General features: G+C 41.0%; 1 protein-coding gene across 2 annotated transcripts; it reads right to left on the reverse strand.

The window, feature by feature from the left end:
- Positions 1-14,324: 14,324 nt before the first annotated feature.
- Positions 14,325-45,165, reverse strand: Asb9 (ankyrin repeat and SOCS box containing 9). 2 transcript variants are annotated; one of them, XM_040743815.1, is made up of 10 exons: positions 45,088-45,165; positions 42,470-42,584; positions 40,872-40,945; positions 40,484-40,697; positions 33,604-33,683; positions 25,316-25,423; positions 22,901-23,051; positions 20,399-20,533; positions 18,454-18,645; positions 14,325-14,509 (listed from the first exon to the last, which is right to left on the reverse strand). In XM_040743815.1, exons 4-10 carry the CDS (start codon positions 40,563-40,565, stop codon positions 14,385-14,387), a joined length of 873 nt encoding a protein of 290 aa, XP_040599749.1. In that variant the 5' UTR covers positions 40,566-40,697; positions 40,872-40,945; positions 42,470-42,584; positions 45,088-45,165; the 3' UTR covers positions 14,325-14,384. The 2 variants fall into 2 exon arrangements, with proteins under 2 accessions (XP_040599749.1, XP_040599750.1); XM_040743816.1 differs by lacking the exons at positions 40,872-40,945; positions 42,470-42,584 and having other exon boundaries at positions 45,088-45,156.
- Positions 45,166-72,089: the final 26,924 nt, after the last annotated feature.

The raw sequence follows: 72,089 nt of genomic DNA on the forward strand, positions 1-72,089 counted from the left end.
TCTATAAAAGCAAAGGTTCTGGCTTAATTTTTTCACTGCATTATTTTCATTATCTGGACTATAGCAGACTTTCTGCAAATATCCATTGAGTGAACTGAAGAAAGAGGCAGAATAGAAAAATCATTTTGAGTCCAAGGCAGTTTGAGCTCAGCTCTGAGGCTAAAAATCAATGCATGGAAGCTTAGAAAGATGGACAATGATAAAGAGTGTGTTCACCTGCTGATTATATTCAAGTCAGTTATCATAAGAGACAAAGATGTTAACTGACAGCCAGCTGCAATAGAAATTGATGCACATAATCTACATTGACTTAAAACCAAAAACTGATGTCCATGAAAGGCCACAAGTGGCTAAGCACTTTTCTTTCTGACAGTTACATCAGCCTCTAAAGACAATCAGAACCACTCAGGTGTGGTATCTCTTTCAGTTGCTCTAATACTTTCAGAAGCTTTTGTTTTTTCAGGGACTCTGATCTAGAAGAGGGAGAACAAAATGGCTAGCATTTGGCAAGCACCACAGAGTTTGTCAGTCAGCAACATAAGCCCTGAAGTTTGGGAATCTAAAATTTTGACAGTGAACAGCTTTGATGCTCCAATGATTCAGGGGTTAGCTTTCTCATCACTGGAAGCACTAGTCTGTAAATGCCCCTGCTTGGACTTCTGATCAAGAAAATGAACACTGACTTTGAACTCTGCCCAGCTGAACAATAACCAACTGCTTGTTTGTTCTACAGCAGTGATTTTCAAACTTTGGTCTGTATCAGAGTCATCTGAGGAGTATTTTAAGAACGCAGATTCTGGGATCTGGTAATGTAGGTCAGTGATGCAATGTTACCTACCATGTGTGAAGTCCTGATTTCCAGCACCACATACACACACACACACACACACACACACACACACACACACACACACACACTCCCTCTGTACTTGCCATCCTAATTAGGACTCAGCATGACCAGATCTAAGGTGGACATGAGGTACTTGGATTCAGGTTTTAGGAGGAGGTTGAGTTTTGATTTGTTTTGTTTTTTAGTGTTCGTGTATCATTCTGTGGTCGAGACATTTGTTATAAATTGTGTTAGAAGTGATCAATGAGTTAAAAAGCTCATCGATGATTTAAATAAGTAAGTTATTTTGTTTTTAATGAAACGGAAAACCAGGCTATTTTTCTCTTTTTAAAATATGTGTGTGTGTGTGTGTGTGTGTGTGTTGTATGTGGGTGTACACATTTATGCACATATTTACATGTGTGTGGAAGCCAAAGATTAACCTCAAGTGTCCTTCCCCAGGACCCAACTACTTTGTCTTTTAAGACACTATCCCTCATTAGTACCTAGGGCTTCCAGACCAGTCATTATTCTAAAATTATAGAGGTCCACTCATCTCACCCTCCCCAGTACTAAGCCACAACACCCAGCTTTTCTTTTTTACATGGGTGCTAGGAATCAAATACAGGTTCCCCTGCTGGTATGGTGTATGCCTTACACATCTTCCCATTCACGAAAAAAAAAAACAGTTTTAACTATCAAAGCAGTGAAATCCTTTAAGAGGAAACAGTGCAGCTTGCTGCAGGGTTAGGTGGTGTGGTGATTGACATCTTGTTTCTGTCTTATGTTCATTGTACAATGGTTACAGGGACAGCTAGACAAGATGCACAGTAAAATGCACAGCACTGTCTGTGTGTTCTTGACTTGGTTAAGAAGTTGGTCACTGTTTTGGGACTTTGTTTTGCTTTTCTTTCTTTGTTTGAACTTTCTATTTGTTTGTTTTTGTTGCTATTTTGCTTTGCTTAAAAATCTTTAAACTCTTTATTCAGAGGGTCAGAATCAGAGAAGGTGGAAGGTTAGCACCTTAAAAATGCCTTACATCAAAGACACCCAAGACACACCAAAAGCAATCAATCGTCCTGGAGCCCAGTCTTGGCCCTCCAGCCATGTAGGCAGCCATATTGCTGAGACTTGGGATGTTGGTGGCTTCTGTGTTATCATCCCTAGAACTTTTTATTGTTGCTTTAAGAGAATTTTCCTCTGTGGCTCCCAATGGCCTGTATCTCACTATGTATCCTAACTTGACCTGAAACTTACTCTGAAACCAAGGATACCTTTGAATGCATGGACACTCGTTGTGCCTCAGCCTCCCTGCATGAGCCACCATGCAGACTCTAGTATTTTGTTTTTATTCATAAATGATGGGGGAAGAAACATAATTAGCATCTCTTGTCACCTTGATATACCTGTTAAGAGGAACCCTCAACAGAAGAATTGCCTCCATCAGATTGGCTCCTAAACATGTCTGTGGGGCATTTTCTTAATTGCTAATTGGTGTAAGAAAGGTCAGCTCACTGTTTATGTCGATCTTTGAACATGTGGTCCTTTGTTGTACAAGGAAAGTAACTGAGCAGGCCAGCAGTAGCAAGACTATAAGCATTCCTCCATGGTTCCTGCCTTTTCTGCTTGAGTTCTTACCCTGACTTCCTTCTGTGATCAGGAAGTGTAAGGTAAATAAACTTTCCCTGCCCCCAAATTGCTTTCAGTCATGTTATTTATCTATCACAGCAACAGAAAAACAAACAAGGATGAGAGAATGGAGATACGTGCCATGTGATTTTCCCAAAAGTGAAATAGCCAATAATAGCTTGAGGACCTTAGGAGAAAAGCAAAATGTTTTTATAATATGCTACCAGCCTCAACCAAAAACAAAGTTCTTTCCATAGTTGTACTGCACAACAAAAACATGAAATGGGAGGTAGTCACACACAATTCACTTAGAGTAACCAAATAAATCTTCAATTGTGCAGGCTCCTCTTCAGCTTGTATAAGACAAATAAACGAGGCACAGTTGAAAAAGACATCATCAAAAACGTCTCTCACCACCATCCCCACCAGCTGACACTCTGCTAAAGCAGTTAACAGGGGCCGACCACACTGCACATGATCTAACAGTCACTAATGACAGCTAGGTCTGGAACCAGCTGCTATTAGCTTCCAAAAGCTGACTGTGCAAAGTTATTGCCAAATGCCACATTCCACAGCTTTATGTTAGTAGCATACATCTGGCTGTTATGGATATACTTACACCACAAGAATTGGTAAACTGTACAAATCAGATGTGTGGATTTTTCCTGTGATCTTTTTATTTAAATTAGAAACAAGTTTGTTTTACATGTCAATCTCAATTACATCTTCCTCCCCTCCTCCCCTGACCCCCACCAGTCCCCCTACCGCATCCCCATTCTGCTCCCCAGGGAGGGCGAGGCCTTTCATGGAGGATCTTCAAAGTCTGTCGTATCATTTGGAACAGGGCCTAGGCCTTCCCCCATGTGACTAGAATGAGAGAGTATCCCTCTATGTGGAATGAGCTCCAAAAGTCCATTCATACACTAGGGATAAATACTGATCCACTACCAGAGGCCCCATAGATTTCCCAGGCCTCCTTACTGACACCCACATTCAGGGCATCTGGGACAGTCCTATGCTGGTTTCCCAGCTATCAGTCTGAGATCCATGAGCTCCCCCTTGTTCAGGTCAGCTGTTTCCCTGGGGGTTTTCCAGCCTTGTCTTAACCGCTTTGCTCACCACTCCTTTCTCTCTGCAACTGGATTCCCTGAGCATTCCAGTGTTTAGTTGTGGGTGTCTGCTTCTGCTTCCATCAGCTACTGGATGAAGGCTCTCTGATAGCATATAAGGTAGTCATCAATCTTATCATAGGAGAAGGGCATTTAAAGCAGCCTCTCCACTATTGCTTAGATTGTTAGTTGGAGTCATCCTTGTAGATCTCTGGACATTTCCCTAGTGCCAGATTTCTCTTTAACCCTATAATGGCTCCCTCTATTATGGCATTTCTTTTCTTGCTTTCCTCTATTCTTCCCCCAACTCAATCTTCCTGCTCCCTCCTGTGATCTTTTATGTTAACTATTTTACCAGCATCAGAGGCTGTTTCAGAGCCCAAGTAGACAAAAACCAAGCTGTTGTTGTGTTGTCACTGTACAATCAACTTAAGCATGGCCTTCTCTACTGAGAGCGTTGAAACACTGCCAAGTTGTTCCTCACTGAGAGAAAAAGGAACTACCTCACTAATTTCTGAGTCATTCTTTTAATGAAAAAAATAAATAATTAAAAGAAGCCCATTGTTCTCTGGGTCATGATTTCAAGAGGGATCTTTGTCCACTTCAATAAGCCTAATACAATAAAGGTTATGGTTGGGAGATTTGTTTTATTGTTGTTTTGTTGGTTGGTTCCAGTTTTCTGTTTTAGTGGGGTTTATTTACTTATTTGTTTGTTTGTCTGTTTATTGCTGGTTTCTTTCAACACAACATGCAGAAATGATCATGTCAGAATAAAACTTTGCTCTTCTAAAGTAGCTGTTTCCAATCCTAATGTGGAATGGAAATCACATGGGATACAGAGATTCACAGCCCAAGGAAAATGATCTGCCAGCCTCATTGAACAACTAATTTGCCATCCCCACCACTGGTGGGGGCACACACTGTACAACAGCTGCCTCCAATTCACACATTATCAAACTATAAAGAGAGAAAACTGTTTAGTCATTAATGGGGGGGGGGCGGTCACCACAGGACAGGCCGTGGAAAGGGAATACATTGAAAGCCTTAGATCTTGAGTCATTGGGATTCCTATTGTCCACTCTGTCTAGATCTCTGGTGTAGTATCTTCCTTATAGTTGGTATGGTTTGCATTTCCTCTCCTGCTCTTGTTTGATTACAAATAGCATTGTGAAGTTTCAGCTAACATAAGAATCCATGGCATCAGAATCTGTTAACAAGCCAAAGCCATAATAGGAAATGTTTTCATCATTAACAGCTGGCAGCTACAGGCTATGCAGAAATTTATTTTTTTCATTACCAGAACAATGAAGACATGACATTTAAAATACAAACACCATAGTTAATATCAGTTTGGGAAAGTACAGAGAGGAAAATGGCCAGGTGATACATTAGTTACTAAAATCTTCCAAAGAAACAAATATGTACCTTCAATCCTCTGTGTTAGCTTTGTCTAAAGAATCCCTTATGCTGCATTGGGGTGACATATGACCACAATGGCCCTGAAATTGAATAAAGTCAGTCTTTTCCATTAAATCTAGACAAGTATATCCATTATGAATTCTGTGACTTTTGATTCTGTTTTGATTGAGTTCATGCCACCGATGATCTTTCTAAGAGTGTAAATTTGAATTTTGTTGCCCCCTCAATATTCTCTGGTGACAATAGGTGTGAAGCTCTGCTGCCCTGTGTACTACATCTTATGTGAAATGCTGAAAGAGACAACTGCTAATTCTAGATCAGAGATCAGAAATTTTTTTCACTGTAAAGGACCAGGCAGTAAATGATTTGGGGAGTCTCTTGTCAAAATTCAATGCTGTCATAGGGCTAAAACAGACACAGACTACTCATGCATAATAGACATACCTGGGGTCCAGTAAAGTTTTCATTATAAGGACAGAAATTCAGGGGAGTGGAGCTTGAAATTTACCTTACTTTAAGAAAAACTTAGCCTGTAATTCCAGCCCTTGCAATGCTGAGCCAGGAGAATTGCCATGAGTTTTAGGACAGTGTGGGCTACACTTAGCTCAAGGCCAACAGGCTGAGAAGTGTTTAAAACCAATAGAAGTCAAGAAGGGGTCATTCCGGTAACCAACCAATTTTTTGGCAAACACTGTTTTACACCACTTCTTCCTCCTCCTAACTTCTTTTAAATTCACACTGTTGGAGGATGCAGCTCACCTCTCAGCTTTACTGTAGCCATCAAGACATTTGTGCTTTTTAGATGTTGTATCCCATCTTCCTCCTAGTCTTCTATGTTTGTCATTGCTGCAGGCAACTTTTCCTTTCATAAGAAGATAATCCAGACTGTACCTTAGTTTATTTGTCTTTTAAAACTACAGTTCCAAGAATCAGTTGCTTTGATCCACCTAATCTACTCACTTTCTCCAAGGAGACTATCTCCAGTGACCAAACTGACCTCTAAAATATGGATTTCGAGATTCTTAATAGCAGTCAGTTTTTCTTCTAATTCTTTGTGGAAGAGTGACCCAGATACTGTCACTCCCTTGAGTCACTTAGGCCACTGAGACTTCTGATAGACTTATCATTATCTACTAGCCCTGTCTCCCCAAGTCCTCCTATCCCTCTTTGCCCAATTTAGACAGGAAACATCCCATGGTACTCTCCTCATTTACTTCATCATCTCATTTCTCAGTGCTCTACCTATGGCACACCTGCACCTGAGCATGAAGTGTGATTGAGGGATAAACACCACCACAGACTCAATTCTCATGAGGGCATCCCACACACTAACAATCCTACTGCATACCTATAAGAAAGTTCATTTACCACTCTTGGGGAACTTTTTCTATTTTTCCTATTCTTAACCTCCCCCCACAAAGTCACTTCCTGTGTAATTGAGAAAATAGGAATTACCTAAGCTTGTACTTCTCTAGGTTCCAAAACACTGCCATTGGAGAGCTGTGACTGTGGCTCCCTAGAGGCACTGACTTTCTTGGGCAGGATATCCATAATTCACCAAGAGAATTGTGTTCATTTTCCCAGAGCTGAAAGGAAGAGAACAATGACATGGGAGACATTAATTGTCCCCAAATGAAAGACAACTATGGTTTTGAGGTTGGTTCCAGAATCAGGTACTCATGTCTTCTTCCGACATAGAGGCTAAAAGAGGTATACCATGGGATTCAAAGGATGCTGCTACAGGTTCTCTTTAGGAAGGCTAGATCTCAGGCAGTAGACTCCCAAATTTAGCCTGAGTTACATGGCTGCCTGCACCTCTTGTCTACAAAGAACCATAGAAGCCTTGAAAAGAAGCATCATGAATCATCAAGAATATCCTTCTTGCAATATTCTGGACAGCATAAGACCTGTAAACAGTTCTGCTTAACCCTTCACTGGAGTCTGTATTGTGAGTGAGCTTGAATTTCCAGTCAGATTGATGGTGGTTCATGGCCAGCTAATTCATTTCAGAGAACTAAAGCAAGAAAAGCATCTTATGTTCTATATTGAAAAGCAAAGTGCAGCCCACTACATTTGATCCTGTACAATGCAACTCAGAGGAATACATTTCTGCTGGTGGCTTTCTGAAGTGCATTCTTACCTAAGGGAAATGTACAAAATGTGAACTGAATGAAAATGAGGATGATATTATCCCCAGTCTTCACAGCCATGGCTTAGCTTTAGAGTAGAAATTCTTGGGCTTCTGACTATGATACAACAAAGTTCTCTTTTTGAACCTATGAAGTTTACACACCTAGAATATCACATTAAAATTTCTATACAGGCCCACAGAACTTTCTTACTTCGCTGTACTCAAAAAAAAAAAGAGGAAAGAAAGAAAGAAACAGACACACTTTTCAAAAGGGCATAGAAATTTAGAAATCTCCTCTCACCAGGAATGAGCAAAGAGGCCTTGGGTGGGGAAGAAAGTGAGCAAAAATCAATTTTACTTGCTTTGGTCTCACAATGGATTTTGCAAAGTAAAGGGTAGAAAATCAATCTTGTCAAATCAGCGAGTATTTATATACTTGGAGGAGTCTAAAGGTCTTGGATTGTGTATTAGGCCATAGAACACCCTTGTCCTCTCTCACATCATGAAGGCTACAACATGAAGGCTGAACTCTTCTGAACTGAGAGAACAGCGACAAGGAGTTTTGCCACGTTTATCACCAAGATGCATCCAAGGCAGAAGCGAAGCCTGGTTCTCTTTCCTCAAGCTCTGCTTAATCACTTTGAAGGCCTCCTTCTCCTCCATCTGATGGTAGGCCCTGGGAAGCTGGGTGCTAATCTGTCTGATAAGTCTGACATACTGTGATCATAGCCCACACCATAATGAGCAGCAAGTGATCACTCTGACTGATGCTGAGGAACCGGGCAGGAAATCAGAGTGTGGAAGGTATGTGCCTTGAGCACAGGGATGCTGTGTCCCTCTCTGAACTTCACTATCCAGGGTACAGAAGAGAGATCCAAGATAAGTGCTGAAAGGAGATCAGGAGAGGCAAGGGACTGACTCTTTCTGTCCTGGATAAGTTGGCCAGAAGGTAGACCAGGAGGTGGACACACAACAAACTTAATTGCCTTTTGTAAGCAAGTTGTCCAACTTGGGTTCTATGAGTTCTAGCTACTCCATTTTAAAGCATGTGCCTAATGCTTCACTAAGACATACAGAAGAGTCATGAAAGCCAATAAGATACAGTAGTGCCCCACCATGACACTGGACTCCCTAAGTAGCCATATCAATGTCTTCATTCTTGTGGAGAAATCCCCAAAGGGAGTTGGCTTTTCTGTACCTAAGTTTCTCTAACTAAAAAAATTGAATATAACAGGGTTTGGTATCATTAAGCATTATAACTATTATATGGGGTGATATCTATGAAAGTCTTTGATGCAGGTCCAATACGGGGTCATATATTAAGTGTTATAAACATTTTTGATAAAATAACAAAATAATCATCGCTATGTTACTGTATATTAGACTTCAGGCAAATCAACACAAACTTGATGGCTATTAGCAATCAGCAGGTATAGCCAGATTGGAGGCATTCTAAAATGCCTCCAGAGGACTTGACTTTAAAGTCAGGATATTACCCAGATAGGCTTGATTTGGAAGCAGACAGGATTTTCCAGCTGCTTACACACAGGAAGTCAGGGACATGTGTTCCTCCTGGCCTCAGAGGAAGTAAACTTCTATGCTGGTACCTTCAAACAGATGGCAAGGAACTCGGCAGTCTCTAGATGCTGAGAGAGCCCTGACTGACAGCCAGCAGGAAAACAGAAGCCAGAGTACTACAACTACAAGGAACTGGTTTCTGCCAATAAGCATGGGCTCGTTAAAAAAGAAGTCCCATGGACCTTGGATAAAAGTCATTGTGTCAGCATATGTGTGTGATGATTGATTTGGATTGCCAAATTAACCAGATTAAGAAATGCCTCAGTAACCCAGTCACAAAAAGAGAAACATGGCATGTACTCTCTCACATATGGATTTTAGACATAGATCTGGGGAGTGCCAGCCTACAACCCCATGGCCAGAGAATCTGGGCAACAGAACCTTCATTCAGTGGCTGATGGAAGCAGAGGCAGTGACAAAGAGGGAGGACTGATGACCAAAGGAGTTAAGACTGGGCTGGTTCGAACCGCAGAAACAGCTGACCTGACAAGGGTTGGCTCTTGAATCCCAGACTGATGCCTGGAAAACCAGCATGGGACTGAGCAAGACCCCCCGAATGGGGGTGTCAGTGGGGAGGCCTAGGTAATCTATTGAGCCTTGGGTAGTAGATCAGTATTTATCCTGGGGACACAAATGGACTTTGGACTCCCATCCAACAATGTGAGATGCACTCTCACCCTGAACTCTTGGGGGAGGGTATAGGCCCTGCCCTGGATGAAATGAAAGACTATGGACACCCCTATGGAGGGCCTCACCCTCTTTGGGGAAATGAGGGGATATTGAGGGGTTGGTGGGAGGGCATGGGAGGAGGGGAGGGAAACGGAGAGGGACCTGGAATTGACATGTGAAGCAATATTGTTTCTAATTTAAATTAAAAATAATATATATATAAGAAAAAATGCCTCAGATATTAGTGTTACACACTTTTGGGAGCACCTATAAAGGCAATTCTAAACAGGAATTAACAAGAGGAAAAGGATAAGACCTACCATGAATTTGGGGGTGGGGGTGGGGAATGCCACCCATCCCATAGCTAGGCTGAATAGAAAGGCAAAAAGGATAAAGGTCAATGTTGGCATTCCTTTTTCACTACTCCTTAGTCCACTGAGACATGAGAAAGCAGCCTCAATCTCCTAGTTCCTCAGCTTCAAACTGCAAGCTGCTCCCTTCCATTCCCCACCGCAATGGACCATATTTCCTTAAACCATGATCCTAAATCAAATGTTCCTCCCTCCCATTGCTGCTTCTCAGGTACTGGGTCACAGACATGAGAAAAGTAACTAATATACTGTGCCCTCAATCCCCTGGAGACCCTAAACAGAAAATCTAGCTCTCTGCACCTAAAATGATGCCCTATAAAAACAATGACATAAGCAATTTGTGTTGCATTAATTCAACACATTTGTAACAATTTGTTGTGTAGCAGTCTAAAACTATTACAGCTGGAAAGAAAACACTAAACAGCAGAGTGCCATATGAGCAGTCAGTGTTGTCCAACGTGTAGGGGACATCCCTATCACCCTAACCCATGTCAGGGAAAGATTTTGTCACTAACAAGGTCAGCCCATACATGAGGGTTAATATGCAATACCAAGCTCGATCTTCTAAGACCATTTACCGTGGTGCTATATCTACCTGACTCACTGGAAGGACAAGGCTGACTCACTCACCCCAAGAGTTACCAAGTTTGGGTTCTCTCAGGCTGAATCATGCTAACCCAGAAAGCACTGTGTAATGTCCAGACGTAAATATAACATTGCTTCTCAGTGTCACAGTGGGACCGCTGACCTACAGACCTGCTTCCCAATCCATGTTCCAGGGACCATCAGGAAACTAGGAAGGGTGTTTTAGACCTGAAGAGCAGAGCTCTGTGACTGCTTAAAGAAAAGAATTGCCAAAGCATGTAATTGGTGAGGGACTTGACTTCCAAGTTGAACCCTGGCTTTGCCACTTGCTAACTGTGACTTTTTAGCCCTTCTGTACCCGTCTGTGGAGTGGCACAACAGTTGTAAAGATTTATATAAGTCCTTAATGCTTCACACCTACCTTTTAGTGAGCCCTGGGAAATAGGAACTAGTTAGCTAATTGATGCTGACCTGATCTTATTTGGAAACCGAAACACTAGGCTTTAATCATATTGTAAAGCCCCACTCCTGTGCCCAGAATAGACAGCTGAGCACAATTTGTTTACTTGTTCCTGAACCCTTAGTGTCTGTTTATTAAGCAAGCACTCCAGATTTGTACACAGAGTACCAGACCACGTCAGCCAAAGCCAGAATTTAAAAGCCATCATTTTCTAGTCCTTTTCTTTTGCCTTCTTTATTCATCATAATATAAATTATGCTAGCCATGTACACCTACTGAACCAAAACAAGAAAAATATTGCAAAGCAACAATGCACTAGTCTACCGAATATATTAGGCTGTGATGTGAAAACAGATAAAATGCTTACTAGCTTTAAAAGATGGTATAAGGAAGCTAAACTTACATCCACCATTCCTGTAAGTAGGTTTTCAGTGCTGGCATAAAACACAAGACCAAAACAACTTGGGAAGAAATGGGTTTGTTTTGCTTACCACTTCCTCATCACTGTTCATTACCGAAGGAAGTCAGGGTAGGAACTCAAACAGAGCAGGAACCTGGAGGACCGAGTGATGCAGAGACTGTGGAGGGGCGCTGCTTACAGGCTTGCTCAGTCAGTTTTCTTATAGAACTCAGGACCACCAGCCCCAGGGTTGCACCACCAACAGTGGCCTGGGCCCTCCCATGTCAGTCATCGCTAAAGACAATGCCCTACAGGCTTGGCTGCAGTCCAATCCTATGGAAGCATTTTCTTAATTGAGGCTCTTCTCTCCTTTCAGATGACTTTAGCTTATGTCAAGTTGACATCAAACTAACCAAGACAGTGAGAGTGTTTAAGTGTCACTTATACTGCTTTTATGACATAATTAGTTGCCTTACAACAGGTTAACAAAGCATTCAAAGGTGTACACCACTAGTAAACACAATCATATCCATACTCATAAAAGTGGATCTTTTAATGGAGTCTTCTTTCTGAATGTTACTGAGTGAAATGCTTTAACACTCCCCCTAAATAGCAACAAGGGAAGTGGTGGTATTATTTTTGTTAAGATGACCATTTGTTACATGGATTTTCAAACTGCTTAATTGACTGTAATACTTAAGAAGAAAAATGTTTTTCTAATAATTCTGTCACAGTTTTGAATTACCATAGAAAGGGTTTGTCTGAGACATTTTAAGTGAAACATCAGGCTATTGTTTGACTGTGTGTGTGTGTGTGTGTATGTGTGTGTGTGTGTGTGTGCCTGTGTGTGTGTGCCTGTGTGCATATGTGTGCATGCATGCGTGTGTATGCAGTGTTCACGTGTATACATTTCATTTGCATGAACATGTGCATTTGTACCCTTATGTGTAGATGCTATGGGTTGACACTAAGTACTTCCTCAATTGCTCTTTTTTTCCTTTGAGACAGGGTCTCTCCTGGATTTGCAGCTTGTCATTCTGTGTAGATTGCCTTTGCCTTTGCCAGCACTGGGTTTGAAAGTGTATTCTGCCCTGGGTTCTGGGGATCATCACTGGAGCTTGGGTTGTCATGCTTGCATTTACTGAGCCAATTGCCTGGGCCCTAAACTAATGTTTTCCAAAAGAAAACACTGGCAAAATGCTCACAGCTCCTGCCCCTTGGCAAAAAACTCTTTGCCTAGAATGTGAGAGTTAGGAAACAGTATCTATTGTCAGAATATGCCTCTCATTAACTTTTGCCTCCTTAGTGTCTAGAATAATGCCTACAACAGACACAGGCACTCACTAAATAATTCCCAAATAAACAAACTCAGTGAATGAATGGAATTGAATGAATTAGCAGGATGCAGGGATACTTATTTTCATTAGCTGTCTACAAATTCTAAGTAGTGAAAGTAAAGTCAGGTTACGAAGTCAACAAACAGGGAGGGGAGCGGTTTTATTCAATCTAGAGCTATGGGCTATAGCACCAGGCAAAGAAACCATTGTCAGTAGAATCTATCACCACAAAGTTTTCATTCCCAAATGGAATTTTCCAGAGCCTCTGTGGTAAACCATTTTGTGACTGGTCATTTTTTGAGTAGCAAGTCTTTTGCTTGAAGAAATATGTGGCAACAGCGCCATCTTCTGGAAGAATTAGTTGGGAATGTTAAAATTAAATTAAGAATCACAGAAAAATTATATTGGGTATATTTTAGGAGAATCTTCTAGGCCATATGTAATATATGTCGTTTCATACATAATGATTTTCCTTAAGCGATTGGAATATTTTCTTTATAACGATATAATGAAACCCTAAATTCATCTCTCAGTGAGATAACTACAACCATCCGTACTAAACTGTATCACAGGTTTCCTGTAAATCTGAAACTAAAAAGCAGTTAAAATCCGTTAACTTGCTGTCTGAGGAACACTGTGCAATAGAAGTTCCTGTGTGTCTGTATAATATGACACAATGGTCACTTTACCTGCGTAGGTTATAATAAACACATTTGATTTGTGGCTGATGACACTGAGCTGAAGTTTCCATTTTACACATATTTAATTAATTCTGCTTTTTAAATTCATCATCTATATGCACTTCAGGGTTTCTCAACCTAAACATCACTTGCATGTTGACCTGTATAATGCTTTGTTGTGGGTGAGGGGCTATTCTGTGAGCAAGTGATGGTTAGGAGAAACCTGGCCTCTGTCCAGCTGTCTGTCAAATCATGAACAACTGAGATTACCCAGTAGTACAAATCTCCTTAGCAAAGACAACTAAAAATGCTTGCAGCCATTGTCAATATCCCAAGTTGGAGGACGGGGCTTGAAAATTCACCCATGACTGAAAGCACTAAACAGCAGCTACTATATTACACAGCAGGATTCTAGAATGTGTTTAATGAGCATATGGGATTTGGGATGGAATAAAACTTGCTTCTACAGCTAATACAGTCACAACTGTGTCATGAAGTGAGAAAATGTTAATACATAGATACGAACAAAGGAACATGGCCCTTCTTTGTCTCCCTTTCCATGCCATGGAGATGGAGCCAGGGCCATAATAACAGAAGATTCTGCCTTAGCTGAAATTGTCCAGGTTAACAGCAGACAATGTACATTTACGTCTGTCTCCTCTGTCCTTGATTTAGGTAATTGGATATATTGATCAGTCTGAGCTTCAGTGTATTACCTGGCAAAGGTAATACAGTAAATAGTACCCACCCGGGCAGTTTGTGTGAAGGCTCAATTAAAATCCCTTAGAGGAGCGGAGGGGGCATGGAGTGGGGTGGGGGGTTGGGAGGATTGGCGAGCTGAGGGGGGGAGAGTAACATGTGTAAAAAGATAAATAAAGGGAAAAACAGAAGGCTCAATTAGATAATGCATAACATCTTCCTTGCTTCATACTTGCCATATAGGACATGTTCAAAACCAATAGCTATTTTTTAGACAGTCATATATAAGAGCTGTCTTCACACTCTCTAAACAATAACACAAGGGATCCAGTGAGTTCCCATTAATAATAGTGATCTAACTGAAAAAAAATGTAAAAGAAAACACTATAGTCAAGAATTCAAACATTATCAACAAGTTTATTTGACACTCCAGGGGTAAAAGTTTCAACAATCTTTTTCGGTTGTTTGTGGATCCACTCTCTAAACAATTAAATGTGTAAAAGGAAGCGCTTCAGGCCTTCCGGGAGGAAGAGTCCAGAAATTTTATGATGTTGCCGAACACCAAAGCACTTCCTTATTCTCAGACGACATAACTGCATCAAAGACTGGGGACCTGGAGAAAGAGCATGGGACAAGTCACACATTGGCTTTGCTCACCCCTACAAGACTGCCTTTTAAATCATGAAATATATAATAATATTCTTATAAAGAAATAGTGCATGGTTAAGACTATGTTCCCTATGTAGTTACATCAATTCCCCCTTCTCTGTCCTCCCTCCAAACATTCCTGTATTGCTCTCCTTGTTCTTTTTGAAATTGTTATGTGCATATATGAAGGGGCATTTTGAGACCATGTTCTGTCTTCCTGTATTTAAGTGAAGTAAAATCTTTCAATGTTTTAAGATTTATTTTTATGTTTCTCTATATGAATGTATATACATGATAGTATGGGTACATGCATGATGATAGATATGGAGGCCAGAAGAGGACATAGGATCATCTGCAGCTGGAATTTCAGGTGATTGCAAGCTGCCAGATGTGGGTGCTGGGAACAGAACCCCAGTCCTTTGCAATAGCAGGACACACTCTTAACTGCTCAGCCATCTCCATCCCTCACTGGATTTTAATTTACAGCAGAGTGAAAGAAATTTAAAAGTTAACCTCGCTAACAGAGACTAAAGGAAACTAACTTGGAAATTAAATAGCTATACAAAAATTTGAATCATAAAAAATAAAATTCTTGCTTCAGGGTGCTGTCCTTTACCTTAAAAATTAAATCATATTTTTAGATGCAAGTGCATCCATTATATAATTTAACAACTTAAAAAAGGATATTCAAATATACTAAGCTCCAAATGAATCATAAGTTCATGTTATTAAGTTGTGTTTATTTATCTATTCTGTATTCTAAACTACCCCATAGCTTCAGCTCATGGGTGAAAGTTCAACTGACATAAACCTGCACAGGGAACCCAAGAGTTTAAATTTTAGGATTATGGTTAGGGGAAAAGAAAAGGGAAGTATTTTCTCCCTGGAGTCAGGAGCACAGTACTGTCAATGACTCCAACTGTCAGTGGTACTAAGGTATAGAAGCCCTATTGTAGAATAAAAGGGAAGGTATAATCACTCCTCCCCACCCCCACTCTTTGCACCAAATTAAAATGGAAATTATTTTTGTTATCTTTTCAAAGAAAACTATATACCGTTAATAATTCCATGAAACAGTAGCCTTCAATGAACAATGCAATTTAGATTTGGCTGGAATTGAGGTAATTTAAACTACATAATGCTGTGTCCCATCCCAGAGACACTACTTGACTTAACATTGGTTTGTGCCTGTGCATCTAGATTCTGTTAAAGCCATGGGCTCCAGGTCATTTTATTGTGAAGTCAGACTTGAGACTACAATTGAAATGATACTATGGCCCCTACTTTCCTGTAGCCTCACCACAACCTACAGGTAAGCTTAGTTACAGGTCTCTCAGGTGATGGAACACAAGAAGTGAAAACAGTCAAAAATAAATGTAAGCCTTAGCTGGAGTCCTGACAGCACTTTCTAGAAGGTACAGCTGGAAGCAGGGGAACCTTTCAGACTGTGTTCAAGGCACAGACCAACAAATTCCTCAGTGTATACTTAGGGAGAAACATATATGTATGAGTGCTGGAGGGTGTGACTAATATGTGGTAGATGTACTATCAGGGGCAACTGTGGGAAGTCTGTAGAAAGTTCAATGAAGAAGAAAGCTTCAGAGCAAGCTTCTTGGCCTGAGAGAGTCATCTTACATTTTCAGTCTGTTCCATGAAAAAGAGTTTTAGACTAAGCCAAGCACTTGAAGAAGGGATAATATTCCTGAAATCCTTTCCCTTAGCTTCCAAAGGAAGTGAGATCCCCACCTTCCCTAACTTCCATGCCAAGCCAACTCAGAGCACAGTTAAGTTCAGCTTATATTCCCCAGTCCCCACACCCTGGAAGGACATCAATTTCATTAAGTTGCCTCTCTAAGCACAGAATGTCAGGTGAGCTGAATCAGCAAGGAGACCCAGAGAAAGAAAAGAAACTGGTATGTTGCATCTGCAACTCTAACTGTTTGTGCTTGCCTGGGACTGTCACCTTTAGGATTCTGGTAGGCTATCGGCATGCTAAGAAGTGGCCTCACCAGAATCCTAAAGGTGATTCATGAAGGCAAAGCAGAGGTGATTTTTCTTTGGTGGCAAATTATACTTCGTTGGTTTGTGGGTCCTTGGGATGGAACCTAGAGTCTTTCACTGTAGCAAGCACGTGCTTCTCCGCCAAGCTGCACCCCTAAACCAGTAGGATCATAGGCCTACTGTCACCATGCCAAGTGTGAAATAAAGAATTTAAGGATAACCTAGGTCTCTATGAATAGCTTTGGTGGATAGAGTAGAAAGAAAACACAAAGGTGGGCATGGTGGTGCACACCTTCAATCCCAACAGTAAGGCAAAGGCAAGGATATCTCTGTGAGTTCAAGTCTAGCCTGATCTACATAGCAAGTTCCAGGACAGCCAGGGCTAAACAGATAGACCCTGTCTCAAAAAAGATTTTAAAAGGAAAATATCAGTGAAAACAATCTGAAAATCTTATAATTCATCCCACTGTGTGACTTCAGAGGAACCTGAGCCACAGCTGCATCTGGGTATCACATTCCCAATAAAAATATTAAAATATTTTATAACTATGTAAGTATAAAGATGAATATAATTCTGGTTAGGTTTTATTCATCTTTCTTCTTGTTTTAATAAGAATTACTTACAATATTTCTGCGGGCCCTGAGGGACTATAAGAGAAAGTGGCTCTGAATGTATACATAGAACATTTTAAAACAAGAAATTTTCAAAATGCAGGCAGACATACCCAGTGATTATTCAACTGTTTAACGGAAAGAGGCCTCTAGTTGCCCAGTGAATATCCAACTGTTTAACGGAAAGAGGCCTCTAGTTGATTCCTTCTGCCTATATCAGTCTTCCTTAGCCTGCCCTGAAGTGCTGGATGGGCAATTGCCCTGGGGAACTGGGAGTAGGAGGAAGTCCTTATCATTCTGCCCAACATCAGCCCTACTTCTCAGCCTGTGGGTAGAAAATAGCCAGCTTATTTGACATCGGAGCCCTTCAGGTATGGAGAACTGCTTCAAAGTCCCATAGTCCAAAAACAGCACAATCAACACTCTGGTAAGAAAACAGGTCCTGAATTGCCTCCAAGAACAACTGACAATGCAATCAGGTATCCTCACAACCTGAACGGGCTCTTTGCACCAAGAAATGCCCCTTCTCATGTGCGCACCACTGTTTAGTTATTTGGCAGAGCAGTGTGAGATCCTATTTATGGAGGAGTGTACTTAACTTGCAAGAGTAAATGTATCTCGATTGGTGTGAATCATTGAACAAACACCTTAAACTCTCAGTTAGCTGCATCTTAACCTCAGCAATCAATTACTCCCGGGTATGGCTGATGCATGGAGCAGTTAGACCTCTTGGGGAATCAGACAATGCCTAGAAGGCTTCTGCTGAATTATTCTAAAGCAGTGGTTCTCATTCTGTGGACCACGAACCCTTTAGGGGTAAAATGACCCTTTCAAGGAGTCACCTAAGATAATCAGAAAACACAGATATTTACATTACAATTCATAACAGTAGCAAAATTACAGTTATGAAGTAGTGGCAACATAATAATTTTATGGTTGGGGTCACAACAACATGAGGAACCATTTTAAAGGGTTAAAGCTTTAGGAAGTTTGAGAAACACTACTTACTGTAAAGCATGCTTCAGTTAACTTAAATATCAAATACTTTTAAACAGTAGCTTATCTCCTTAAAAACTGGCCTAACAGCCTGACTCCAACATATTAAACAACAAAAGGCTATTTACTTCATAAGCAGTGTTGTGCCCTGTGGAATTATCTCAGGTTCCCCCTGCATGGTGATGGCAGAGAGCAATCTTTTCCAGGATTGGAAATCAGAACTTAGGAAATACCTGCCTCCTGCTAAAGGCCAAAGAAGTCTTATGGGTTAGGGCTTAGATTTGGGCAAAAGAGAGGCACCTTCTCTCTCCAAGAAGAACTCGGTCAGAGGATTCTCCGGAGGCACCAAGTCCACGGGACGTTTTCCTTCAGCGTTCTTAGCATGAGTATTTGCTCCGAAGTTCATTAGCAGGTACGCAAGCTCCCCATAGCACAACCTGGCTGCTACATGAAGAGGAGATTCAAAGCCTTTTCCTTTATTCACACATGCTCCTAGATGGTCACAAGAACAAAACATGAAGTATCAAAAGTGTTTAAAATGGGGAATCCACGATGAACATGATTCTGTGATATTGGGAACTGGTCTGACTTTATATCATTTACTATAGTAAGAGGGAAACTGGGCACTGAATATACAGCTCTGTTCGTAAAGTGCTTGCCATGCAAGCATGAGAATCTGTGTTCAATCCCCAGCACCCAGAGAAAACCATGAGTGTGATAGCACATGCTTGTGATGGTGGGAACAGGCAGACCCTTGAAGCCAGCTGAGCTTAATCAGTGGGTCCCAGGTCCCAGTGAGAGCCCGGGCTCTGAACATCAAGCTGGATGGCTCCTGAGGAACCACACTTAAGGTTGACCTCTGGCCTCCAGGTGTGCATACACACATACACACACACACAAACACACACACACTCACAAACACACACCCCTCCCCACATGAATAGGCACACTCTTACACAAATATAATAAAAAGAAAATGTGATTTGACAATGTCACTGAAAGTACAATATCAGCTGTGTAGCATATGGAGGTACAAACTTGACACAGGGTACTCTTCATGGACATAATACAATCAAGAAACATCTTGGTAGCATGAACGCTGCATGTTCATTATTAATGCAGTGTAAGTATTAGCACAGACCAAGAATGAGGTTGGTTGGGGGAAACCCTGTGTTCATCATGAAGCCAGGTTCATACACTGAGCAGTCAACACTGCATTTAAAGCCATGGGACTTGAGATTGTGTAAGCTGGATCATTAAACACAACCAATTAAGGGAGGCATTTTTTCCTAAGCTGGAATGATGGATCCTGTTATCACAGGAAGGGTGGGCAAGTTCTCTTTAGGAGGAAGTTGGATTTCTGGGACTATCCCCACCCAACTCTACTTACCCTCTAAATAAAACCCCACCCCAGCTCAGAGCCTGCTTCTCACTGAGGTATATGCAGGTTCAGACTTTCACCTGAGCTGATGTCTCTCCACAAAAACCGATGCCCAAGCAACAAGCGTTAATTGAATTGTTTTTAAATAATATTATTTTTACTTTGTGAGAGATGCCAAACATGGCCCTGTCCTGGATAACAGCTTTAAATGTCTCAAGCTTAAAATCTACCTAAAAGTAGTAATAGGAAGGAGTGAGAGTGGCAAAGAAAAATGGTGAATAAGAAAAGAACTAGGGAACACAAGAGCAGTCAGTGTGGGGAAATGACTCCTGGAGTCTTAAAGGAGGAACAGAATTCAGAAAACTAAAGAGTTGGAATAGTGTTCCCATTGTTGAGAAGGGACAACCGTAGGGAGATATGGAAATGACAGAACATCTCCTCATGGAAAGGAAAATGTTTATGGCAGACTAATTTCCTAATCAGAATGAAATGTGTAAGATAATCCCAAATAGGAAGAGTCAGCTAAAACCCAGTAACTTTGCAAGCTTTGCAGAGGTGAATCACGATTGTCCAGCTAGAGAGAGGCAAAGGAAAGGATGTAACAGCTAGTGATAAATGAGGACCACCCTGGAATAAAGCATGGGTGGTACAAATCATCACCTTCTTCTTCATTGCCATGATAGTTATAAGTGAGAAAACAGAAAGGTGAATGGTGTGAAACAACTCCTCATGAAGACACTGTGTTTTATATTTGCCAAGCCCTTTGCTCACACTCTTCCTTTTAGTGTGACAGCAGGATATTCAAGATTCATTTAATGTACTTTCCATTTTCATGCCTTATTTTGTTTTGCTGTTTTGCCTTACCTAATTCCAGAAGCTTCTTTGCACAGGCTAGCTGATGGTTTTCGCAAGCCATATAGAGAGGAGTACCCAGGTTGTTGATGCAATAGTCAATATTGGCACCATAAGTTGCAAGGGACTCGATGCATTTCACGTGGCCTTCAGTCCCAAAAAGAAGAAAAGGGTTACCGCACAAATTCCCTAAACAACAGTCCCTATTTTTTGTGTGTGTTTAAATGTATCCCCAACGTATCCAGCAATCAAAAGCCATATTCTTTTACTTAGAATGGAAAATAATTTTAAACACTGACATCAGAGTGAATGTCTGTTCCAAAGTCCATTAGGTCAGCTCCCCCACTGGACATCCTAGCCATTCTGTGAAGAGGAGAATCAGGCTTTTGCCTTGGTTCATAAAAAAAAGAGGGTCGGGCCGGGCGTTGGTGGCGCACGCCTTTAATCCCAGCACTCGGGAGGCAGAGGCAGGCGGATCTCTGTGAGTTCGAGGCCAGCCTGGTCTACAAAGTGAGTTCCAGGACAGCCTCCAAAGCTACAGAGAAATCCTGTCTCGAAAAAAAAAAAGAGGGTCAGCCAAAGAGCAGGCTCCAACCATTAACATGCACAGCTGTGGAAGGAACAACACCTGCATTCACTAGCCATGGAAAGCAACCAGCATCCACTCACCTTTATCAATTGTTTGTGTGCTTGTAAGAGCCATGAAACAACAACACTAAAAATGGTCCTGAAGAAAGACATGGAATGTATCAAAGGACAGGGAAGGAAGGAAGCTTACAGCCTACAAAGGCTGGAGGGATAGGCCATAATAATCACAGGCAAATCTTAAACACTGCCAAATCCCATGGGAGCAAGGTCCAATCTGGCAAACAAAGTTTGTTCAAAATAGATTCACTCTTCCTTAAACACAGCCCTTTGGGGTCTCATGTTGAACGATTTTAGTTGTATGTATCCAGTAAACATGTTGAGTTAATATGGCTCTTCATAAAGAAAGAGCAATGCTTTCCCTGTTAATTACAACATCGGTTGTTCTGGTTGAATACAAAACCATTCTAGAAAGGCATTGGGGAGACAGAAAGCCCTCCAGTAAAGTATAGACATGCAGGTGATGCTAAACACCAGAGAAAAGCAAAACTTCAAACTGTACTTTATGGAAAGATTTACCCTCTTGTGACAACTGTTAACTTGACAGAATCTAGAATCAGCTACGGTAAGCATCCAGGAACACTTGTGAGGAATTATCTAGATTAAGGTTGGCCTATGAGAATTTCTCTGAGGATCTAGCTTGATTACTGTTAATTAGTTTTGAGACTCATCTTAACAGTAGGTGGGGCCATTCCCTGGATAGGAGAAATCAAGCTAAGCATTGTATATGCATCCATCATTCTTCACTTCCTGGTTGGAGATGCCATGTTACCAGCTGCTTCAGGCTCCCACTGTCTTGAATTCCCCACCATGACAGGCTGTGGTTAGAACTGTGAACTAAAGTCAGTCCTTTCTCCCTTAAGTTGCTTCCATCAGAGGTAAGAATATTTTAGCTTGGCAATGGGGGAAAAAACCTAAGATCATCCCTGAACTGTAGAAAGTCTTACAGAGTTCCTCAAGCTGAAAATGTTTCACTTGTCAAACTTAGATGACCCTAAGCCACTATTGACACCCTAAAATTAAAATGAGGGTTTGCTTTGCAAAGCACACAACAAATCCTGGTAAGGGACCCTTATCCACTGCAGGTGGGAATTTAAACTAAGATACCCACAATGAAAATCATTATGGAGGTCTCCCAGAAAAACTGCAATGAAATTACCAGACAACTTGGCTGTACCAACATTCCTGGGTATATACTAAAGGAACCTGAGACAATGTACCACAGTGGTCAGTGAAATGGAATCAGCCCAGGTCTCCATTAACAGCTGAATGGTTAAAGAAAACATGGTACATGCATAATGCAGAGCTTTGTTCTGCCATAAAGAATGATATTATATTGTTCACATGAAAATGAATGTAATTGGAGAACACACACACACACACACACACACACACACCATAAAAGTAGAAGGGGGTCTACTTGGGAAGAGTAAGATAGGCAAGAGAAAGAAATGGGGTTGAATATGATTGAGGTACATGATAGCCTTGAGTGAAAATATTAGTATGAAACCCATTGCTTCATACAATTAAATATGAACTAACACAAAAACTGAATTCTATGGGATCAACTATTCCACAAAGATCCATAATATAGTCTAGTATGTACCATCCTTGTTAGGAAAATATATTTCTGAAAGGGTAATTCTCAAACTTTACTGTGGATTAGAACACCCTGTGGATATTTGGATTAAACAGGGCTAGAGCAGAGTCCCAGAATCTGCCTTTACAAGCCCGATCATATGGATGCTCCTACTACCAGGTTCCCTTTGAAAACTATTGCTCTAAAATGTCCCTCTTCTTTCCCATTTCAGTATTAAGAACATCCTCGAAGGACTGGGTTAAAAACCTTCAAATTCCAGATGGATTTACCTCTCTTTGCAGCCTCATGGATGGGAGAGGCCAGAGCACACTCAGGGTGGGGCGCGGCTCCATACTCCAGAAGCAGAGTCACACATTCATGGTTGCCACCAAGGCAGGCATTAAACAAGGGAGTTCTCCAGTCCACGGCCATGCTGTTCACCTGTGAAGAAAACCCAACTCCAGGATGAAGACAGTGACTGATGCGGACTGAATTCAAGGTTAACTCTCCCACTTTCAAAGGTTTTTTTTTTAACTTCCCTGAGCTTTAAAGTTCATCTCATAATAAATGAGGGTCGCCAAACTGTCATGAATAAAAAGCAAATGAAGTATAAAATACAAGGCAGTAATAACGTTACTGAAGGTTCCATCTCCTCCCTGCCTTCCTTGGGATCATGAACTTTAAAACTAGTAGTGGTAATTTCCATAGCATAGCTTACAAATTAACATTTCCATTTTAAATATGCATCCTAGACAGTAGCCAGAGTAAGCTGAAATTGATTTTCAAAAAATCCCATTTTTTACTTAAAAGTTTGATTCTCATGCAAATATGCTTAACGCATGCCAAAGATTTTATTCAATTCATTCACTAAAGAGAGGATTAGTAAGATGGTAGGGTCAGATCAAAGAAGAATTTATAAGTCAGTCAATATGCTACTTAAATATGCTTACAAATAGATACACGACTGGTTAACAAGACCATAAAATTACAGATTCTGGAGCTATTTTTTCTAATGTTAGAAATGTCATAGAAATTTACAAACTAACATCCATGTCATTACGTTTGGGCTACCAACAATAGATAGCAAGCCCAAACATACACGGACTCTTCTATCTTGTCATATACTCTAACGTGTCTGTTAAATGAAGATATTGTTGGGGAAAAACTGAATTCACTGCCACACCCTCTTCCCAAGAAAGGCCAAGATGTAGATGACATACGGGAGATGCTCACTCTGGAGTTCCCATACTGCCACAGGACCACAGAGTGACTGTTTCTTTAATGTTTCCATCCCAGTTGCCTCTTTGGCCTCCCCTTAGCCTTGACCCTGTTCTCATCATAACTCACAAGAAACCTTCTCACCCACTATTCTCCTGCCATAGAAACAGGTTGACAAAATTTGCCCAATTTTACTTCCAGGCTTTTGTGTCAGTTGTGTCTCTTGCATTCAAAGTCTTTACCTTCTTTTATTTCACCATTTGGCTGACTGGTTCTAGGTCCTTCTGTTTTAAATAAGACATTGTTTCCTGAAGAAAGATCCTTTTGATTGGTCCACTGGAAATAGATGAACACTTGTATGTGCTCCTAATAACCCCTATCAATCCTATGACTCTGTGTTTGTTTCCAAACTGGCCAGAGGCTCTTTCTATCTCACAGTGCAAATTCCTTTACAATATGACTCTGCAGCCCTTCCCATCACAAGACGGAGGCTATTTTTCCAATACTTGAATCTGGGATTGCTTCTGTGACTTACTTTGGCCAATATGATGATAACAAATGTGACACAAGAGAAAGGCCCCCCTTCCTTAGCTACCCTTGCAATCCCTGCTCTCCTGTGAGCTAATCCAGGATGAGAGATTAGAGATATTCTTATTCTGACATCCCAGCCATCCCTAGCCGAATTTCTCACCTTTTCTGCAGCATTTCATCCCCTGCCACACAGAGACATGATGGTAGAGAGCTTACAATTATGAAACAATACTTATTAATGCTGTCTGATGAGGAAAGTGCTTCAGACTACAAACATGATTTTGTGGTGGTTTGAATTAGAAATATCCCCCATAGGCCAGGTAGTGGTGATGCACACCTTTAATCCCAGCACTCAGGAGGCAGAGGCAGGGGAATCTCTAAGTTCAAGACCAGCCTAGTCTACAAAGCGAGTTCCAGGATGGCCAAGGCTACACAGAGACCCTCTCTCAGAAAAAAAAGATGAAATAGCCTCCATAGGCTCAGGTATTTGAACACTTAGTCCCTAGCTGGTGAGACTATTTGGGGTGATGCTGTGGTCTTGCTGGAGGAAGTCTGTCTCTGAACCATTGGAACCACTTCCTTTTTCTGCGTCCTGTTTGGTTTTGAAGATACATGCTCTGAGTTTCCCGCTTCTGCTGTGGTGTCTGCTACTTGCAGTCATGCCTCTCCATCATGGACTCTTATTCCGCTGGAACCATTAGCCCAAATAAATTCTTCCATCCCCGAGTTACTTCTGGCCATGGTATTTCATCACAGCAACAGGAAAGTAACTAATGTAAGTTTCTAGCTAAAATTTAAATATTTCACCTCCTGGTAAAGCACATTCACTTAGGCATAATATGCTTGAAAAGTACATTTCAAATCAGACTAATCAAAGTACTAGAAATTATTCAGAGAGAAATAGCCAGTTTTCATTTTTTCATACTGTTTGTTTCTATTATTTAAGCTTCACTTACCTGAGCTCCATGACTTAGCAAAATGTTTGCACAAGACAGATGACCTCTCAGGCAGGCCTCGTGGAGAGGTGACACATGATCAGCTGTAATGAGATTTACTGGCCAACCCTAGAAGAAGAGAAATTGGCTTAAAATGGGGGAGAAGACAACAGTACCATCAAGCTGGTTTTCAGTTATATAATTCCAGTACTATGTGAATTCTCTGAAAAGTTAAATCATATGGTCAGGTTAAAAAAAATGTCTACTAAATTATTCGCTGTAGCATAAAAACAAAAAGACAAGAAAAACAGCCCATCACAGGGTACAACTGAGAGCCTAATATAAGTAAACCACAAATGAAATGACTTTACCAGGATCTACTGAAGCCAGAAACTCAATAATTTCACTCTTAATTATATGCACTCAAGAAACAGATTACTAGGAGTCTGGGGATGTGGCTCAACTTGTAAAGTACTTGCCACTCTCCTTGATTTAACACTGGCTTCACCAAGAACTTACTGAGATGGACAAGTATGAGACAGGGTAGTGAGAGGAAGCATCCATGGACCTCTTCTTGCTTGGCTCATGTGGGTGTGACTGGGAAGCCCTCCAGTGAGTCTTGTCTCCTGGTAGTAATGTCCTGTGTAATCCGTTCCCCTATAATGATGTATTTGCTGATGCTGCCTCTTCCTCCTCCTCCTTTCTTCCTTTTCTCCTCCTTCTCCAGTCTTCCTCATCCTCCCCTCCTAGGCTCTTCCACCATTCTTCCTCTGTCCTCCTCCTCCTCTGGTCTTCCCTTTCCTCCTCCTGTCCTGTCTCTCTCCTCTCTCATCTGTGTTTCTCCCCGCTCAACTCTTCTACCCCTACTCTTCCTCCTCCCTTCCACTACCTGTCTTTCCCTTCTCCTTCTCTCTTCCTCCTCCTCCTCTTTTTGCATATGCTAAGCCACTACTCTACCACTACTCAGTGAGCTTGGATACAGATCTTCAGTTAGTCAAGCCTTATGATGACTGCAGACTTTACGTTCAGGGTACTGGCCCCAGCAAAATGTTGTGTAAACTCCTGACAAAATCTGTACTAAAGCCACATGTGTGTTGACTCATGTTGCTTACTTTGGAGCAATTTTTTTACACAGCAAGTGATGTGGGCCAAATGACACGAGCCAAAGCCCTAGGTGAACCTCCGTAGATAAAAAGTCCCAAAGCAAAGGGACAACTGTATTCCCATGCCAGGCCCCTGAAGTCTGGAAATGCAAACAAGTCTGAAAGTTTAGCTTCAGGATCCATCACCCTCTGGGGAAATGTGTATTCCAAGAGACAGTAGATCATGAGGCCAGTCCAAGCAAAGCATGAAAAGAAGTCCAGCAGCAGCTCCACAGATTCAGCCCCACACACCCATCTTAGAGCATATTGTTCTGGGAGACACGGATACAATAAAAGCACTTTTTAATCCATATATGCTAAGAGTTGTTTTTAATTGTGTGTTTTAAGTGTGTGTGTGTGTGTGTTCATGTATGGTTATGTGTGTAGGTGTGCAAATATGATGTAGACACACACATGTGTTAGGGTATATGTTTCCTACTTCATCACAATCCTGCTTATTCCCTAGAGACAGGGTATTTCACTGAACCTGGAGTTTGATTGGCAGGCTGAAAGTCCCAGTAATCCTCCTGTCTCTTCCTTCCCTGCCCTCTACAGTGCTGAGGTTGCATGTCCATGTGACCAATCAAGCTTTTCTCATGAGTTCTGGAGATCTGAACTCAGGTCCTCATATTTGCATAGCAAATGCTCTTATTCACTGAGATGTCTCCCTAGCCCTTTTTCATAGCTAATTTAATCAATGACTTAAATATGTACTATAACTTTTCTTCCTGGAATAGTATATAGTTGCCCAAAATTGTTCCAATAAATGGCCTTACTTTCCATTAGTGCTGACACATATTTTTCTACTTCTGTGGGCATTTACGAGTGGGCCAACCAGTAATCATCCTGTGCCTTTGGCTTTTACCTTCTGATCAGCAGGGTCACACACTTTGAGATATTAGGTCACTGTGTTCTTATACCCCAGTGCACAGGGGCTCAGGTCCAGAGTCTGGGAAAGGGTTCTGGGAGACTTGCCATAATATGCTTGTAAATGAGAGGCCCCAATGCCCTTGACAGTCTTTCTCCATCCCCACTCTGCTGTTTACAGGGAAGGAAGAGCCTGTAGATTCCCTCCCTCCAGAACCTAAAATCCCATCTGGACATGATGACTCCTCAAAACATAGCCCCCTGTGCCCTGACACCAGAAGAACTTAACATACTGAATTTATCACTTCCCAAATAACACCATGGACTTTACAACACGACACTCGTTATTTTACTATTGTCATTATCATTTGTTTGTTCATTTTAGTGAAAGCACCACCTCAAATCTTCTGCCAAGCCCATGGCCACACACTTTTTTGGTAGGTTGCTTGGGTTGTACAGGATTGGTGACTGGGGCCAATACAGTGTTCCGTCCCCAGTAACATCCTGTTATAACGCAAAGTGTCATGTGTCCACCTAGCTGAAGTCAACCACAGAACCTTTAGGCTGGCAAGCTTTTCTGTCCCTGGTTACCATTTTCCACTTGCTTCTGTCCACTTGGCAGAAAGGAAGCTGGTGACTGCCTGTCTCCCTCACCCTCACTCACTTACTACTACGTCACCAAGGAGATCACAGCCATTTGATGTAGCACTCCTGCACACCCCTTGTCCCCACACCTAAAGTCTGTCTGCACCTTCCACAATCTTCTTTCCCTTTGGTCCTTTCTCTGAGGAAGAAATGTATGAACTTGCCCTCATAGTCCTTGGAATTATGGGGTTCCTACTCCACCCAGAAGGCCTTCTGTCGTCTACCATCTTACATTCACCCATTCCCCAGTGCTCTCCCCTCAGACATACTTTACTTTTGCTTCCTACACCTTGCTATCCTCAAGTCCCAAAGCCTCTGCCAAGCCATCATTCAATGTCCCCCTTCCTTTCACTATCCCCTCTCATAAAAAATTGCCTATGCTCTTTGTTTTGTCTTCTACCTGATATTCCTCTCTACTGTGCAATCCTGCCCAAACTTGTCTTAATGATCTTTAAATGGAGGATACAATCCACCAGAGGGTGAAAGGCTTTAGTCAGAGATGGGGGAGAAGATGGGAAAGAGAAGGGGGGAGATGGTCAACCAAAACTAAGATTGTATACAAATGCCATAAGTGAACCAAGACTTATGCAAATGTCATCAGTAAAGGAGAATTGTATGTAAATGCCCTAAGTAAACCCGCTGCTTTGTAAGCTCCATTGAAAATAAAATAAAAATGAGTAAAGCTCACCAGTGACTTCTTTGTCAAACCCAATATGCAGTTCTCAGTCTTCAAGTCCTTCCACCTCTGATTTTGCTGTTAATTCATTTTGACCTCCAGAAACCTTTCCTCTGGCTTCTAACATACTATTCTACTTGATTTCCATCTTCAGACCATCGTTTTTTTCCTCTCTTACTGACTCTGTCCTTTCCTGTGGACCTCTCCCAGTATGAGCATTTCATCAAAGTTTTTCCTCAAATGTTTTACTTGTCTATTAGTCCTTTTCTACGTTTGCTTGCACGTGAATGCATGCAAATGTACACATACCCCTGTGCGCTTAATAATCCCTGGTATATTGTCTAATTCTATGCCATGACATAATCACCTAGAGACCCAACTAGCAATCTAAACTCAGCCTTTTCCAATCTAAGGAAAATATCCTTGTCAATCCTATTTCTCTCCGTGGCATTAAGTCCTTGCTGGCTCTCTAGAACTGAGACCTCAGGAGGTAGAATGGCAGCAACAGAACCTAACAAGCAGTGTGACTAGCAGGCAGCTACCTATCCCTAAGTTTCAACATGCTCATATGCAAAATGGTTACAATTGCACCTGTCTTCTAAGATTATTATGAATACTGGAAAACTATGGATGTAAAAGTTCAGCACTCAGCAATTGCCAGGCCAACACCCTCTGGGATTTCTTCTTCTTTCTCACTTAGCCTTCAGTCAGTTGCCAATTGCTTAATGCAAGTGATTTTGTTTCTCTCCTGATCTTTAATTAGCCTTTTAAAGATCCCAGTGGGTATCTATGCAGGCTAATTTTAAATCAACTTGAAAACAGCTAGAGCCATTTCAGAAGGGAACCTCAGCTGAAAAAAAAAATGTCCCTACCAGATTGGCCTGTGGACAAGCCTGTATTGCATTTTTCTCTTGAATTATGATTGATGTGGGAGGGACCAGTTCACTGTAGGACATGCCACCCATAGGCAGCTGGTGCTGAGTGTTCCAAAAAAGCAGGCCATGAGTAGCAGCCAGTAAGTAACCATCCTCCATGGACTATGCATCAGTTCCTGCCTCCTGGTTCCTGTCCTGACTTCCCTCACTGATAAACTGTTGCCTGGAAGTATACATTGAGACGAACCTTTTCCTCCTCAAGTTGCTTTAGGCCATGGCGTTTCATCACATCAATAGAATCCCTAGACATGCAAGAAGGATTAACAGTTTTACTCAAGTTTCTGGGGGATAAAAAATCTACTCTTCCCCACTTGCTTGTGGTGAGAACTTACTGAGATGGTTCTTAGTATTGACTCCATAGAGGAACTGTGTAGAAGCTTTCAAAAATCCTGGTATCCAGGCTATATCCCAGAGTGATGGCAACATAAAGAAAGAAGGCTGAATTCACTTAGCAGGTTGTTTATTTGGTTCATTGCCATAATACTCAGGGTTGAACCTAGGCCCTGGCATTCACTGGGACAGTGGTGTATCACTGAGCTATGTCCAAATCCCTTTTTGTCTTCTGTTTCCATTTTCATGCTTGTGTATGTTATATGTGTGAATGTTTGCATATGTGCGAGTGTACACGTAGGGCTACATGGGCATGTGGGTGTATCCACTTGTGTAAAACAAAGGTCATTGTCTGTAACTGCACTTACTCCTTATTCAATGGTAGATACTCTATCAGTTAAACCCAGAGTTTGCTGATGTGATGTGTTTTGCAAGCCAGCTTTCTCTGGGGATCTCTTGTCTCTGCTCCTGAGGCCTGAATTCCAGGTGGGCCGCATCCTCATTTGGCATTTGTATGGGTTCCAGGATCCAGTCTCCAGTCCTTATACTTGAGCTGCAAGCACTTTAACCACTGAGTAAAACCCCACCCCACCCCCAGCCCTTTTTAAGAATGTGAGATAGGGTCTGAATTGCACAGACTGGGCTTGGAACGTACTCTGTAAGTTAGGCTGGCCTTGAACTTGTGGTACTCTTGCCTCAGCTCCTGAGTATCTGCGATTAGAGGCTTGCGTCAGCAGGCCCATTGACAACGCCGTAATTTAAAAGACTACAAGCAAACAGCACCCTATGGGAATTCTAATACAAAATCTGGAGGAAATACCACCAAATTAATTACTTTCTGCTAACCTAACAAACAGTCACTGCTGGGTTTTAATGATTTTTAATTGAAATATAACAGATATATTAAACAATTCACATATCTTAGTGTCATCTCAGTGAATCAGCATACAGGTAAAGAAAGAAAACATTTAGATGCTAGCCAGATTACTGCTACCTCTGGTACCCAAAGGAATGCTTAGCTGACACTTAACGGTGGACATTCAGTTTTCTCTCATGTGTTTAACACTGACCCAGGAAGCATGTATTCTGTGCATGTTTTGCCATTTTCAGTCCACATGTTGGTCAGATTCATCAATCTACTTTCACTGTTGTATGTACATCATAGCTGAGAACATACATTCTTCCTTTGATTTGATTTATCCAAGTCGATCTTAGCAGATAAGGCAGAAACCAGGATTGGAAGAATTCCATCCGTGGCTGGTTTAGCTTGTCCTGTTATGCAACAGCCTTTTATCAAGAAAAGAAAATCCCTTGGGCAGCCAGAGGCCAAGGAAGTATGAGGGACATGTGTGTCACAGCTTAGAACTGTGCCCAGTCAAGTCAAGCTTATGTCAAATGACTCAAACATTCATTAGAAAGAAGTTATGGTTATTGTATCCTGCCACTATATTGGGATGTGTATTTGTTCCTAAGTTTTAAGGTGGACTAACAAAGGTGATATTAGAATTTTCACTTTATAAAGGCAGGGATTGATGTACAAACATGACAACTCACTTAACTGCCTTGGAAGATTTTAGATAAAGGCATGGCTCTAAGCTGATGGTCAATAAATATAAATATCAAATATAAACAAGCACCTTTCCTGTTAACAAATGATACATATGGCTGAAGAGATGGCTCACCAGTGGAGAGCACTTTCTAGCCCCTTCCAGAGGTCCCAAGTTTAATTCCCAGCATTAACACAGTGGCTCACAACTGTCTATAACACTAGTTCCAGGGGACACAGCACCCTCTTCTGTATTCCTGGGGCATTTCACACACATGGTACACAAGCATACATGCAGACAAAACACATATACACATCAAATAAGAATAAAACAGACAAAACCCAAATAGAAAAGTGATACATAAAGCATCAAAGACCATTTTTAATATGATCCAAATAGCATAAATATTTCATTTTACCTGAGTAGTCTGACATCTTTTAGTGGGAGTTATGTTAGAATGGATTTATAATAGGCTGCTGCTTCCAAAACTACCTTAACACAGTAGCTTAGGATAGTATAAATTTTTTGTTGGAAATAATATTTGTATAGACAAATTTCTTATATTAGATAGGTCCATGAAATTGAGATGTTTTCTGAATTCAGTTTTATTTTCACTGCTTTTATGTACCCTGAAATTAATAGCATTATAATCTATAGCAATTGCAGACATTTTCAGTGAATTATGTTTACTAAGGTAGTCTGACCCTGCTTAGAAATCATGGTAGCCTCAAAACCACAGCTAAAACTTTAACAAGACCATCGAAAAGTCCATATGTTATTACATCGTATTTGTTTCAATATTTTGATAGGTTTTCTCTGATTTTTACTTTACATATTTAATCCTTTAAAACTTTGCTTTGATAATGTCTCCATAAATTTTGCTGCCTAGAAAAAGAGCAAGATATATTGTCCTGGGAAAGATCCTGGGTTCCATCCCTAGCTCTACAGACACAGAGAGAGAGAGAGAGAGAGAGAGAGAGAGAGAGAGAGAGAGAGAGAGAGAGAGAGACAGAGACAGAGACAGAGACAGAGACACAGAGAGAGAGAGACAGACAGACAGACAGACAGAGAGTGCACAACTCACAAACATATAGTCTCTATTTTGGAGAATAGAACCTTCTAGAAAAGACTGTGTTAGGATGTAAATTGCTTTTAGCAGTGTCTGAGCAAAGGATTCTAATAATTCAAAAGCAACAAAAATCAGTAAGTGCAGGCAACTTACACCTAAGAAAAAGAAAACTGAAATCCAACTGTTGAGTCACAGGCAACTGGGTATTTGACCAAACTGAAAATATCACTGAAATTATAAGACTACATATATGAAATGGCATTTTCAAGCATTGATTTTACATTACGGGCATTTAACGCCTTGTCCTCCTGGAATTTAGAGCTGCCTAATTCTTGACATGGGGGCTGTCCTATGCACTGTAGGACACCTAGCACCATCCTTGTTTATTACCCACTAACTGCATTAGCACCACTCTAGGATTATGACCAATGGTGGCTCTAGATATTATCCTCCTGAGAGACAAAGTTGCTGTAGTTGAAAATCCCTATTTCACAAGATAAATTTGCTCATATGTTGCAAGTCTGTGTGTGTTTCTGTGTAAGCACATATGTGTGTGTTGTGTGCACATGGAGGCTACAGGTAGAAAACAACTATCTTTCACTTTTGCTCATCACCTTATCTTTTGATACAGGTCTCCTCTTGAAGCCAGTACTCATCAACTGGATAGACTACAGCTCTGGGTATCTGGTTGTCTCTGTCCTCTGAGAGCTACTATTACAGACATGTGCCACTGAATCCAGTTTATTTTTTGTTATTTTTATGTGGGTTCTGGGGATTCCTACTTGGGTCTTCATGCTTGTGCAATGGACACTACTGACTGAACCATCTTCCCCTTATAAATATAAGAACAAGTTTTATTAACTGAAAAGGACATAAAATATCACTTTCTAGTAATCCTTTGGACAAGTATTTAGCATTGTTCCCACTGTGTGGTGAGGTTTTCACAAAACACTAACATTATGACAGCCTACTAAGAAGGAAATTGTTATTGCAATGAAATTCACTTCATTTTGCTGATTGTACTTAAGAGGAAATGTCTGTCTCTTTTGTCAGTCTGAGACAGCAATGGGATATACTGTTATTATTTTTTAGAGCTACCTGGTTGATAAGGTTCCTCAGGGTCAGCAGGCGTCCATGGCTTGCAGCATCGTGAAGAGGTGACCAGTCGGAAACAATATCTGCATGGAAAGGGAGGAATGGGTTACATCATGCTAATGTGCGTAGACAAGCACCCAAACTAAGGACCAAAGAGACAGGCTGGGAAAGCATGTTGAGTGAAGTAAGCCAAGCACAGAAAATCAGTTCAACATGGTCTAGTTCTTAGGCAGAAAATGGAGAGGAGACCAGTGGTCATCAGATGCTGGGGGAATAGGAAAAGAGGAGATACAGGAAAGACTGATTAAGTGAATACTAAGTCGTTGTTTTAGAGAGGAACCAGACCCGGTGCTCCAGTGCTCCTCCATAAGGTGATTTTAAATAGCAACTGCCTGATACAGATTTCAAAAAGCTACAAAATGATGTTTTCAACATTAAAAAAAACAATCAGTGTTTGAGGAGACAGATATCTATAACATGATTTCAACACGGAACAAGCCATTATACAGTACCTCTTAACCGCATACAATTTGGTTTTATGCATCCTTTGAAAAACAAATCCGATTTAAATTAATATTTTAAAGAGGCAAATTGAAATGACAGGTAGATGACTGAACTTCCATTTTCATACTGGTTTCAAAGGCAAATGGTTCATTTAGTTACGTGAGAGTTTTGTTAATTATGAGCATTAGACGAGTTCAGCTGTAGTTGCCAGTCTCACTTCCTGCACGAAACCCAAACTTTGGCATCTCAGCAAACAGTAGCATGCACTAATAGTAGCAATCATATAATTACATACACCATTAGGCTTGGAATCTAATCTAAGCAGAACTGTGTCTATTTGCAGGTTACCGTCTGTTCCAGTATTAAACACAAATCAGAATTCAGTCTAACCTTGAAATCATGGCATTATTTGTGGCCCTCCCCTCTAAGCAGGGTGCTAATGTGGTTAAAAGAGCAGTCTGAATTCAGAGCCAATTGACCTCTTCTGAACAGCAGTGCCCTGAACAAACCCTGACTCTCAGTTTAATTTTGGTAAAGGCAGAAATATACTTACCCACGGCTCAATACATATTAGCTACTATTATTATCTTGCCGTGACACTAAACAGTGCCTTGATTACACCCCATAAGCATTGCATTTAAAACAGCCAATGTAGTCTACCATCATTCAAGAGGAATACAAATTTTCAGGAAAGACGCTTGCAAACCCTATCATGTTGGATAAGCTTTCCTCTGCCCTTGTAATTAAGTGGAGATATAATTGAATGCTGCGCGGCCCAGATTTGTTTCTCATCTCAAGCTGCATCTGATTTCCAGAACAAACAGATGCAGGAAGCTACAATGGGGGAGGTTTGCCTGAGTCGGCATCGGTTCCGGCTCTGCCTTGCTTTGATGAACACACTACATGCAAGCAAGGTGCAACTGTCTAATGCACCTTGCATGGGCACTTACCGGCTGTTGAAGGCTGAAAGGGCCTGAGAGCGAGGGGAATCGCTAATGCCTTGCAGACTCAAAGGCTACAAAGAGGAAGACAAGAACACTTTGTACCTAATGCCTATTAGTTGAGGACTGCCTGCCACCTGGAGCCATCAGTGCCCTGGAAAATCTGTCCCAGTGAGCAAATTACTATCCTTGCAGATGGACTCATTAAGCATTTAGTACATGAAAGGATGCGTGTAGGCCGCCTACACGCAGCCCAACCAGTGCTTTCTTACTGGGGTCACTAAAGTCTAGAGACAAAACACCTTAAGGGAAATGGCTTTTCTATCTCCAAAATCTTGGACTCTGTACCTGGACTCACAGCATTCACAGAGGTTCCTAATTCTCTCAGAAAAGCACTTCTGCTTCTAGGGAGTTTTAAATTCAGATTCTAGATATGGAATGACTGGGTTCTGAATTAGAATAAAAAGTGCAGGTAATCCCATCTTTTCAGTGCTGATAATGGAGGACACCATTCACAGAAAATCTTCAGCAAGAAAAGCTGAATTTTGAGGAAGGTTTTGAAAATCAGTTTTTAATACATGTGAAACTGGACACCTGTGGCTCACTGAGTGTGACATAATTAGCTTACTTTTTCCTTCTAATCACTCAGCTATTAAGAAATACAGTTGTCAAAATTCTTCATATTTTTAAAGCTGTCTAAAATTGTTGTATCTGACAGCCTAAACAGTCATTAAACTTACCCTTGAAAAAAGGAGTGTCTCTATCAAGCCTGTGGTACATTGGGATAGGTGCCATTTCATTTTATTATGCTTTCTGAAACAATTTCTAAGCTTTCCATTATCTCAGGAGAGATTTAAAGTGTGCTAATTGCTGCATTCTGAAAAGAGTTATTGAGGAAGCTCCAAGAACACTAATAAATGTGGGGCAGTAGCCTAAACCCATCCATGTTAGGAAACATTTTACAAGGTCAAAAGTGGGAGAGAGGGTTGCTCTAAGGAGACTGGAGTATCCAGGATGTGACATAGGCAGATTTGGTAGAATTGGGGAAGAATACTGATGAGGAGATGGTGGAGCAAGCATGAGACTTGTTGGGCAAAATTGTCCTGTCTACTCCATCCATTAACCAGCCCCTTCTTTCCTCTCCTACCTCCTCTTCCCCTTGCTGTACCCTCCTCCCTTCTGCTCTCCAAAATTTCACATAATCTCCTCTTCTGCTTACATGGACAGATCACCCTCAGAGAACCCTCTGCCAAATTGTCCCAGTATCTTAAAGTACCTATTCTTGGCGGCTTTCTGCTTAAATGTGAAAATTCTCTGCTAATATGGTGGACTCAATTTTTGTAAAGAAAGAATTATGTACATAGGTATGAGCTTCCAGGCAAACAAACAAGCTTAAACTAACTTGTGCCGGAGAAGTGGCTCAGCCACCTGATGATCTGAGTTCAATCCCTGGGGTACACACGGTGGACGGAGAGAACCTATGCCTACAAATTGTCCTCTGGCCTCCACAGGCACATACTCACACACATAAAAAAGGAATAAATGTGAAAAAATGTTTTAAACGTAAGGATAGATACGAATAAATGGTTGATTGGTGGGATTAAGGATGTTAATTTACCCTTCAGTGTATTTGTGAAGTGTCTACAAGTAGTGTGGATTAGTTTCCTAGAATGCTATAACAAACTACCTCAAAGTAGGTGGCTTAAAACAACTGAAATGAGTTTTCTTGCAGTTGTCGAGGCTAGAAGTCTAAGAGAGGTCTGAAAGCTTCACCAAGGCCATGCCCTTTTCAAAGTCTCCAGGAAGGAAACATTCCTCACCTCCTTTAGCTTCTGACACTGGAAATCCATCCTTGGCTTTCCTTGGTTCATAGATCCCTTGCTCTGATATCTGCCTCTGCCTTACAGCATTCTCTCTGAATGTTCCCTCTCCTTCTCTTAGTGATAATGCCAATCTTCTGGGATTAAGGATCCAACCCATGCCAGTAAGGCTCCATTTTAGTGATTATACCTGCAGCCACTCAATTGCCCAATAGTAGTCTCTTTAAGTGCAAAGGCTATTTAGGATTTCAGAATATCTTTTGGGAGGTACAATTCAATTACAAAGTACTTTCAGGGGAGGAATAGTATTCTTTCACTGTCCCTTGGACAGCATTAAACAACTCTCTATGAAGAATTGGCTTTCCATCTTCCCATCCTTTCCTCCCTTCCTCTAGAGAAGAGAGCAGAGAAAAGAATGTACCATACCCAGGCCTATGCTTCCCTCTGACTTGTACTTGTGCCAGAGGGTACCTTCAACTGAAATGAGTGTCTTGGAGCCAACTTTGGAACCAACATTCTGAATGTTCCACATTCCAACTTCACCAAGGGCAAGGCCTCAGAAGGGTAAACAAATGTAACCAGCTACTGCTGAGGGTATTTTTAATCCCTGGTGCAAAGCAGGGAGAAAAAATAAAGTCTTCTTGGGAAGAGGAAAAAACCTAGGAGGGCTACATGGGAACAGTGGTTCTGTTGGGTGTGGAAGGTGGGAAGGTATTTGTCATTCTGGATCAGAGAAAGAGGATGTATGCAGGCAGGTGCCCAAGTATCCAGGCATCTATCCTGTGATTCTAGTGTCTTTGAAAACTGCTATCCTGTCAGGCCCCATGGAATAGTAACATCAGAAAACCCTTTCTACTTTTCTGTACAGCTTACTGGTTCCACATCTTTGCTGTCCCCAGGTTCCAGTTCTTAGCCATTGGAAAATTTCTCCTTTCACTAAGTTTCAACCACAAGCCCTCTGGAGAACATTCTGAGGCTTCTCACACGCAACCTGTATTCGTCTCCAATCTTAGCCCCATATCATCAGGATATGTGGGTCTGGCAATATTATTAATACTTTTATGTCCAAAATAGAACTCTGGTGAGCTAGGAAGACATTCAGTTTATTTAAAATCTTTCCACATAAGCATGAGGACATGAGTTCAGATCCACAGTATCCACATAAATAATCAGCTATGGCAATGCATCTGTAATCCCAGTGCGAGGCAATGGTTGTGAAGAGGATCCCTGGAGCTCTCTAGCCAGCTATACTTACTTAATCAGGATGCTCCAATTTCAGCAAGAGTCCCTGCCTCAAAAAATGTAGGTGGCAAGAGATTAATGCCAACACATGATATTGACCTCTGACCTTCATGTGCACACACTTGGACATATAATAGAGCTAGAAGGGAGAGAATTCTGCATCCTCTCTTCCTTATTCTACTCTTCAGCCAGCACCCCTTCCAACTTCCCTCTTATCTACCTCTGTTTAACCTAATGTGAGGTTGAAAGCTTCACAATTTAGGATGCTTTCTCTCAGATTGCCACAATATTGAATCAAGCAGTACAATCTCATTTTTCTTTCCTTTAGAATTAAAACCAGTTCTCCATCATTTCTGAAGTATGACCTATATGTCAGCTGTCTGCTTGGATTTGTGTGCTGGTTCTTAAGGTGTGGTCCCTGACAATCCCTGACCACACCACTTAGGACCTGGTTGGCAATGAAGATACCCAAGCTTCACTTCAGTCCTGTCACTTCTTCAGAAGTAGCTTCACCTCCCTGTTAACAACTCCTAGGTGATGCTGAGGCATAGGAGAACAAGTGGATTAGTTCAGCATTTCTGTGTGTCACCATAATCTACCCTAACTGGGAGTACTATATAAATTTACTCAATAGCCTTCATTATTGCCAGTGCTCTGCTCCAGAGCCATCAATGATGTCCAGTTTCCAACTTACAAAGCCTAACCCCTTCATAGCTTTGAAAGATTTATCAGCTAGTGGTGGTGGAGATGCCTCAGTGAATAAAGTGCCTGATAAGGATATGAGTTCAGATGATGCTCACCATCCATGTAAAAAGCCAGGCATGGGAGCATACACATTTATCCCCCATGCTAGAGGAACAAAAAAAAGCACATCCTGGGGACCCACTGGCCATCGAGTTTTGCTGAAACATAATACTCCAGGTTAAGTGAGAAACACACCCTGTCTCAAAAAACAAGGAAGAGAGCAGTAGATAAAAATACCCAATGTTGATTTCTGGCCTCCATCTTTACACTCAAGTATACAGTGCATGCGCTCACTTCCATGTGCGCGCACACACACGTGCATGCACGCACAAGCTTCATCATCCAGTACTGCCTCTCCAAATTGACTAAACTGACTCCGAGATACTCTCCATTCTAGTTAGAACAAGTTTTCCACTTCCTAGGCAGCATAGCCTCCAGGAGACAGTGGCTTGTTCCTCTCTCCACATACAAGCAAAAATAAAAACGGAAGCCTTTGCTGTAAAGTGACTGCTGAGAACATGCCTGAATTCTTTGTCATTTCCAACAGTGGTTGGATTGCTTTAAAAAATACTCATCAAACTCTATTTTGAAAATGAATCTCAATGCCACTCTTACTTCCTAGTATTCCTAAGGTGTGTTCAATACATACCGATAAATTAAGCTCTGCCTTTGTATACGGAAGCCCTGCTTATAATTGAGGACCCTGCATAGTTTGCAAGGAAAACTGGGTAAATAGGGGGGTAGAATGTGCAAGCCTGTCTCCTCAATCAGAGATGAAAGGCATTTTGTATTGTCTACCTCCTATAGTTTTCCATGTACATACCTGTACAGAAAGAAATCATTAAGTCCTAGGGGACTTTAGAACTCCTGTTCGTCCTTCCAAAAGACAAGTGTTATGGGCAGCCTACCAAGTGTATTGAATGTAATACTGTCTCCTTGAATGCTTAGGCTCAGAATTCCTTCATCTGGAACCTGCTGAATGTTTACAGGAGAGTTGCAGTGAGTGAATGCATGACACTCTACATTAGCCAATGTGTCACCCAACAGCTGCAATTCATGCCTGTAGGAAACCTTTGTAGAGTATTAAAAATATTTCTAAAATCAATCAACCAGTCAACATCCTTGACAAGCTCAGCTTCACCACATATGAAATACTTTAGAGAAAGTTCTTATAAAACCCAAAGTTCTTACAAGACAAGCATGTGCACACACTCACACACCTATAATCTCAGCACCTCAGAGGTTGAGACAGGAAGATAATGAGTTTAAGGCCAACCTGGACTACACAGGAGACAAAACATTGTTATTAATAAATAACTCCTAAACCTCCTATTTAATAAGTAATATATTTGACCCACAAAAGAATGATTCTTTGAAGCAAAAGCTTTCACCTTTAGAAAATGCCCTGTGATAATTAAAATTTATTTCATTTTATGACTCTACAGATAAAGGTGTATTTTTAAATAACCACATCAAGGATTTAGACAAGTATGCCTATGGACAGATTTCTGTCCAGTAGCTACTCTATGGACAACCCACAGAAAGACCAGCTGACATAGTTCAGCTCTCCTCTCTCTTGAGCACACTAACCACCCTCCCCAGCACTCTGATTTCACATCGTCTATGACTCACCCCCAACCAATGGGTTTGAAAAGAGTCTAAGATGAGGACAACTTGCTAGCCTCGCAATCCTGCTCCTTCGTAGACCATCCATAGTACCCTCGTGGATCAGCAAACTATGTTCCACTTCGGTTGCTCAGGAAAACCTGAATACCATGCTCCTGGTGCCCCTGAGAAATTCCAGTTCTGTGGTTGGCTGAACTGCACACGTCCTGGTTCAGGCAGCCTGCAGCAGAGAAGAGCACAGGCAGGGTAATGTGAGTATTACCTGTGGTCAAACAGATCCTCAGACAGAAAGACAGACAGACAGACAGACACACACACACACACACACACACACACACACACACACACACACACACTCAAAACCACCACACGAACACAGACACATACACTCTACCTAGGCGTCCAAAGTCCACAGCAGACCCCCAGTCGTAACTCTGCAAAGTTGCTGATGTCACGTCCTTTCCTAAACTGAGACCAATCAGGGAGCAAGCTTTAGAGTTTATCAGCAAGGAAATTTACACTATGTAACTTTTGGAGAATGAAGGGAGTTGGGTTGCTGTGTAGGAAGGGGTTGTTAAAGCGCCTGAGAGCTGTTCGCTACTTCCGGGCATCTCAGACAAGCCCCAGCATCCAGGAGCTGGGAAAGCTGCTTTTGCAGCCGCTCCCACGAACGGCTTGCACAGGGACACGCACGTCTCAGCCTGGCCATCTGCACATGTGGTTTCAATTTTGCTGGGAGTGTCTTATGGAAAATGTGTCTGTATGTTTCAAAAATGCAAGGGGTAGAGGTGGAGAGGGAAAGAAAGAACTTGGTTTCCTCTTCGTGGGGGGAAGGATGCAAGTTCATTCTATGCCCTATTTTGCCTTTCATGTACACATTTTGATTCTACTTATAAATAACTGATGGCTGATTGCTGTTAGAAAAAATGAATCACAGAGTCAACACAGGTGTGCAAAGAGGCCCACTATCCTTCAATTGCCAGTTGGGAAGAGAGCAGCTTTTTTAAGGTACCCTCAGTTTGCTCGCATGAGGGTTTAGACTTTCAGTATAGGTGACTTTTCAATTTCCATTTTCCACCATAGTCCGGGGTGCTGGTTCCAGGCAATCACGGGTTTGAAAGGAGGCTAGTGTGCGTTTGCTGCTTTTCCTGCCTCTTGTCTATTCACTATCCATTACATTCTCCTGCACCACAAAATGACACGCCCTATGACACTTGCTCCGGAAAGACTCCCACTTTCTCTGTCTTCCAAGTTAAGGAGACTATCTTATCTGCAGAAGTCTGAGCTACTCTCAAGCACAGGCTGGCATCCAAAGGCTGTAGATTTGTTTCCATTTGAGATGTTTGGTTTCTCAATTGAAACTTTTAGTAACTAGTTTTAACCACTGCAAGCTGTTTAATTGGGTTTTTTTGTTTTGTTTTGTTTTTTGAAAGAGGATGACTATGTACTCCAGGCTGACCTTGAGCACACTATGCAGTCAAGCAAGCCTCAAACTTGTAGCAAGCCTGCCTCCACCTCCAGAGTGCTAAGTTTACAGGTGTGCATCAACACACCTTGTGGCATCCTTCATAGTTTAGTGCGTTTCTGTGAATACATACACTTACCCTTGTACATCTTTACTTCAGTATAATTTCATTATCAGACTATCCTACAAATTTTACACTTAGTCTGGCAAGCTTCCTATTGTTCCATATATTGATATAGTCATTCTCTATTCTCCACTGCATTTCACATTGTGACAAAAAATTTCATTGTGATACGTGGTCACCATACACACCTTTAGTCCCAGCACTTGGGAGACAGAGGCAGGTGAGTTCAAGGCCAGCCTGATCTGAGTTCCAGGACAGCCAGAGCTACACAGAGAAACCCTGCTTGAAACACCAAAAACTAAGCATTTTGTTGTCCCCAAAGATGCTAGAAGGATGTTGCCATTTATTGGACTGCTAGATAAATATTGGAATCTATTTCTGAACATATTGCTTTTGGGCATACCTGAAAGTTTCTCTAGAAGAGAGATTCCAGAGAATGGAAATACTAAGTCAGAGTTATGTTCTCTTGAAGCTGGAGAGAACCAGAGTTGGTTCCTAGCACCCAAATAAGGCAGCTCCTGTAGGGAAAAAAAAAGATTCGAGACCACTTCCAGGTTTGAAAACCTACCAAAACTCACCAATCTCTGAGCATGAAAACTGACGAATCACGTTGCTACAATCTACCAATCCTTGGGCTTGGCTTGAAATCTCACCAGTTTCACCAGAGAAATTTCCACTTGGAAAACTGCTCCCAAAAGAAATCCTGCATAAGCCTGCCTCCTGCTCAGTTCCGTGCTGCTTCTTGCTGGTGCAGAAGCAGCCACTCTCTTCCATCTTTTTAAATAAACGTCCTACATGACATTTGTTATGTAGTATGACTTTGTGGTATTCCTTGGCTCCCAACTGCCAAGACACCTTTCCCTCCAGACCTATAACATATGTATTGAGGAAACCCTCCCCCCTTAAAGCTGTAACACAAAACTAGCTAAAAGAGAACCAACACCCTGCTCTGGCCTCCCTTGTCACTCATGTACACATGCCTACACAGAGGCACACAAAAACATCTAAATTTAAAAACTTGAAATTTTAATGATTTACACACATGATAAATAATAAGAAATCAAAGAATCACACATATGTGCATGGATACAAGTAAATTTGGGAAACTTTGAAAAATATCAGTATATTACATGAATGTTGCATCTTTCTTTTTTGGCAATTAGATGTATGTTGTATACATGCATGTATTCATGTTTGCAGGGTAAATGTGTATATGTGTACAAATGTGTTCATGTGTGGAGGGTATTTGTGTATGTGTGTACATGAATATATGCAAGCCAGAGATTCACATCAGATATCTTCCTCAAGTGCCTTCCGTCATGTAAATATATAGATTAATATGTTATATACAGACCTCTCTCAATCTCTCTCTCTATATATAACTCTCTGTCCAAAAGGCACACACACACTAACACACACGGACAGAGAGCATGGTCAATAAGGAGAGCTTCAATATACCTGTGGCTACATGTAGAGACCCTGTATATAATAATAATAAATGTAGTAAAGATAATAAAGATGAATGTGGAAATGCAAAAAAAAGGATTGGTTAATCAAATGAATGATAGATTACATGAGTATCTATTTCATATATTTACTCATAGTATATACATATGTATATATATACTGAATATTAAGTTATTAAAATATTTTTCTCAGAGTTTAAGATGCGACTTTATGAAATAGTGCTTGCCTACCATAAAACAGCTATTAGTATTCATCCCTAGGACTGAATAAAAATGAAAGTTTTCTTCCCTGAAAATTATTCATTGTGCATTCATTTAGAAAGTTAACTATTATTTTAAATATTTTAATATAACTAAAGCTTACATCTAGAACTGAGTAAGGAGTTACCTCGGTCAGGGTTACTATTGCTGTGCTGAAACAGCATGACTAAAATCAAGTTGGAGAGAAAGCCGTAGGATTGGTGAGCACTTCCACATCACCGCTCACCATTGAAGAGACCTGGAGGCAGGAGCTAATGCAGAGGCCATGGAGGAGTGCTGCTTACTGGCTTCCTCCTCATGGTTTACTCACATTGCTTTCTTATAGAACTCAGGACCACTAGCCCATGGAGGGAATGCTCAGAATGCTACCACCTTATCAATTACCAATTAAGAATATACCATAAAGACTTGCCTACAGCCTGATGTCATGGTGGCATTCTCTCAACTGAGGCTCCCTGTCTGAAGACTCTAGTGTGTGTCAGGTTGACATAAACTAGCCAGTACAGGAAGTCAAATACTGTGTTGAACAAAGCCAACACACGCGTACTACAGGCAAGACTGAAAGTTAGAGAGGTTCTAAGGAAGTGTTATTGTCCCTGAAACATGGTTTTTTAATTATAGAGGAATAAGGGCTGGCTGTCTCAGATAACCCACTTGCTGCTCTTGTAGAAGACCTGGGGATCATTCCCCTAAGACACATGGCAGTTTGAAACCATCTTTAACTGCCGTTCCAGAGGATTCCACCTCCCTCCCCCCCCCCGCCCTCCACGAGAACCAGGCAAACACATGTTACACATACATGCAACAGGAAATCACTAATATACATACATACTTTTTGATTTTGACCATGTAATGTTTATGTCAATATTATCTCACTAATCTAAGCAGCTAACATCATGGGATATAATAATTTAAAAGGACAGTACCAATATGTTTGGAACTTGGGAAACTGTGTCCAAAAGGTTTCTGAAAGAACCAGCCATCACAACATAACTTTATGCTAGGGTCCCTACTTTCAATCACAGGAAAGAGATAAAAGACATAGAGTATTCTCTCCTATCCACTGTTTCTTTTTCCATGGCGTCAGTCACTTGGAGAAAACCATGTTGTGAAACTTTCCAACGAGAAAGCCTGAAAACAACTCACGGGTTTTCAGTTGTGTACAATTCATATCACCTTGATCAAATTTCTCTTGCTTTTTCCTGCCTAACACATGAAACATCCCTCTATCTAGTACCTGTACTATTCACTCCACTCCTCATACCCCATCCTAGTTGAAAATATAAGTTATTACCTTGGTTTTTAAATCAACTGGGACAGTACCAGAGCCACACGTCTGGTATTCAACCAACCTGGCTGAAGGAGCCCAGTGCTATGTCACAATACCCCCCAAGTTCTATTCCTTCCTGTCATCTGCTTACATAGCCATGGGTTGTACCATCTCACATCACCTCTAAGAAATAGAGGAGGGGTACAGCCCAGTAAAATATTCAGAGAGAGGACATATTAAAATCTTTTTATTGCTAGTGCATTAATTTTATTGTATGTATTCATCACACATATTGCCATGCGACACTTGTACATTTTCCTACTTTTATGCAATATATGTTAGACATGAACCTCGCCGTACCTCCCTACGGGTCTCATTTTAACCCTTTCTCACCTTGTTGGTCCCTTTGTTCCTCTGGTTTTTACTTGCATAGATAATACATAAATACATATGTATGCATACAGACATAATCTTGTTTATGTTAAATCTCAGAACCAAAAGTGACATTAAATACATACTGCATTTCTGAGACTGAATTAACTCACTTGCAGTACAAGATAGTTCCTTCAAACCACACATGGCTTCATGTCTCTTCATTCTTGGGGAAATGTTTCATTTCATAACTTAAGTTTTTTCAAGAATATGTCAAACCTCCTGAGTCCTTTTGGTATTGTGCATGTGTTCATGTGTTTAGGTCTGACTAGTTGGCGCTGAATGACCTGTCTGTGACCTGGCGCCCAGGATAGACTCATTTCCCCCACATACACTTCTCAACAAGCATTAGTTGCCTATAGTAGTGCTTCATCTAGTGGTGGGTCCTTGTGAAATTTCTCCCATCCAGACTGGAATGCCGATTGGTATTGTTATTGTGTAGATGTTGTTTCAGAAACCATAATTTTGGTGCCTCATAGGAAGAGCTTCCCGTCATGCCCACAAGACACTCTTCTAACTGCCAGTGTCCTCTGGTCCACTGGCTTTTACAGTCTTTCTATCATCACTTCCGTGTTTTCTCTTGAGCCTTATGTGTAAGGACTGTGTTGTATTTCCATCGATCAGGGCTGGGCACTCTGAACATGGACCGCATTTATTTGCCCATCCCTGTGTTGTCGGACACCTAGGTTGGTTGTATAATACTGTGGTTGTTCTATTTTAATATCATTTATTACTGTTAATCCTAGCCCTCGGTTTCTATAATAAACTTTATCATGAGTCTATAGATATAGGAAAAGCATGTGGACTGCATTCACGGCTACCCAAGTTGTAAGGCATCCACTGGGGACTTGGAACACATATCCTACCAAGAGAGGAAAGGGTGAACTATTATACTGAAAATGCATTGAAACAAATCGCTAAAATCCCAACAGAAAAAAAGCCAACAAATAAATATTCTATGCAAGGTAGATGGAAGTTTCTCTACTGCCCGGTGCCACAGCCATTGAATTCAAAATAACCACACAGAGGCTCATATTAATAAGGAACAGTGTAGCCAATGGTTCAGACAACTTACTGGCTAGCACTCTCTTAGTTGTTAAGCCATTTCTATTAATCTTGGTCTTGGCCTGCTGGAGAATGTTCGGGCGTCCTACCTTCCCAGAACTTACATGCATGCCATCTCCCTGGCTCCACCTATAACTACCTTTCTCTATCCCTGTTCAGATTTCCCACCTGACTAAATCCTGCCTGAGGGCCCATTGGAAAAAAACAGCTTTATTCATCAAGCAATAAGAGAAACATATATCCAGAGAATACAGATGGACATCCCTCATCATCTCCTCTTGGGTCTCTAAATAAAAAGATAGGTTTCAAGTTTAACATGGTAAAATTACATATAACAAGGCAGTTATCAAGCAACAACTGTAGTTTAAAATGCTTAATCGACTAACATTTGGCAAATTTAAAGAAAATATTCTATCAACTCTCCTATCCTTGTGGGTCTACAGTTTTATATGTATCTTATCAGATACCATAACTAAGGAAAACCATAACCATAACTATCTGTCTTCAACTCCATCAAAGGGCCCAGAAACAAAGTATATAAGCAGTGGGATTGACAGGGACATCTCACTGCCTGGACAGTGACTAAAGTTTCTCTGTGACGTTGTGGCATCCATCTCCATCCCATAGGCCATAGAGTGGGACAGAGTTTTTAATTAAGTAGGAAATCACAAGCTATGTTCTGTCCAGGATTGGCAAAGTTGGTCACTTGCTTTCTTCTGTAAAGCAGGAACCCGGAAGGACCATCCTGTCTCTTGGCAGTTTCAGCAGGCCCTTTCCTTTGTAAGTTGCTTGTCCAGTTTGGACAGCGTCCTTACTGTCAGCAGTTGAGGCAAGGGCAGTTCTTTGCCCAATGGCGCAGTTTTGCCACATTGAAGGCAAACTCCATAATGAGTTTCACTGATGGCCGCCTTCCTCTCTGACACACTCGGTGTGGTCATTAGCAGTTGGGTCTCATTCCCACCATTTTAAATGCCATATTCTGTAGGTCTATGAAACGTTATGAATACTACCTATCCGCTTGAAACTATATCTCTGCATATCTAGAAAACCGACCTAAAATAACTATAAGAATTGACTATGATATTTGACAGTCTATACTCTGAATTTAAATACAGACTACATTCATATGGGCCACAGTGTGACCTTTGAATCTGCATATATTAGATTCTAGTGGTTAGGGCAGAGTTACAGGTAAGTCCATTTTCTCAAATATTGATCGTTTCTTTACAAGTATATTTATTTTCACTTTTGAAATACTTTATTGAATTCCTTTTCCTTTTCCAAGTCCATTCCCTCCTCCCTCCTCTGCTCCCACTCCCCAAGCTTCCGCCCCAGCCCCAACTCCCATCTCCTCCTCAGAGGGTATAAGGCCTCCCTTAGGGAGCCTACTAAGTCTGTCCAATTGCATCCTTGAGGCAGTACCCGGGCACCTCTCCACACCCCAAAACCTGTGTCTAGGCAAGCACAAGAATGACGTCAAGACTTTGAAACTATTGGGACTTAAAACCATCAAGGGATGCTGGCAGGCTTCCTTTTAAACACCACATGGTTCTGAGGATGGTGGCACACAACTTTAATCGCCACACTCATGAAGAAGATGCTGTCGCTCTCTGTGAGTTAAAGACAGATTGGTCTAAAAAGCAAGTTTCAAAATAGCCATGGCAGCTGGGCGTTGGTGGCACACGCCTTTAATCCCAGCATTCGGGAGGCAGAGACAGGCAGATATCTGTGAGTTCCAGGCCAGCCTGGTCTACAAAGCAAGTTCCAGGACAGCCTCCAAAACAATACAGAGAAACTTTGTCTCGAAAAACCAAAAACAAACAAACAAACCAAAAAAGATAGCAGTGGCAGCGTACAGAAACCCTGTCTTAAATAATGATAATAGTAGAAATAATTATAGTGGTAAATGTGGTGATACCCATACTGGATTGGATAATCAAATAAATGATAGGTCAGAAGTGTATCAATTTCATCAATTTGTGCGTATGTATTTATATGTTCAAATATATATATATATATATACAGCATATTTATATATAAATATATATGAACCATTAGGTTATGAACATATTTTTTGTCAGTGTTTAAGCTATGGCTTACTCATACACAGTATTTAGCAGCCTTGAGCCGTTATTGTTCATCATTAGGAATGAAGAAAAATGAAAGACTTCTTCCCTGAAAATTATTCATTGTGCATACATTTAGAAAGTTAACTATTGCTTTAAATATTTTAATATAACTAAAGCTTACATCTAGAAATGAGTAAGAAGTTACCTTGGTCAGGGTTACTATTGCTGTGCTGAAACAGCATGACTAAAATCAAGTTGGAGAGAAAGCCGTAGGATTGGTTAGCACTTCCACATCACTGCTCACCATTGAAGAGACCTGGAGGCAGGAGCTAATGCAGAGGCCATGGAGGAGTGCTGCTTACTGGCTTCCTCCTCATGGTTTACTCACATTGCTTTCTTATAGAACTCAGGACCACTAGCCCATGGAGGGAATGCTCAGAATGCTACCACCTTATCAAATACCAATTAAGAAAATACCATAAAGACTTGCCTACAACCTGATGTCATGGTGGCATTCTCTCAACTGAGGCTCCCTGTCTGAAGACTCTAGCGTGTGTCAGGTTGACATAAAACTAGCCAGTACAGGAAGTCAAATACTGTGTTGAACAAAGCCAGCACACACGTACTACAGACAAGACTGAAAGTTAGAGAGGTTCTAAGGAAGTGTTATTGTCCCTGAAACATGGTTTTTTAATTATAGAGGAATAAGGGCTGGCTGTCTCAGATAACACACTTGCTGCTCTTGTAGAAGACCTGGGGATCGTTCCCCTAAGACACATGGCAGTTTGAAACCATCTTTAACTGCCGTTCCAGAGGATTCCACCTCCCTCCCCCCGCCCTCCACGAGAACCAGGCAAACACATGTTACACATACATGCAACAGGAAAACACTAATATACATACATACTTTTTGATTTTGACCATGTAATGTTTATGTCAATATTATCTCACTAATCTAAGCAGCTAACATCATGGGATATAATAATTTAAAAGGACAGTACCAATATGTTTGGAACTTGGGAAACTGTGTCCAAAAGGTTTCTGAAAGAACCAGCCATCACAACATAACTTTATGCTAGGGTCCCTACTTTCAATCACAGGAAAGAGATAAAAGACATAGAGTATTCTCTCCTATCCACTGTTTCTTTTTCCATGGCGTCAGTCACTTGGAGAAAACCATGTTGTGAAACTTTCCAACGAGAAAGCCTGAAAACAACTCACGGGTTTTCAGTTGTGTACAATTCATATCACCTTGATCAAATTTCTCTTGCTTTTTCCTGCCTAACACATGAAACATCCCTCTATCTAGTACCTGTACTATTCACTCCACTCCTCATACCCCATCCTAGTTGAAAATATAAGTTATTACCTTGGTTTTTAAATCAACTGGGACAGTACCAGAGCCACACGTCTGGTATTCAACCAACCTGGCTGAAGGAGCCCAGTGCTATGTCACAATACCCCCAAGTTCTATTCCTTCCTGTCATCTGCTTACATAGCCATGGGTTGTACCATCTCACATCACCTCTAAGAAATAGAGGAGGGGTACAGCCCAGTAAAATATTCAGAGAGAGGACATATTAAAATCTTTTTATTGCTAGTGCATTAATTTTATTGTATGTATTCATCACACATATTGCCATGCGACACTTGTACATTTTCCTACTTTTATGCAATATATGTTAGACATGAACCTCGCCGTACCTCCCTACGGGTCTCATTTTAACCCTTTCTCACCTTGTTGGTCCCTTTGTTCCTCTGGTTTTTACTTGCATAGATAATACATAAATACATATGTATGCATACAGACATAATCTTGTTTATGTTAAATCTCAGAACCAAAAGTGACATTAAATACATACTGCATTTCTGAGACTGAATTAACTCACTTGCAGTACAAGATAGTTCCTTCAAACCACACATGGCTTCATGTCTCTTCATTCTTGGGGAAATGTTTCATTTCATAACTTAAGTTTTTTCAAGAATATGTATAACCTCCTGAGTCCTTTTGGTATTGTGCATGTGTTCATGTGTTTAGGTCTGACTAGTTGGCGCTGAATGACCTGTCTGTGACCTGGCGCCCAGGATAGACTCATTTCCCCCCACATACACTTCTCAACAAGCATTAGTTGCCTATAGTAGTGCTTCATCTAGTGGTGGGTCCTTGTGAAATTTCTCCCATCCAGACTGGAATGCCGATTGGTATTGTTATTGTGTAGATGTTGTTTCAGAAACCATAATTTTGGTGCCTCATAGGAAGAGCTTCCCGTCATGCCCACAAGACACTCTTCTAACTGCCAGTGTCCTCTGGTCCACTGGCTTTTACAGTCTTTCTATCATCACTTCCGTGTTTTCTCTTGAGCCTTATGTGTAAGGACTGTGTTGTATTTCCATCGATCAGGGCTGGGCACTCTGAACATGGACCGCATTTATTTGCCCATCCCTGTGTTGTCGGACACCTAGGTTGGTTGTATAATACTGTGGTTGTTCTATTTTAATATCATTTATTACTGTTAATCCTAGCCCTCGGTTTCTATAATAAACTTTATCATGAGTCTATAGATATAGGAAAAGCATGTGGACTGCATTCACGGCTACCCAAGTTGTAAGGCATCCACTGGGGACTTGGAACACATATCCTACCAAGAGAGGAAAGGGTGAACTATTATACTGAAAATGCATTGAAACAAATCGCTAAAATCCCAACAGAAAAAAAGCCAACAAATAAATATTCTATGCAAGGTAGATGGAAGTTTCTCTACTGCCCGGTGCCACAGCCATTGAATTCAAAATAACCACACAGAGGCTCATATTAATAAGGAACAGTGTAGTCAATGGTTCAGACAACTTACTGGCTAGCACTCTCTTAGTTGTTAAGCCATTTCTATTAATCTTGGTCTTGGCCTGCTGGAGAATGTTCGGGCGTCCTACCTTCCCAGAACTTACATGCATGCCATCTCCCTGGCTCCACCTATAACTACCTTTCTCTATCCCTGTTCAGATTTCCCACCTGACTAAATCCTGCCTGAGGGCCCATTGGAAAAAAACAGCTTTATTCATCAAGCAATAAGAGAAACATATATCCAGAGAATACAGATGGACATCCCTCATCATCTCCTCTTGGGTCTCTAAATAAAAAGATAGGTTTCAAGTTTAACATGGTAAAATTACATATAACAAGGCAGTTATCAAGCAACAACTGTAGTTTAAAATGCTTAATCGACTAACATTTGGCAAATTTAAAGAAAATATTCTATCAACTCTCCTATCCTTGTGGGTCTACAGTTTTATATGTATCTTATCAGATACCATAACTAAGGAAAACCATAACCATAACTATCTGTCTTCAACTCCATCAAAGGGCCCAGAAACAAAGTATATAAGCAGTGGGATTGACAGGGACATCTCACTGCCTGGACAGTGACTAAAGTTTCTCTGTGACGTTGTGGCATCCATCTCCATCCCATAGGCCATAGAGTGGGACAGAGTTTTTAATTAAGTAGGAAATCACAAGCTATGTTCTGTCCAGGATTGGCAAAGTTGGTCACTTGCTTTCTTCTGTAAAGCAGGAACCCGGAAGGACCATCCTGTCTCTTGGCAGTTTCAGCAGGCCCTTTCCTTTGTAAGTTGCTTGTCCAGTTTGGACAGCGTCCTTACTGTCAGCAGTTGAGGCAAGGGCAGTTCTTTGCCCAATGGCGCAGTTTTGCCACATTGAAGGCAAACTCCATAATGAGTTTCACTGATGGCCGCCTTCCTCTCTGACACACTCGGTGTGGTCATTAGCAGTTGGGTCTCATTCCCACCATTTTAAATGCCATATTCTGTAGGTCTATGAAACGTTATGAATACTACCTATCCGCTTGAAACTATATCTCTGCATATCTAGAAAACCGACCTAAAATAACTATAAGAATTGACTATGATATTTGACAGTCTATACTCTGAATTTAAATACAGACTACATTCATATGGGCCACAGTGTGACCTTTGAATCTGCATATATTAGATTCTAGTGGTTAGGGCAGAGTTACAGGTAAGTCCATTTTCTCAAATATTGATCGTTTCTTTACAAGTATATTTATTTTCACTTTTGAAATACTTTATTGAATTCCTTTTCCTTTTCCAAGTCCATTCCCTCCTCCCTCCTCTGCTCCCACTCCCCAAGCTTCCGCCCCAGCCCCAACTCCCATCTCCTCCTCAGAGGGTATAAGGCCTCCCTTAGGGAGCCTACTAAGTCTGTCCAATTGCATCCTTGAGGCAGTACCCGGGCACCTCTCCACACCCCAAAACCTGTGTCTAGGCAAGCACAAGAATGACGTCAAGACTTTGAAACTATTGGGACTTAAAACCATCAAGGGATGCTGGCAGGCTTCCTTTTAAACACCACATGGTTCTGAGGATGGTGGCACACAACTTTAATCGCCACACTCATGAAGAAGATGCTGTCGCTCTCTGTGAGTTAAAGACAGATTGGTCTAAAAAGCAAGTTTCAAAATAGCCATGGCAGCTGGGCGTTGGTGGCACACGCCTTTAATCCCAGCATTCGGGAGGCAGAGACAGGCAGATATCTGTGAGTTCCAGGCCAGCCTGGTCTACAAAGCAAGTTCCAGGACAGCCTCCAAAACAATACAGAGAAACTTTGTCTCGAAAAACCAAAAACAAACAAACAAACCAAAAAAGATAGCAGTGGCAGCGTACAGAAACCCTGTCTTAAATAATGATAATAGTAGAAATAATTATAGTGGTAAATGTGGTGATACCCATACTGGATTGGATAATCAAATAAATGATAGGTCAGAAGTGTATCAATTTCATCAATTTGTGCGTATGTATTTATATGTTCAAATATATATATATATATATATACAGCATATTTATATATAAATATATATGAACCATTAGGTTATGAACATATTTTTTGTCAGTGTTTAAGCTATGGCTTACTCATACACAGTATTTAGCAGCCTTGAGCCGTTATTGTTCATCATTAGGAATGAAGAAAAATGAAAGACTTCTTCCCTGAAAATTATTCATTGTGCATACATTTAGAAAGTTAACTATTGCTTTAAATATTTTAATATAACTAAAGCTTACATCTAGAAATGAGTAAGAAGTTACCTTGGTCAGGGTTACTATTGCTGTGCTGAAACAGCATGACTAAAATCAAGTTGGAGAGAAAGCCGTAGGATTGGTTAGCACTTCCACATCACCGCTCACCATTGAAGAGACCTGGAGGCAGGAGCTAATGCAGAGGCCATGGAGGAGTGCTGCTTACTGGCTTCCTCCTCATGGTTTACTCACATTGCTTTCTTATAGAACTCAGGACCACTAGCCCATGGAGGGAATGCTCAGAATGCTACCACCTTATCAAATACCAATTAAGAAAATACCATAAAGACTTGCCTACAACCTGATGTCATGGTGGCATTCTCTCAACTGAGGCTCCCTGTCTGAAGACTCTAGCGTGTGTCAGGTTGACATAAAACTAGCCAGTACAGGAAGTCAAATACTGTGTTGAACAAAGCCAGCACACACGTACTACAGACAAGACTGAAAGTTAGAGAGGTTCTAAGGAAGTGTTATTGTCCCTGAAACATGGTTTTTTAATTATAGAGGAATAAGGGCTGGCTGTCTCAGATAACACACTTGCTGCTCTTGTAGAAGACCTGGGGATCGTTCCCCTAAGACACATGGCAGTTTGAAACCATCTTTAACTGCCGTTCCAGAGGATTCCACCTCCCTCCCCCCGCCCTCCACGAGAACCAGGCAAACACATGTTACACATACATGCAACAGGAAAACACTAATATACATACATACTTTTTGATTTTGACCATGTAATGTTTATGTCAATATTATCTCACTAATCTAAGCAGCTAACATCATGGGATATAATAATTTAAAAGGACAGTACCAATATGTTTGGAACTTGGGAAACTGTGTCCAAAAGGTTTCTGAAAGAACCAGCCATCACAACATAACTTTATGCTAGGGTCCCTACTTTCAATCACAGGAAAGAGATAAAAGACATAGAGTATTCTCTCCTATCCACTGTTTCTTTTTCCATGGCGTCAGTCACTTGGAGAAAACCATGTTGTGAAACTTTCCAACGAGAAAGCCTGAAAACAACTCACGGGTTTTCAGTTGTGTACAATTCATATCACCTTGATCAAATTTCTCTTGCTTTTTCCTGCCTAACACATGAAACATCCCTCTATCTAGTACCTGTACTATTCACTCCACTCCTCATACCCCATCCTAGTTGAAAATATAAGTTATTACCTTGGTTTTTAAATCAACTGGGACAGTACCAGAGCCACACGTCTGGTATTCAACCAACCTGGCTGAAGGAGCCCAGTGCTATGTCACAATACCCCCCAAGTTCTATTCCTTCCTGTCATCTGCTTACATAGCCATGGGTTGTACCACCTCACATCACCTCTAAGAAATAGAGGAGGGGTACAGCCCAGTAAAATATTCAGAGAGAGGACATATTAAAATCTTTTTATTGCTAGTGCATTAATTTTATTGTATGTATTCATCACACATATTGCCATGCGACACTTGTACATTTTCCTACTTTTATGCAATATATGTTAGACATGAACCTCGCCGTACCTCCCTACGGGTCTCATTTTAACCCTTTCTCACCTTGTTGGTCCCTTTGTTCCTCTGGTTTTTACTTGCATAGATAATACATAAATACATATGTATGCATACAGACATAATCTTGTTTATGTTAAATCTCAGAACCAAAAGTGACATTAAATACATACTGCATTTCTGAGACTGAATTAACTCACTTGCAGTACAAGATAGTTCCTTCAAACCACACATGGCTTCATGTCTCTTCATTCTTGGGGAAATGTTTCATTTCATAACTTAAGTTTTTTCAAGAATATGTATAACCTCCTGAGTCCTTTTGGTATTGTGCATGTGTTCATGTGTTTAGGTCTGACTAGTTGGCGCTGAATGACCTGTCTGTGACCTGGCGCCCAGGATAGACTCATTTCCCCCACATACACTTCTCAACAAGCATTAGTTGCCTATAGTAGTGCTTCATCTAGTGGTGGGTCCTTGTGAAATTTCTCCCATCCAGACTGGAATGCCGATTGGTATTGTTATTGTGTAGATGTTGTTTCAGAAACCATAATTTTGGTGCCTCATAGGAAGAGCTTCCCGTCATGCCCACAAGACACTCTTTCTAACTGCCAGTGTCCTCTGGTCCACTGGCTTTTACAGTCTTTCTATCATCACTTCCGTGTTTTCTCTTGAGCCTTATGTGTAAGGACTGTGTTGTATTTCCATCGATCAGGGCTGGGCACTCTGAACATGGACCGCATTTATTTGCCCATCCCTGTGTTGTCGGACACCTAGGTTGGTTGTATAATACTGTGGTTGTTCTATTTTAATATCATTTATTACTGTTAATCCTAGCCCTCGGTTTCTATAATAAACTTTATCATGAGTCTATAGATATAGGAAAAGCATGTGGACTGCATTCACGGCTACCCAAGTTGTAAGGCATCCACTGGGGACTTGGAACACATATCCTACCAAGAGAGGAAAGGGTGAACTATTATACTGAAAATGCATTGAAACAAATCGCTAAAATCCCAACAGAAAAAAAGCCAACAAATAAATATTCTATGCAAGGTAGATGGAAGTTTCTCTACTGCCCGGTGCCACAGCCATTGAATTCAAAATAACCACACAGAGGCTCATATTAATAAGGAACAGTGTAGTCAATGGTTCAGACAACTTACTGGCTAGCACTCTCTTAGTTGTTAAGCCATTTCTATTAATCTTGGTCTTGGCCTGCTGGAGAATGTTCGGGCGTCCTACCTTCCCAGAACTTACATGCATGCCATCTCCCTGGCTCCACCTATAACTACCTTTCTCTATCCCTGTTCAGATTTCCCACCTGACTAAATCCTGCCTGAGGGCCCATTGGAAAAAAACAGCTTTATTCATCAAGCAATAAGAGAAACATATATCCAGAGAATACAGATGGACATCCCTCATCATCTCCTCTTGGGTCTCTAAATAAAAAGATAGGTTTCAAGTTTAACATGGTAAAATTACATATAACAAGGCAGTTATCAAGCAACAACTGTAGTTTAAAATGCTTAATCGACTAACATTTGGCAAATTTAAAGAAAATATTCTATCAACTCTCCTATCCTTGTGGGTCTACAGTTTTATATGTATCTTATCAGATACCATAACTAAGGAAAACCATAACCATAACTATCTGTCTTCAACTCCATCAAAGGGCCCAGAAACAAAGTATATAAGCAGTGGGATTGACAGGGACATCTCACTGCCTGGACAGTGACTAAAGTTTCTCTGTGACGTTGTGGCATCCATCTCCATCCCATAGGCCATAGAGTGGGACAGAGTTTTTAATTAAGTAGGAAATCACAAGCTATGTTCTGTCCAGGATTGGCAAAGTTGGTCACTTGCTTTCTTCTGTAAAGCAGGAACCCGGAAGGACCATCCTGTCTCTTGGCAGTTTCAGCAGGCCCTTTCCTTTGTAAGTTGCTTGTCCAGTTTGGACAGCGTCCTTACTGTCAGCAGTTGAGGCAAGGGCAGTTCTTTGCCCAATGGCGCAGTTTTGCCACATTGAAGGCAAACTCCATAATGAGTTTCACTGATGGCCGCCTTCCTCTCTGACACACTCGGTGTGGTCATTAGCAGTTGGGTCTCATTCCCACCATTTTAAATGCCATATTCTGTAGGTCTATGAAACGTTATGAATACTACCTATCCGCTTGAAACTATATCTCTGCATATCTAGAAAACCGACCTAAAATAACTATAAGAATTGACTATGATATTTGACAGTCTATACTCTGAATTTAAATACAGACTACATTCATATGGGCCACAGTGTGACCTTTGAATCTGCATATATTAGATTCTAGTGGTTAGGGCAGAGTTACAGGTAAGTCCATTTTCTCAAATATTGATCGTTTCTTTACAAGTATATTTATTTTCACTTTTGAAATACTTTATTGAATTCCTTTTCCTTTTCCAAGTCCATTCCCTCCTCCCTCCTCTGCTCCCACTCCCCAAGCTTCCGCCCCAGCCCCAACTCCCATCTCCTCCTCAGAGGGTATAAGGCCTCCCTTAGGGAGCCTACTAAGTCTGTCCAATTGCATCCTTGAGGCAGTACCCGGGCACCTCTCCACACCCCAAAACCTGTGTCTAGGCAAGCACAAGAATGACGTCAAGACTTTGAAACTATTGGGACTTAAAACCATCAAGGGATGCTGGCAGGCTTCCTTTTAAACACCACATGGTTCTGAGGATGGTGGCACACAACTTTAATCGCCACACTCATGAAGAAGATGCTGTCGCTCTCTGTGAGTTAAAGACAGATTGGTCTAAAAAGCAAGTTTCAAAATAGCCATGGCAGCTGGGCGTTGGTGGCACACGCCTTTAATCCCAGCATTCGGGAGGCAGAGACAGGCAGATATCTGTGAGTTCCAGGCCAGCCTGGTCTACAAAGCAAGTTCCAGGACAGCCTCCAAAACAATACAGAGAAACTTTGTCTCGAAAAACCAAAAACAAACAAACAAACCAAAAAAGATAGCAGTGGCAGCGTACAGAAACCCTGTCTTAAATAATGATAATAGTAGAAATAATTATAGTGGTAAATGTGGTGATACCCATACTGGATTGGATAATCAAATAAATGATAGGTCAGAAGTGTATCAATTTCATCAATTTGTGCGTATGTATTTATATGTTCAAATATATATATATATATATATACAGCATATTTATATATAAATATATATGAACCATTAGGTTATGAACATATTTTTTGTCAGTGTTTAAGCTATGGCTTACTCATACACAGTATTTAGCAGCCTTGAGCCGTTATTGTTCATCATTAGGAATGAAGAAAAATGAAAGACTTCTTCCCTGAAAATTATTCATTGTGCATACATTTAGAAAGTTAACTATTGCTTTAAATATTTTAATATAACTAAAGCTTACATCTAGAAATGAGTAAGAAGTTACCTTGGTCAGGGTTACTATTGCTGTGCTGAAACAGCATGACTAAAATCAAGTTGGAGAGAAAGCCGTAGGATTGGTTAGCACTTCCACATCACCGCTCACCATTGAAGAGACCTGGAGGCAGGAGCTAATGCAGAGGCCATGGAGGAGTGCTGCTTACTGGCTTCCTCCTCATGGTTTACTCACATTGCTTTCTTATAGAACTCAGGACCACTAGCCCATGGAGGGAATGCTCAGAATGCTACCACCTTATCAAATACCAATTAAGAAAATACCATAAAGACTTGCCTACAACCTGATGTCATGGTGGCATTCTCTCAACTGAGGCTCCCTGTCTGAAGACTCTAGCGTGTGTCAGGTTGACATAAAACTAGCCAGTACAGGAAGTCAAATACTGTGTTGAACAAAGCCAACACACACGTACTACAGACAAGACTGAAAGTTAGAGAGGTTCTAAGGAAGTGTTATTGTCCCTGAAACATGGTTTTTTAATTATAGAGGAATAAGGGCTGGCTGTCTCAGATAACACACTTGCTGCTCTTGTAGAAGACCTGGGGATCGTTCCCCTAAGACACATGGCAGTTTGAAACCATCTTTAACTGCCGTTCCAGAGGATTCCACCTCCCTCCCCCCCCCCCGCCCTCCACGAGAACCAGGCAAACACATGTTACACATACATGCAACAGGAAAACACTAATATACATACATACTTTTTGATTTTGACCATGTAATGTTTATGTCAATATTATCTCACTAATCTAAGCAGCTAACATCATGGGATATAATAATTTAAAAGGACAGTACCAATATGTTTGGAACTTGGGAAACTGTGTCCAAAAGGTTTCTGAAAGAACCAGCCATCACAACATAACTTTATGCTAGGGTCCCTACTTTCAATCACAGGAAAGAGATAAAAGACATAGAGTATTCTCTCCTATCCACTGTTTCTTTTTCCATGGCGTCAGTCACTTGGAGAAAACCATGTTGTGAAACTTTCCAACGAGAAAGCCTGAAAACAACTCACGGGTTTTCAGTTGTGTACAATTCATATCACCTTGATCAAATTTCTCTTGCTTTTTCCTGCCTAACACATGAAACATCCCTCTATCTAGTACCTGTACTATTCACTCCACTCCTCATACCCCATCCTAGTTGAAAATATAAGTTATTACCTTGGTTTTTAAATCAACTGGGACAGTACCAGAGCCACACGTCTGGTATTCAACCAACCTGGCTGAAGGAGCCCAGTGCTATGTCACAATACCCCCCAAGTTCTATTCCTTCCTGTCATCTGCTTACATAGCCATGGGTTGTACCACCTCACATCACCTCTAAGAAATAGAGGAGGGGTACAGCCCAGTAAAATATTCAGAGAGAGGACATATTAAAATCTTTTTATTGCTAGTGCATTAATTTTATTGTATGTATTCATCACACATATTGCCATGCGACACTTGTACATTTTCCTACTTTTATGCAATATATGTTAGACATGAACCTCGCCGTACTCTCCCTACGGGTCTCATTTTAACCCTTTCTCACCTTGTTGGTCCCTTTGTTCCTCTGGTTTTTACTTGCATAGATAATACATAAATACATATGTATGCATACAGACATAATCTTGTTTATGTTAAATCTCAGAACCAAAAGTGACATTAAATACATACTGCATTTCTGAGACTGAATTAACTCACTTGCAGTACAAGATAGTTCCTTCAAACCACACATGGCTTCATGTCTCTTCATTCTTGGGGAAATGTTTCATTTCATAACTTAAGTTTTTTCAAGAATATGTATAACCTCCTGAGTCCTTTTGGTATTGTGCATGTGTTCATGTGTTTAGGTCTGACTAGTTGGCGCTGAATGACCTGTCTGTGACCTGGCGCCCAGGATAGACTCATTTCCCCCACATACACTTCTCAACAAGCATTAGTTGCCTATAGTAGTGCTTCATCTAGTGGTGGGTCCTTGTGAAATTTCTCCCATCCAGACTGGAATGCCGATTGGTATTGTTATTGTGTAGATGTTGTTTCAGAAACCATAATTTTGGTGCCTCATAGGAAGAGCTTCCCGTCATGCCCACAAGACACTCTTTCTAACTGCCAGTGTCCTCTGGTCCACTGGCTTTTACAGTCTTTCTATCATCACTTCCGTGTTTTCTCTTGAGCCTTATGTGTAAGGACTGTGTTGTATTTCCATCGATCAGGGCTGGGCACTCTGAACATGGACCGCATTTATTTGCCCATCCCTGTGTTGTCGGACACCTAGGTTGGTTGTATAATACTGTGGTTGTTCTATTTTAATATCATTTATTACTGTTAATCCTAGCCCTCGGTTTCTATAATAAACTTTATCATGAGTCTATAGATATAGGAAAAGCATGTGGACTGCATTCACGGCTACCCAAGTTGTAAGGCATCCACTGGGGACTTGGAACACATATCCTACCAAGAGAGGAAAGGGTGAACTATTATACTGAAAATGCATTGAAACAAATCGCTAAAATCCCAACAGAAAAAAAGCCAACAAATAAATATTCTATGCAAGGTAGATGGAAGTTTCTCTACTGCCCGGTGCCACAGCCATTGAATTCAAAATAACCACACAGAGGCTCATATTAATAAGGAACAGTGTAGCCAATGGTTCAGACAACTTACTGGCTAGCACTCTCTTAGTTGTTAAGCCATTTCTATTAATCTTGGTCTTGGCCTGCTGGAGAATGTTCGGGCGTCCTACCTTCCCAGAACTTACATGCATGCCATCTCCCTGGCTCCACCTATAACTACCTTTCTCTATCCCTGTTCAGATTTCCCACCTGACTAAATCCTGCCTGAGGGCCCATTGGAAAAAAACAGCTTTATTCATCAAGCAATAAGAGAAACATATATCCAGAGAATACAGATGGACATCCCTCATCATCTCCTCTTGGGTCTCTAAATAAAAAGATAGGTTTCAAGTTTAACATGGTAAAATTACATATAACAAGGCAGTTATCAAGCAACAACTGTAGTTTAAAATGCTTAATCGACTAACATTTGGCAAATTTAAAGAAAATATTCTATCAACTCTCCTATCCTTGTGGGTCTACAGTTTTATATGTATCTTATCAGATACCATAACTAAGGAAAACCATAACCATAACTATCTGTCTTCAACTCCATCAAAGGGCCCAGAAACAAAGTATATAAGCAGTGGGATTGACAGGGACATCTCACTGCCTGGACAGTGACTAAAGTTTCTCTGTGACGTTGTGGCATCCATCTCCATCCCATAGGCCATAGAGTGGGACAGAGTTTTTAATTAAGTAGGAAATCACAAGCTATGTTCTGTCCAGGATTGGCAAAGTTGGTCACTTGCTTTCTTCTGTAAAGCAGGAACCCGGAAGGACCATCCTGTCTCTTGGCAGTTTCAGCAGGCCCTTTCCTTTGTAAGTTGCTTGTCCAGTTTGGACAGCGTCCTTACTGTCAGCAGTTGAGGCAAGGGCAGTTCTTTGCCCAATGGCGCAGTTTTGCCACATTGAAGGCAAACTCCATAATGAGTTTCACTGATGGCCGCCTTCCTCTCTGACACACTCGGTGTGGTCATTAGCAGTTGGGTCTCATTCCCACCATTTTAAATGCCATATTCTGTAGGTCTATGAAACGTTATGAATACTACCTATCCGCTTGAAACTATATCTCTGCATATCTAGAAAACCGACCTAAAATAACTATAAGAATTGACTATGATATTTGACAGTCTATACTCTGAATTTAAATACAGACTACATTCATATGGGCCACAGTGTGACCTTTGAATCTGCATATATTAGATTCTAGTGGTTAGGGCAGAGTTACAGGTAAGTCCATTTTCTCAAATATTGATCGTTTCTTTACAAGTATATTTATTTTCACTTTTGAAATACTTTATTGAATTCCTTTTCCTTTTCCAAGTCCATTCCCTCCTCCCTCCTCTGCTCCCACTCCCCAAGCTTCCGCCCCAGCCCCAACTCCCATCTCCTCCTCAGAGGGTATAAGGCCTCCCTTAGGGAGCCTACTAAGTCTGTCCAATTGCATCCTTGAGGCAGTACCCGGGCACCTCTCCACACCCCAAAACCTGTGTCTAGGCAAGCACAAGAATGACGTCAAGACTTTGAAACTATTGGGACTTAAAACCATCAAGGGATGCTGGCAGGCTTCCTTTTAAACACCACATGGTTCTGAGGATGGTGGCACACAACTTTAATCGCCACACTCATGAAGAAGATGCTGTCGCTCTCTGTGAGTTAAAGACAGATTGGTCTAAAAAGCAAGTTTCAAAATAGCCATGGCAGCTGGGCGTTGGTGGCACACGCCTTTAATCCCAGCATTCGGGAGGCAGAGACAGGCAGATATCTGTGAGTTCCAGGCCAGCCTGGTCTACAAAGCAAGTTCCAGGACAGCCTCCAAAACAATACAGAGAAACTTTGTCTCGAAAAACCAAAAACAAACAAACAAACCAAAAAAGATAGCAGTGGCAGCGTACAGAAACCCTGTCTTAAATAATGATAATAGTAGAAATAATTATAGTGGTAAATGTGGTGATACCCATACTGGATTGGATAATCAAATAAATGATAGGTCAGAAGTGTATCAATTTCATCAATTTGTGCGTATGTATTTATATGTTCAAATATATATATATATATATATACAGCATATTTATATATAAATATATATGAACCATTAGGTTATGAACATATTTTTTGTCAGTGTTTAAGCTATGGCTTACTCATACACAGTATTTAGCAGCCTTGAGCCGTTATTGTTCATCATTAGGAATGAAGAAAAATGAAAGACTTCTTCCCTGAAAATTATTCATTGTGCATACATTTAGAAAGTTAACTATTGCTTTAAATATTTTAATATAACTAAAGCTTACATCTAGAAATGAGTAAGAAGTTACCTTGGTCAGGGTTACTATTGCTGTGCTGAAACAGCATGACTAAAATCAAGTTGGAGAGAAAGCCGTAGGATTGGTTAGCACTTCCACATCACCGCTCACCATTGAAGAGACCTGGAGGCAGGAGCTAATGCAGAGGCCATGGAGGAGTGCTGCTTACTGGCTTCCTCCTCATGGTTTACTCACATTGCTTTCTTATAGAACTCAGGACCACTAGCCCATGGAGGGAATGCTCAGAATGCTACCACCTTATCAAATACCAATTAAGAAAATACCATAAAGACTTGCCTACAACCTGATGTCATGGTGGCATTCTCTCAACTGAGGCTCCCTGTCTGAAGACTCTAGCGTGTGTCAGGTTGACATAAAACTAGCCAGTACAGGAAGTCAAATACTGTGTTGAACAAAGCCAGCACACACGTACTACAGACAAGACTGAAAGTTAGAGAGGTTCTAAGGAAGTGTTATTGTCCCTGAAACATGGTTTTTTAATTATAGAGGAATAAGGGCTGGCTGTCTCAGATAACACACTTGCTGCTCTTGTAGAAGACCTGGGGATCGTTCCCCTAAGACACATGGCAGTTTGAAACCATCTTTAACTGCCGTTCCAGAGGATTCCACCTCCCCCCCCCCGCCCTCCACGAGAACCAGGCAAACACATGTTACACATACATGCAACAGGAAAACACTAATATACATACATACTTTTTGATTTTGACCATGTAATGTTTATGTCAATATTATCTCACTAATCTAAGCAGCTAACATCATGGGATATAATAATTTAAAAGGACAGTACCAATATGTTTGGAACTTGGGAAACTGTGTCCAAAAGGTTTCTGAAAGAACCAGCCATCACAACATAACTTTATGCTAGGGTCCCTACTTTCAATCACAGGAAAGAGATAAAAGACATAGAGTATTCTCTCCTATCCACTGTTTCTTTTTCCATGGCGTCAGTCACTTGGAGAAAACCATGTTGTGAAACTTTCCAACGAGAAAGCCTGAAAACAACTCACGGGTTTTCAGTTGTGTACAATTCATATCACCTTGATCAAATTTCTCTTGCTTTTTCCTGCCTAACACATGAAACATCCCTCTATCTAGTACCTGTACTATTCACTCCACTCCTCATACCCCATCCTAGTTGAAAATATAAGTTATTACCTTGGTTTTTAAATCAACTGGGACAGTACCAGAGCCACACGTCTGGTATTCAACCAACCTGGCTGAAGGAGCCCAGTGCTATGTCACAATACCCCCAAGTTCTATTCCTTCCTGTCATCTGCTTACATAGCCATGGGTTGTACCACCTCACATCACCTCTAAGAAATAGAGGAGGGGTACAGCCCAGTAAAATATTCAGAGAGAGGACATATTAAAATCTTTTTATTGCTAGTGCATTAATTTTATTGTATGTATTCATCACACATATTGCCATGCGACACTTGTACATTTTCCTACTTTTATGCAATATATGTTAGACATGAACCTCGCCGTACTCTCCCTACGGGTCTCATTTTAACCCTTTCTCACCTTGTTGGTCCCTTTGTTCCTCTGGTTTTTACTTGCATAGATAATACATAAATACATATGTATGCATACAGACATAATCTTGTTTATGTTAAATCTCAGAACCAAAAGTGACATTAAATACATACTGCATTTCTGAGACTGAATTAACTCACTTGCAGTACAAGATAGTTCCTTCAAACCACACATGGCTTCATGTCTCTTCATTCTTGGGGAAATGTTTCATTTCATAACTTAAGTTTTTTCAAGAATATGTATAACCTCCTGAGTCCTTTTGGTATTGTGCATGTGTTCATGTGTTTAGGTCTGACTAGTTGGCGCTGAATGACCTGTCTGTGACCTGGCGCCCAGGATAGACTCATTTCCCCCACATACACTTCTCAACAAGCATTAGTTGCCTATAGTAGTGCTTCATCTAGTGGTGGGTCCTTGTGAAATTTCTCCCATCCAGACTGGAATGCCGATTGGTATTGTTATTGTGTAGATGTTGTTTCAGAAACCATAATTTTGGTGCCTCATAGGAAGAGCTTCCCGTCATGCCCACAAGACACTCTTTCTAACTGCCAGTGTCCTCTGGTCCACTGGCTTTTACAGTCTTTCTATCATCACTTCCGTGTTTTCTCTTGAGCCTTATGTGTAAGGACTGTGTTGTATTTCCATCGATCAGGGCTGGGCACTCTGAACATGGACCGCATTTATTTGCCCATCCCTGTGTTGTCGGACACCTAGGTTGGTTGTATAATACTGTGGTTGTTCTATTTTAATATCATTTATTACTGTTAATCCTAGCCCTCGGTTTCTATAATAAACTTTATCATGAGTCTATAGATATAGGAAAAGCATGTGGACTGCATTCACGGCTACCCAAGTTGTAAGGCATCCACTGGGGACTTGGAACACATATCCTACCAAGAGAGGAAAGGGTGAACTATTATACTGAAAATGCATTGAAACAAATCGCTAAAATCCCAACAGAAAAAAAGCCAACAAATAAATATTCTATGCAAGGTAGATGGAAGTTTCTCTACTGCCCGGTGCCACAGCCATTGAATTCAAAATAACCACACAGAGGCTCATATTAATAAGGAACAGTGTAGCCAATGGTTCAGACAACTTACTGGCTAGCACTCTCTTAGTTGTTAAGCCATTTCTATTAATCTTGGTCTTGGCCTGCTGGAGAATGTTCGGGCGTCCTACCTTCCCAGAACTTACATGCATGCCATCTCCCTGGCTCCACCTATAACTACCTTTCTCTATCCCTGTTCAGATTTCCCACCTGACTAAATCCTGCCTGAGGGCCCATTGGAAAAAAACAGCTTTATTCATCAAGCAATAAGAGAAACATATATCCAGAGAATACAGATGGACATCCCTCATCATCTCCTCTTGGGTCTCTAAATAAAAAGATAGGTTTCAAGTTTAACATGGTAAAATTACATATAACAAGGCAGTTATCAAGCAACAACTGTAGTTTAAAATGCTTAATCGACTAACATTTGGCAAATTTAAAGAAAATATTCTATCAACTCTCCTATCCTTGTGGGTCTACAGTTTTATATGTATCTTATCAGATACCATAACTAAGGAAAACCATAACCATAACTATCTGTCTTCAACTCCATCAAAGGGCCCAGAAACAAAGTATATAAGCAGTGGGATTGACAGGGACATCTCACTGCCTGGACAGTGACTAAAGTTTCTCTGTGACGTTGTGGCATCCATCTCCATCCCATAGGCCATAGAGTGGGACAGAGTTTTTAATTAAGTAGGAAATCACAAGCTATGTTCTGTCCAGGATTGGCAAAGTTGGTCACTTGCTTTCTTCTGTAAAGCAGGAACCCGGAAGGACCATCCTGTCTCTTGGCAGTTTCAGCAGGCCCTTTCCTTTGTAAGTTGCTTGTCCAGTTTGGACAGCGTCCTTACTGTCAGCAGTTGAGGCAAGGGCAGTTCTTTGCCCAATGGCGCAGTTTTGCCACATTGAAGGCAAACTCCATAATGAGTTTCACTGATGGCCGCCTTCCTCTCTGACACACTCGGTGTGGTCATTAGCAGTTGGGTCTCATTCCCACCATTTTAAATGCCATATTCTGTAGGTCTATGAAACGTTATGAATACTACCTATCCGCTTGAAACTATATCTCTGCATATCTAGAAAACCGACCTAAAATAACTATAAGAATTGACTATGATATTTGACAGTCTATACTCTGAATTTAAATACAGACTACATTCATATGGGCCACAGTGTGACCTTTGAATCTGCATATATTAGATTCTAGTGGTTAGGGCAGAGTTACAGGTAAGTCCATTTTCTCAAATATTGATCGTTTCTTTACAAGTATATTTATTTTCACTTTTGAAATACTTTATTGAATTCCTTTTCCTTTTCCAAGTCCATTCCCTCCTCCCTCCTCTGCTCCCACTCCCCAAGCTTCCGCCCCAGCCCCAACTCCCATCTCCTCCTCAGAGGGTATAAGGCCTCCCTTAGGGAGCCTACTAAGTCTGTCCAATTGCATCCTTGAGGCAGTACCCGGGCACCTCTCCACACCCCAAAACCTGTGTCTAGGCAAGCACAAGAATGACGTCAAGACTTTGAAACTATTGGGACTTAAAACCATCAAGGGATGCTGGCAGGCTTCCTTTTAAACACCACATGGTTCTGAGGATGGTGGCACACAACTTTAATCGCCACACTCATGAAGAAGATGCTGTCGCTCTCTGTGAGTTAAAGACAGATTGGTCTAAAAAGCAAGTTTCAAAATAGCCATGGCAGCTGGGCGTTGGTGGCACACGCCTTTAATCCCAGCATTCGGGAGGCAGAGACAGGCAGATATCTGTGAGTTCCAGGCCAGCCTGGTCTACAAAGCAAGTTCCAGGACAGCCTCCAAAACAATACAGAGAAACTTTGTCTCGAAAAACCAAAAACAAACAAACAAACCAAAAAAGATAGCAGTGGCAGCGTACAGAAACCCTGTCTTAAATAATGATAATAGTAGAAATAATTATAGTGGTAAATGTGGTGATACCCATACTGGATTGGATAATCAAATAAATGATAGGTCAGAAGTGTATCAATTTCATCAATTTGTGCGTATGTATTTATATGTTCAAATATATATATATATATATACAGCATATTTATATATAAATATATATGAACCATTAGGTTATGAACATATTTTTTGTCAGTGTTTAAGCTATGGCTTACTCATACACAGTATTTAGCAGCCTTGAGCCGTTATTGTTCATCATTAGGAATGAAGAAAAATGAAAGACTTCTTCCCTGAAAATTATTCATTGTGCATACATTTAGAAAGTTAACTATTGCTTTAAATATTTTAATATAACTAAAGCTTACATCTAGAAATGAGTAAGAAGTTACCTTGGTCAGGGTTACTATTGCTGTGCTGAAACAGCATGACTAAAATCAAGTTGGAGAGAAAGCCGTAGGATTGGTTAGCACTTCCACATCACTGCTCACCATTGAAGAGACCTGGAGGCAGGAGCTAATGCAGAGGCCATGGAGGAGTGCTGCTTACTGGCTTCCTCCTCATGGTTTACTCACATTGCTTTCTTATAGAACTCAGGACCACTAGCCCATGGAGGGAATGCTCAGAATGCTACCACCTTATCAAATACCAATTAAGAAAATACCATAAAGACTTGCCTACAACCTGATGTCATGGTGGCATTCTCTCAACTGAGGCTCCCTGTCTGAAGACTCTAGCGTGTGTCAGGTTGACATAAAACTAGCCAGTACAGGAAGTCAAATACTGTGTTGAACAAAGCCAGCACACACGTACTACAGACAAGACTGAAAGTTAGAGAGGTTCTAAGGAAGTGTTATTGTCCCTGAAACATGGTTTTTTAATTATAGAGGAATAAGGGCTGGCTGTCTCAGATAACACACTTGCTGCTCTTGTAGAAGACCTGGGGATCGTTCCCCTAAGACACATGGCAGTTTGAAACCATCTTTAACTGCCGTTCCAGAGGATTCCACCTCCCTCCCCCCGCCCTCCACGAGAACCAGGCAAACACATGTTACACATACATGCAACAGGAAAACACTAATATACATACATACTTTTTGATTTTGACCATGTAATGTTTATGTCAATATTATCTCACTAATCTAAGCAGCTAACATCATGGGATATAATAATTTAAAAGGACAGTACCAATATGTTTGGAACTTGGGAAACTGTGTCCAAAAGGTTTCTGAAAGAACCAGCCATCACAACATAACTTTATGCTAGGGTCCCTACTTTCAATCACAGGAAAGAGATAAAAGACATAGAGTATTCTCTCCTATCCACTGTTTCTTTTTCCATGGCGTCAGTCACTTGGAGAAAACCATGTTGTGAAACTTTCCAACGAGAAAGCCTGAAAACAACTCACGGGTTTTCAGTTGTGTACAATTCATATCACCTTGATCAAATTTCTCTTGCTTTTTCCTGCCTAACACATGAAACATCCCTCTATCTAGTACCTGTACTATTCACTCCACTCCTCATACCCCATCCTAGTTGAAAATATAAGTTATTACCTTGGTTTTTAAATCAACTGGGACAGTACCAGAGCCACACGTCTGGTATTCAACCAACCTGGCTGAAGGAGCCCAGTGCTATGTCACAATACCCCCCAAGTTCTATTCCTTCCTGTCATCTGCTTACATAGCCATGGGTTGTACCACCTCACATCACCTCTAAGAAATAGAGGAGGGGTACAGCCCAGTAAAATATTCAGAGAGAGGACATATTAAAATCTTTTTATTGCTAGTGCATTAATTTTATTGTATGTATTCATCATACATATTGCCATGCGACACTTGTACATTTTCCTACTTTTATGCAATATATGTTAGACATGAACCTCGCCGTACCTCCCTACGGGTCTCATTTTAACCCTTTCTCACCTTGTTGGTCCCTTTGTTCCTCTGGTTTTTACTTGCATAGATAATACATAAATACATATGTATGCATACAGACATAATCTTGTTTATGTTAAATCTCAGAACCAAAAGTGACATTAAATACATACTGCATTTCTGAGACTGAATTAACTCACTTGCAGTACAAGATAGTTCCTTCAAACCACACATGGCTTCATGTCTCTTCATTCTTGGGGAAATGTTTCATTTCATAACTTAAGTTTTTTCAAGAATATGTCAAACCTCCTGAGTCCTTTTGGTATTGTGCATGTGTTCATGTGTTTAGGTCTGACTAGTTGGCGCTGAATGACCTGTCTGTGACCTGGCGCCCAGGATAGACTCATTTCCCCCCACATACACTTCTCAACAAGCATTAGTTGCCTATAGTAGTGCTTCATCTAGTGGTGGGTCCTTGTGAAATTTCTCCCATCCAGACTGGAATGCCGATTGGTATTGTTATTGTGTAGATGTTGTTTCAGAAACCATAATTTTGGTGCCTCATAGGAAGAGCTTCCCGTCATGCCCACAAGACACTCTTCTAACTGCCAGTGTCCTCTGGTCCACTGGCTTTTACAGTCTTTCTATCATCACTTCCGTGTTTTCTCTTGAGCCTTATGTGTAAGGACTGTGTTGTATTTCCATCGATCAGGGCTGGGCACTCTGAACATGGACCGCATTTATTTGCCCATCCCTGTGTTGTCGGACACCTAGGTTGGTTGTATAATACTGTGGTTGTTCTATTTTAATATCATTTATTACTGTTAATCCTAGCCCTCGGTTTCTATAATAAACTTTATCATGAGTCTATAGATATAGGAAAAGCATGTGGACTGCATTCACGGCTACCCAAGTTGTAAGGCATCCACTGGGGACTTGGAACACATATCCTACCAAGAGAGGAAAGGGTGAACTATTATACTGAAAATGCATTGAAACAAATCGCTAAAATCCCAACAGAAAAAAAGCCAACAAATAAATATTCTATGCAAGGTAGATGGAAGTTTCTCTACTGCCCGGTGCCACAGCCATTGAATTCAAAATAACCACACAGAGGCTCATATTAATAAGGAACAGTGTAGCCAATGGTTCAGACAACTTACTGGCTAGCACTCTCTTAGTTGTTAAGCCATTTCTATTAATCTTGGTCTTGGCCTGCTGGAGAATGTTCGGGCGTCCTACCTTCCCAGAACTTACATGCATGCCATCTCCCTGGCTCCACCTATAACTACCTTTCTCTATCCCTGTTCAGATTTCCCACCTGACTAAATCCTGCCTGAGGGCCCATTGGAAAAAAACAGCTTTATTCATCAAGCAATAAGAGAAACATATATCCAGAGAATACAGATGGACATCCCTCATCATCTCCTCTTGGGTCTCTAAATAAAAAGATAGGTTTCAAGTTTAACATGGTAAAATTACATATAACAAGGCAGTTATCAAGCAACAACTGTAGTTTAAAATGCTTAATCGACTAACATTTGGCAAATTTAAAGAAAATATTCTATCAACTCTCCTATCCTTGTGGGTCTACAGTTTTATATGTATCTTATCAGATACCATAACTAAGGAAAACCATAACCATAACTATCTGTCTTCAACTCCATCAAAGGGCCCAGAAACAAAGTATATAAGCAGTGGGATTGACAGGGACATCTCACTGCCTGGACAGTGACTAAAGTTTCTCTGTGACGTTGTGGCATCCATCTCCATCCCATAGGCCATAGAGTGGGACAGAGTTTTTAATTAAGTAGGAAATCACAAGCTATGTTCTGTCCAGGATTGGCAAAGTTGGTCACTTGCTTTCTTCTGTAAAGCAGGAACCCGGAAGGACCATCCTGTCTCTTGGCAGTTTCAGCAGGCCCTTTCCTTTGTAAGTTGCTTGTCCAGTTTGGACAGCGTCCTTACTGTCAGCAGTTGAGGCAAGGGCAGTTCTTTGCCCAATGGCGCAGTTTTGCCACATTGAAGGCAAACTCCATAATGAGTTTCACTGATGGCCGCCTTCCTCTCTGACACACTCGGTGTGGTCATTAGCAGTTGGGTCTCATTCC

The sequence above is a fragment of the Mesocricetus auratus genome, unplaced genomic scaffold (genome assembly GCF_017639785.1).
Source record: "Mesocricetus auratus isolate SY011 unplaced genomic scaffold, BCM_Maur_2.0 Super-Scaffold_100003, whole genome shotgun sequence".
Classification (NCBI taxonomy): Eukaryota; Metazoa; Chordata; class Mammalia; order Rodentia; family Cricetidae; genus Mesocricetus; species Mesocricetus auratus.

Bases quoted from the DNA above. Each gene is read 5' to 3' on its own strand.
- Asb9 (XM_040743815.1), bottom strand. From the start codon at position 40,565: ATGGATGGTCTACGAAGGAGCAGGATTGCGAGGCTAGCAAGTTGTCCT. The intron at 20,534-22,900 runs GTAAATCCATCT...TTGGGACTGAAG, and splicing joins CCATGAGGCTGCAAAGAGAG to GCCACGTGAAATGCATCGAG. The intron at 14,510-18,453 runs GTGCCTCTCTTT...CTCTTTCTCCAG, and splicing joins GTTCTTCTTGGAGAGAGAAG to GTCCCCAGTCTTTGATGCAG.